The sequence below is a fragment of the Rhodamnia argentea genome, chromosome 1 (assembly GCF_020921035.1).
Source record: "Rhodamnia argentea isolate NSW1041297 chromosome 1, ASM2092103v1, whole genome shotgun sequence".
Taxonomy (NCBI): Eukaryota; Viridiplantae; Streptophyta; class Magnoliopsida; order Myrtales; family Myrtaceae; genus Rhodamnia; species Rhodamnia argentea.
Window position 1 is genome coordinate 34,311,587 of NC_063150.1, and position 67,072 is coordinate 34,378,658.

Consider the following 67,072-nt stretch of genomic DNA (forward strand, 5'->3'; position numbering starts at 1 on the left):
GTTTAAGCCAAAAGTTATGGGCCAATTAGGATACATTAACTTTTCAACAGCATACCAATTCTTCGATCTTGGACTTATGTAACACTAGACACATTTATATCTCAACAGTGCATCATACTCATAAGATACCATAGGGCACGTATCACGTGCCTGCATCACATTACAAACACATAATAACGGTCCCATGTCTAAGAATGCTGGTGCCACGAATGAGAAGTATGGTTCTCATTTAAGATTACGAAATGTCACTTGTCGATTCTCATGTCATTGTACCTGGGCAGTAACTATAGGAACCCTAGCCCGGCCATGCAAGGTCGCTAGTCGCAATCAAGTCACTTTTTTTTTCCATGAGAATAGTGGTCCAAACAAGCAAATACATGACTTGTTCCATCGGTTAATTGGATAAATATATCTGCTAAGATACGATGGTGTTGTTACGCATACTATGGAGAATTTCTGTGCATGATTTAAGACTCCCATGCCACGAAAATCACATAATTTGCTGAGGGGGAGATATAGGAAAAAATAGGAGGAATGTTCAATTTGAGATGAGGCCAAAGATCATAACATAGATAGCACAGGTCAACTTACACGATGGTCGCCAACCAGTAAGTAAACGACCACAGGTTTTGTCCCTTCATTTTTTTAATATTGAGTTTTACACAGTGAATAAGATAAACATTATGACCTAGTGGACAACTGAAGACACATACAAACTAATCTTTCACAATGAAACGAGCTCATCGATTTTCCTGAAAGTTACACAAGTTTTTGAAATTCGAATTTGAGGAGTTGTCCAATAGAATTTGAGAAGTCTCGTATAATCGCATTAAATTATCGTATCGTATCCAACCCCCCCCCTCTTTTTTGTGGTGTTTAATGTCGTAGAAAAGCATTTCGAAAAACTTCTTATCCCTTATTTTTGCTCATCCCACATTACTTGAGAAACTCTCTCTTGTTGATCGTATTAACGATTTCGCTTTACTGGTTTCATAATCACAAGAAACAGGTGTCGGGTTCGCATGAGTCGACTGGGGCCAAATCAGATTTCAATGGATTGTATTGAGATCATATTTAGGTTATCCATTAACTATAGCTATTTATGTTAGTCTAAATTGTAGTGGATTGGGGTCATGTCTAAATTATCTAATTGCGCCCGGAACGGAGGGGTTCTAGGTCCAAGGTAGCGTAATCCATTCGCACAAGATATGAGAAGAACGGAGACGTAATTTCCAATTTCGGAAGTGAGAGGTGTTCTTGATTCTTGAACCTCAAATCATGGTACAATTTCCACAAGAAGGCTTAGCCAAAAGAAGGACTCGGTGCGAGGGATCAACATCTTTAAATTATATTTTGAATTTGAATGCGTGAAAGAAATCCAATTTGTATAAAGATTCCAAACCCAACTAGGACTGGTTTGACGTCCGAACAAGTAATTAACAGTTGACTCGTACAAGAATCTGTAAAAACATCATTCTCGTCGATCATTGAGCAAACAAGAACAGCGCGAGGATTTTTTCTGGTGAGTGTTCTGAGTGAATTTTCTGTGAGAGATTGTGTGACAACACTTGCCGATTTTATTTTGGAGATAATTTATAGTCGGGAAACACTTGAGCGATTGGGAACTCCAGATTCTCCGGAATCGTGGTGGATTTCTTAACGGCTGGCTCTCTCTCCATGGAACAAGCCTCGACACTTGGGTCGAATCGTTTTATCGTTGATTTATGTGGTAATTTCTTATTCTTGTATGGTGTATGAATCGCAAGATCCGTTATTTTCTGCATTACTTTCTCAGCAAACATGGTAAGACGGGAGACATCAATCAAGGTCAACTTTACGTTGCGTTGATTTTGGTTTGTTCTTAGGATAATCTCCCGCCAAAAGTTCAGAATCTTCAACAAGTTCCGTAAATAATTTTTAGATGAATTAAAAAAGTTGACGCAAGTCCATCTTTCCTTTCCATTCAAGTCCTCACAATCTTCCACAATGTTTTATTATTATTTTTCGGCCTTTTGATTATATAAAAGGAAAAGCCAATTGACAGTATGCATATCATTCAATCCTAAAAATATATGAAACGGGGTTGTCAAGATTTTTTCCATTCGAACAAAGTAAAGATGTATTGAAAATGAGCTCTGTATACACTACGAATACGGAATCGAACGGAGAGTATTTTCAATGACTTAAAAAGATAACGGGGATTGAAATCAGGACCTCGAGATTGGAGGTTCAAATGTCTTGCAATAGCGTCAATTCGACGAAAAGAATATTTGCTTGTTTTGCTTATTGTTTAGTAGTACAGTATCCGTCGTCGTACGGAGATGGACAGCGGATAACGTTAGAAGACATAGCTATACATAGAATGTCTCCTAAGTCCGGTCGGATTGCCAAATGGGAAATACTGAATCTACCCCCGCGAGGCTGCCCTTTTCTCACCCGGGCAGGTTCGGGTAGGTTCGTTATTGCTTCCCCTGGCCCCCCGCCACAGCCCCGCGCGCCCTTGTCAAAGCGTTAGTTGCGCCAAAATTAACGATCTCCCCAAATAAAAAAAAAATCAAAAATCAAAATCCAAACAAAAAAGAATAAATGAAAAAGATAATAATAATAATAATAATGATGAGATTGCGTCATCGAAAGAGATTTGGCGCTTGTGGCTGGAGGCCTTATATAAGTGGGGGAACAGAGAGTCAAGCCTCTGTCTATTCAAACTCTAGCAGAGAATTACTCGTGTTTTGGCCGCATCAATGGCGGCTCCTCTCTCTACCTCTCGAGGCCTGCAAGAAGAGAAACTTGTCTCGTCCTTTGACCCCTCAAGCTTGATTATTACCGCGCTCGTTTCCCCCGAACAGAACTCTACAGCGGAAGCGCTCGCAGTTGAGGCAGACTCCAGAATGCCTGGCCATGGCGGTGGTAAGCGCCTTCCGTTTTGTCCCCTGTTTCCGCTCCTGCCAAACAGAGGTCCTAACCCCGCGATCGTTTTTTATCGTTTTTTGTCATTGCAGAGGAAGGAGCTCGAGGGATTCCGGAGAAGGGACCGGAACCGGGTGGGGTCGGGAAGGAGGAGGCCAACGAGGGCCGGGCGTCGTCCCCGAGAGGCGTCCTGGAGATTCCGTCCCTGAGCTCCGACTCCGATCACAGCGGCTGCGGCTGCAGCTCGTCCTCGGCGACGGCCGAGAAGCCGACGGCGGCACAGAGGCTGCACTGGTGGAGCGTGGTCGACGCGCTGAAGAGGAGGTCGGCGAGGAAGCTGCTGCCGACGCCGAGTCCGGGGATAGCGAGGGCCGACGAGGACGCCGCGCGCGGAAGAGGATGGAAGACCACTACGGCGGCGACGACCAAGAAGAAGAAGAAGTTGCTGAGGATTCACAGCGCCGAGGACGGGATGGATCGCGGGGCTCTGAACCTGCCGGCGTGGAAGCCGACTTGGCGGAGCTTCGACCTAGCGGAGCTCGTGGCGGCTACTGACAATTTTTGCCCTGGTAAGTTCAAAATTAAAAATGAAAAAAAAAATCTTTACTTTATCTTCTTCTCCTTCTTTTGACTTTATCTTTAGACGAGCTAAATTTCACACGTTTCTCTTAATTTCTCCTAATTCATGATTCTCATCGGTAAAACATAGCAAAAAAAGAAGCATACTTACCTGACAATCCTGAACAGTAAGTAAGGTTCATGTAATGATTCCTTCTGCTCATGTCCTGACCCGTTGACCATGACGTGGACGGTCAAGGGCGGGGATCGAAAAGGCAGGCGCCTGCTTCCTCCCTCGCTTTCGCAGCACTGCTCACGAAAATCAATGCAGCAGCGGATCGACATGGTCGCGCCTCTTTGTTTGGACTCCCATGATGTTTTTTCTTGCTCTGCTGTTCCCCTAAAAAGTGCTTGAGGAAGAAGATGATGATGGCGGGGGAGGGACCCAAGTGTCGATTTGGTCTCCCTCCTATTACAACTTGAAAACTTTGTTCTTGTTGGCTCACGTTACGAAAAATTTCAACTCTATTGACTCTTATCTAAACCCCATTCCAAACTCGTAGAATTTACATTTGACTGCTCCACATAGAATAAACTGCGGATGTTCCTCTGTCCATGTATTTTAGCCTGCATGAAATTAAGATAATGATGAGATTGATGTTTCGTTGACTTGGCGATTCGAGTCCTCTCCTTTTTCTTTTCTTTTTTTCTTTTTAAATTATTTGATATTCTGCAAAGAGTTCAACTAGATTAACTGTAGAGATGGCGTGATTCAACAGAAGAGCGTCAGATTTTTATTTTTTGCCAATTCAGAAGAAAAGGTCCCACTCGACAGTCATCAACTACAGCTACGACTAGGCGAAACATATACATTGAGAGTGACTACATCGTTAGGTCAGCTTTTGTTGTCTCGGCACAGCCCCGGCACAGCCCCTTTGGATGTTCCAACTTAGATAGGGATGCTCTGCGCTGCTCTGCCCTGCTCTTGCTTTGTCTGTAGCTCCCTTCGTTTTCTGCTTTTATATTTGTTGGGCATCGGACAGTGGGGGGTCGTGATGTTGGTACTGAAAAATTCATCGGCCGTAGACTTCTTTTTTGACTTTTTTCTTAGACCCAGTTGAGCAAAAGAACAGAGGGGTAGGTTTGCTGAGCGAAAAGCCGCAGCGAGATTCGCGGCTTTGAACAACATCGTGCCTCTGTTCAGAGATACTTTGCACGAATATCTGCGCGGGATAAGTGCAAAAACAGGGTTTTAATGTTCTGACCCTTGGTCAAGTAAGGATCTAAAGTTTTTCAAAAAAGGTTCCAATTAAGTCTCGAATTTGCCGCCAAGCGGGATTTCGGCAAAGCAATTTCGTCAAGCTAATTCAGGACAACCTATACTTTTCATCCAATTCCGTGGTAGTTAAAGACAGTTTCCGAATCACTTGCTACTTAGTTCACTGTTCAGTTATACTTGGTGTTCCTCCATGTGTGACCTTCAAAAGCCAGGCCATCTTAGTTACTGTCAACAGACCATTGCGTTTCTCTTCGTTGGTGCAGAGGAAGGAGGCAATTCATTGACATTTTTCAAATATGGTGGGAGTAATTCGACTGATTTGTCCCTTGATCCGATTTCAGAGAACCTGATTGGCAAAGGAGGGCATGCGGAAGTGTACAAAGGGCGATTACCTGATGGCCAACTCGTTGCGGTGAAGCGGTTGATGAAGAAAGACAAGGAAGAAGAGATTAGGACTGCTGATTTCTTGTCTGAGCTGGGGATCATAGCCCACATCGACCACCCGAATGCGGCTCGGTTGCTCGGGTACGGCGTGGATGGCGGTCTGCACCTTGTTCTCCGGTTCTCTCCTCACGGGAGCCTTGCTTCGGTACTTCATGGTGATGTGCTCTCTTTCTCTCTGTACATTCTATATCTTCTTAGCTCTCACTGTCAAACATTTGATCCCCCACGACTTGAGACGTACCCAACGCGATTGCCGGCGAGTCAAACTAGCCAGCCACGAGCCACTTGTGCTGGATTGTTTCTCGTCGGGTTGGATGACCCGAATACCGTGATAAGTCATTGCTAGCCTTCTGAATTCAACTCGAGCGAACATTGGTTCTTGACTTTGTAAACATTTTGCGCGCTACAACGGTAACTTGAGCCATTAAATTCACCTAATTGCCACGACAAGATTCATAAGTTGTTAAGGAGATACTGATGAATAATGTTCGCTGTGCAGGTTCAACAGAGAGTCTTGAATGGAAAGTAAGGTTTAAGGTTGCTGTAGGAGTGGCTGAAGGGCTGAAATATCTCCACTATAGTTGCCAAAGGAGGATCATCCACAGAGACATCAAAGCCTCCAATATATTACTCACCGAAGACTATGAGCCCCAGGTAACAATTTTCCCTCTCTCATTCAGTACAAAGAGTAACAGGAACAGAATGTGAGGATGAACAACGAAAGGAACCAAATTCTTTGTGGCAGATATCTGATTTCGGATTGGCAAAGTGGCTTCCTGAGAAGTGGGCTCAGCATGTCGTGTTCCCGATCGAGGGCACGTTCGGGTTAGTCACGCAGTTAGATGCCATCATTTGTGATGATACTCACTTGTCTCCAATGCCTTTTTCTGCTGTAACTTAATGTTTTTCTAACAGATATTTAGCACCGGAGTATTTCATGCACGGAATTGTGGACGAAAAGATCGATGTTTTTGCGTTTGGAGTTCTGCTGCTCGAGCTCATAACAGGTCGCCATGCTGTTGATTCAACCCGCCAGAGCTTAGTTATGTGGGTAGGTCACTTTCCTCAAATCTCCTCATCCGAAATAGTCGTCAATGTTCTGGAACTTCTCTTTGGAATCTTGTCTATGCTGTGCAGGCAAAGCCACTCCTCGACGTGAACAACATCAGAGAACTGGCAGATCCTCGGCTGAAAGATACTTACGACATCGATGAAATGCAAAGAGCCACACTGACGGCTTCAATGTGCGTTCACTGGATGTCCACCATGCGCCCAGATATGAAGAAGGTATGATATTATAAGCACAGCTGCTTGGTACCAAATGTCACTGCTAGTGACCCTCGCAGCACAAAGTGAAAAGCTTCGTCACTAACTCACTTGCGCTCATTTTTATCATCGCATTCAGTCCACAACATCATGCTGTCTCGACTTTTAAGCAGCCTGATACAGACGTGATGCCGGTTTTTCTGGGCTTCAGGTAGTGCAGATGCTGCAGGGTGAGGATGGCTCTCAAGAGTGGAAGCAGAAATCAGTATCAGGAAGAGCTCTTCTGTTGGATGCCTGTGACCTGGAAGACTATTCTTGCACCACCTATCTCGAAGATCTTAACCGGCACATGCAACTGCTTCTGGAATGAAATGCGGCATCACCCCGCGATGATTTGTCATAAATTCTTCTGAAAATTGCAAAGATGAATGTACCAACCCTCTTTTTTTTGTTATATCATAGAGAGTAGAAATATGGAGAAAGCATATAGAATGAGTTCTGGAATCTTCTTTGGTACTATGCTATACTCACTTTGTGCGGTGATAAGCATCTTTCGTTCTTAGTTTTGCTAGCCTGCTCTTCTCGAACCTGTTTCGAAACACACACGAAATGCAAATTTTCATTTGCTATGGCGATTTTTCCGCGACCGCCAGACTTCTCAAATTTTAATTGACGTGGGGACCCAACGCACCACGCCTATCGTTTACTCCCAGTGACGCTTGTTAAATATTGAAATGATAAACGATCACTTGTTGAATAGACATGGCACTTCACATGCTTACCTTCTTCTTTTTTTTCCGACAGTTTAATGATTATATATGGATAGCGAGGAATGGTTATTGAACATGCTGGCTCAACTACTTGGTAACGGTCAACCAATGAATTAAGGACCGGTTTAGCAACGATTTTGATCCAAAAAAGTAATTATGATTATGTTCATATTTTCTGATTATGTTTTCAAGATGATTTTAGTGTGTTTGGTAACTGCACAAAATTTATGTTCCCGGGAACAATCAAGTGGAGAAAATTATTTATTTTTTTAATTTTTCATCTTTTTAAAAAAAATTAAAATTTTTTTTTTAATGTTTTCAAATTTTTAACTTCTTAAATTTTATTTTATTTTTTAAAATTTTCCCATATTTTTTATTTTTTTAATTTGTATTTTTTTAATTTTTTTTATCCCACTTTTTAAAAAAAATTAACTTTTTTTTGTTAAATTTTGATGCTTATTTTTAATTTTAATTATTTTAAAAAAATTATTTATTGGAAAATTTTCAAATCTAATTTTAATTTTTTTAGTTCATAAATCTACGTGGAATTAATCTTTTTAAAAGAATTGAGACTTTGTTCTTTTTTGTGATTCTCAAAAGTAATTTTCTTTTCGGAATTAACTTCTTTTTATTTTTGCTCCAAAACTGTTTTTGAGAATAGAATTAGAATCATTTACATTAACATATTTCTCATCTTTTTTGTTATAGGAAATAGAATCAGAATCGTTATCAAATAGACAAGAGGGAAATGGTTATAAAAGTGAATAAGCATTCTCTAATCTCCTTTATTCTCTCTTCCTCTTCCCTCCCACTCTCTATCTTCATCTGAGAGAGGGGTCCCGTACACCATCGGTATCTACATGCCTGAGGCATAAAGGTTTCTTTTCAAAAGTCTAGTGTCACGGTCCAAAGGTTTTCAAGCTGGAAGGATCGTGATGGATCAAAACAGGCATTTCTCTTTGAGTCCTCTAGAATAATCCTAAGGGCAAGCAATATAGTAATTGTACTTTATTCTAGAGAATTCCTTGTAATGTGATTTGTCGACAAGGAGGTGCACTCTCATTGGTAGTTAGGGAGGTGCGATCTCCACCATTAGATTGAGAAATGATCAACGGTCGTAATCGAGAAAGTTTTTATTTATAGAAGAAACACATCTGCCTCATTTGTATCACCTCATATGTTAATATAATTTTAATATTTTTTCTCTCTAGAATTTCTTTCTCTACGTATGGGCACAGGTAGAAGTGTCAAAAGTTATCGTAAGTGCCAAAATCGGAGAAAAATTATCGTATGAGAAAGCCAAACAGATTACGTGGTATCTATAATAAAAAATTTAATTGGCAATCCATGTGGACTTCCACGTGAATTTCTAAAATTAAAACTATGCTAAAAAAATTAAATTAAATTTGAAAATAAGCTAAAAGAGATAAATCTATCCTTCTCCAACATACCAGATTAGATGGAACGGTCCAAAAAATTTATCCAATACAAAAGAATATCTATGTCTAGTTCCAAAATAACTTCAACGGCAAAGCATCACAACACTACCTAGGGTATAAGCAATTCTTGAGTTTGCACTGCCAAGCACCTTAACCGGCACATGCGACTTCTTATGGAGTGAAATGCTCAGTCGTTGGCATTAAACGTGATTATCTGTCATTACCAATAAGACTTCTTTGCATGTGTCACATAGGGGGTGAGAATTAGCAAGTTGGCTAATTGCTCAGTTCTTCTGAAAATGCAAAGATAATGTACACTTTTTATTCTCATAGGGAGTGAAAATACCGAGAAAGCATATAAATCGGCTGCAGGAATACACCTTGTTCAATATGTAATCTCTTTTTCGTTGTTACGAGAAATACTAAAGATTCGGGTGACTATATTGATGGTAGTATCACCTTGTTTGTCAAAGCAGAGAAGAGACATTATGCTCCGTTTGTTTCACAAAAAATATGACCTTTGTGGAAAAAATTTCCAAAAGTTGTTTTTTTGGGAAAATGATCATATTTTCCGGCGTTTAGCTGAAATCTGAAAACAAAACAGAAAATATTTTCTGCTGTTTGATAAGCAAAATCAATTTTCACCGTATAAGTCTTTTGATGCCTTTTTATTTTTTTAAATCGATTTTTAATTATTTTCTTTGATCTTTTTTCTCTTTTTTTTTAAATTCTTTTCTTTTATTTCTTATTTCTTTCTTCTTTCACATGACAGCCACCGGCCACGGAAAGCGATTGCTGAGCCTCGTCACCGACCGACGAGGGGAGCCTCAGCCTTGCCCGATCAGGCGAGCTCGTGGCTCGCCTTGCCATCTCGAGCATCAGTGGGGAGAGAGAATGAGCCCCTCTTTCTGAACTCGATCCTTCTCGCAGCCACTCCGAAGCTCCAGACTATCCTCTCAACAAGGAAGTGTCGGACTTCGAGGGCAAGCAGCGGAAGAGCAACAGAGTAGATCGACGACGTTGCAGAACACGAGCGACAAGAAATCAGGGAACATGAGGAGGAAGAAGAAGATGAGCAAAAGTAGCAAGAGCCTAGGAGGGAGCTCGAGTTAGAGGGGCTTCATGGATCTGGGTTCGTGTTCGAACAGAGAGAATGGTGAGGGAGGAAGAGGGAGAGAGAGAAAGATTTTTTTATTTCAGAAATTAATTTTCCTTTCTCATGCCAGAGAGAAGGTAAGACAAAGACGGAGGGGAAAACGATTTCTCTTTCTCAAAAACAGAATATCATGTTACTCAGATTTAGAAGGATATTTTTCATTAATCGGAAAACATTTTCCTTGATCACATATGTTCTGCCCTCAAACATCAGAAATTGAGGAAAATGTTTTTCAAAAAAATATTTTTCGTGAAACAAACGGAGCCTAGAGCAATTATAATCTTTTGGCGATCATGTTTAAACCCCATGGTCACGATCAAAGTTCGAGGCTAATGAAGCAATACAAGTACTCATACGATACACATGTTTACTTGAACTGTTAGGTTCATGAATAAATAAGTACATGCTGAGAGGGTGGTATTTGAGCCCGTCTAGAGGATTCCAGCTAGTCATCTGGACAAATCTATCCTTTTTTTAACAGACCAGATTAAACGGAAAGTCAACAAAATGTACGCAATACAAAAGAATATTGTTTCTCTAGTTCTGAAATCATCCAATTGACTTCTGTAAAACATCGCAACTCTATCTATGGTATAACCAAGTTTTGAGTTTGCAAGCAAGAGCTTACAATCAAATGGTTTCTTCACAATCAGCTGTATCGTCTCCAAGAATGAGAGCGCTGTATTTTCCGAGGCTCCTTACCAACGAGTACTATACAAGAAATCTTGAAGCACACAAGCCATCATCTGCCAAATTTCAGGCATTCAAACACCTTGAGCAACAGAAGATCCGGGCAACTTTTCTAGGAAGGGAGTAATCAGCAAGCGAAGATGGATCTGCCGCTATATCATCCCATTGTGACCATATATACACCCCACGCTCTTGCCGATTGCCTGGAACTGTGGTGTCCAACACAATCGCCACCAATAGAGTCACGACCATATTCAACGACATGAGCGCGTTTATTGTGAAATCAAGCTGGAGCCATTCACATCAGACGCAATATGTCAGTTTTGCTTTACAACTGGAAAGTGTTAACCTCACAAAGCACTTTCAAAAGTACAGCGTAAATTCTTTGGAAATCAGAGACAGAATAATCATCATCACACATTTAGAATCTCAAAGAAGAATACTATAGTTAACAGTTCATTAAAAAAAACTTTGGTTCTTCAATTGATCCGACATCAAGAAAAGAGTGAATTTATTAGGAGTTCATAGAAGCATATAACATAGCCATATTCAGTATTCAAAAATGCTGATATAGTCTTGAAAAGATTCTTTTTAAACTAGAGATTAATAGATCAAGCACTCTGCAGATGGCAGAGACCACCCTGCCCAAGCAATTCGAATTTGAGTCCAGGGAACCCTCATCCAAACCTAATCTAGCAAGAGAGCCCAAAGGGACAAAAAGACCCACAAAAAAAAAAAAAGGATGGGATCAAAATGAGTAAGAGTAACTTACTTGAGGACTGCCACTGTGGACTGGACCATCTGATGCTGCAGCATAAGGTATTAAGTAACCAGGCAATATCAAGCTCAATTCCGGTTGGTACTGTTGAAAATAAGCGGGTATAGACAACCCAAGAAATAGCGAGACGCCAACTATTATCATGTTTCTGAAGCTTGCTGTCTGAGTATATTGCAGCATGGAGAGGCCCAGCGCCACGATAAGTGCCCATATGAAGCACAGTATAGAAGCAGCCAGGGCTTGAGGTATAGAAGCAAGGATAGCACCCACCTTTCCTGAGAATGCATAAAAGCAGTGACGAGGTGAGAGTACAAACCATTAGGACAAGATGAAGAATTGTATATGTCCAACTATTTTTAGATGCTGAGTAATTTATCCACAAAGTCCATTATTGAAGATGAAAGCCCTAAGCTTTTTTTCAAAGGTTATCTTTTTCTTCCCTGTTTATTTCTAATTAGAGTAGCCAAGCATTATGCTGATGAGGAACAAAAGTACATGAGAACGTAGATACAATACAGGCTGCTGTCGGAGGATGTGAAAGGGTGCTATACCTATAAATGAAAAGAAAATCAGGAAAAGGGCACCAACTTCTACCACCCTACGATTGGCCACCTTTGTGATTCTTATCGTATGAAGGTTCTCGGTCAATGTAGTCGACCCAGTAGCGGAACCCCAAAGTCCTGCCAGTAGACTGCAGAAACCCTCCAGTGCGATTCCTCTGCTAACAATTCCAGGACTGGGAGGCTTCAAATTGACTAACACTGATGCAGAGTGATATGTTCCAATCTGCCATGAAGAAGCACACATTGACGATAGCTTCAAAATTTAAACCCGCAGTTCTCTTATGTTTATGTTATTCCATCATGAAGTGGCTTTTTGCTATCTATTTTGTTTGTCTCTTCTCCGTGGACTCTGGCATTGCAAAGTACCTAAAAACACTGGTAAAATACAGATAGCAGAAAAGCTGAGAACTTATTCTGATGCATATTCTGAAATTTTTCTCAAATGTTGTCTAATAGGAATTAAAGCAAAGACATAGAAAAAAAGCTCAGTACTTGTCCTAAAGTTTCAAAATGTGTCTGAAGAAGAGAAGATACCAATTTGAGAATTATTTCCACGAACTGATTTCAAGTCATTTTCTGATATATCACTTAGAGAATTTCTCATGCTTGGTTTATCTCAATTAGGACGAAAAATAGGTAGACAACTGAAGTAAAGGAACAGTAATGAAAAATAATATCCTAGGAAACAGTTTGCCAAGTTATATCCCCTGTTATCGGTTTTAAGATTTTCTAAGATGGCTTAAAAACCAGGCCTCTCCAGCAAGTTCTTCACCCCCGTTCCATTTCCTGAATGCGTTGCATTAGTAGCTGTACAAGGTACTGACTACTGACCGAATCCACAGATGCGACCAATGACACGACGATCATGATCATGGAAGTCCTTAAATGGAATATAGGTGTACCCCACTGCAGGGGGTAAGGAATTCTGACCCAAGCAGCAGTTCTCATTGCATTGGAGACATCGGTTCTACAATGCTTCATGGTGTACACATGCTTTCTGCACGAATCAACTAAAATGTTCGAACTGGGTATGTCGGGACTGCAGCCTCTGTAATCATATGCCCCACCGGCTGTCAAAAAGAATGCATATGCCCATATAATCATCACGCTGAATGGAACCTGCAGTTACGTAGAGATGTCATCTGACTGAGCTCAATCCTGTATAGTAACAGTGTTGTGCTCAAAATACTTTAAAATTTCCTTTGAAATTACAAGAAATGCTTGAGCAAGCTGTTAATCAGATTTTCATGTGGTTGGTAAACCAAATTAAGAGTCCTTTTCCGGGGAAGCATGGGCTGTACAATTTTAAGCACTTTCACAACAAAAAGGGTTGATATCTGAGAAAATTGAACATATAATTCGATGTCTTAAAAAGGTCTAAGTTCACAAGGGAAAAAGATCAATGCCTGGAACAATGGTTTGGAAGATGAATCTTAAACCCTTTAACAACTATTCAAGACTGTACATACCGCATATATTCGGAACAATCTATGCCCAAAGATGGAGATCCCTCGAAGATGCTGGAAAAACAAAAGCAATATTACCACATGTGACATAAATTATTATGTCTGCCTGAACAGAATAAAAACAGGAAATGACTTTAAAAGAGACAATGAATTTAAAGGACTCATTGATAGTGATTTAAGAGTGCAAGCAAGAGAAGGCTCTTACCAATGAGAAAATAAGAACCAATAGAATCAACGGAACACTGATCTCCACACAGCTACCAGCCTGAGGAAAACCATAACTGAAAAATGCTAAACCAACTGCAGCAACAGTTGGCGCAACCACCACAGGATTTATCAGCCTGCATAGCAGAATCATATTACCCGTAAGCTCAAAAAATTTAGCTTTGATCCATAAAATTCTAATGTAATCGAAAGAAAATTGTAGACGCTATATTAGGTTTTAGATCATAAAAGAGTTCCCTAACAAAATTACATTGACCGCTCTCTTTTAAATCGGTACGCTTTCAGTGCATCATTTATAGATACAGAATTAGCTCAAGGGTAACAAAATACATTGCGGGAGCACTCATCTATAAAATCCGAATTACCTGATTAAGAGGGACATTAACCCTGTAAGCCCTAGAAAGCTTTGGAAAATTGAACCAACGATTATAGCACCTTGCAATTCCCTCATTATATGCCTAAACCTCTGCACTTAATCGGACAGTACAAGTTAGCATCATTGCAAGAATTTCCACAGAAAACGAGAAAAAGACTGCCCAGGTTGCATGTTCAACTTCATTTCAGTCAAGAGTAGCCCATAGATCTCTTTTTTTTAACCTGAAAAGGTACCGCTAGATATAAAAATGTTACAAAATTGAAAAAATAAAAGAGACTAAGACAAGGCAACACATTTGTTGTTCTTCCTGCTTTTTCCATCAAGCTGATTCCTTGCATGCTCATTACAACCATTTGTTTCTAAACATGCGGAAGAAATGGTAGGGAATGAATTTGCATGACAGTATGAATTCATCAATATAAGAGTATTACATGTTCAGTGAGATTGCGATATTCCTGTGAATTCATTATGACTAAAGCTGGCGCCAAAAATACGAACGAGCTCCCTTGAACTAATGGAAGACGGGTACCAAAGTAAGAGTTCAGCAATGTAGTAATGCCAGACATGAATAGCATCGTGGAAATTACAGTCGCTGTATCCTTCTGTAGTAAAAAAATGTTCAAGATGTGTCAACAAAATATCAAAGCAACATTGAGAAAACATCAAATTTATCTCTCCAATGCTAAGCTTACGTCGGATCCTCCCATGGTTGGGACCATGATCAAGGGGATGAATATAAGTGAACCAGCCATTGACAAATAGTGCTGCAGACTGTAGTAAATAATTGGTACTGCAACCAATGGATATGAAGAGGTGTCAGAATAGTACTAACTTTGACGCACACTGAGAACTCCATGTCCAATAACTCCATTGGTTCGAATTAGCAAGCATGACACATAAGATAATTCTACTTTCTTCCAACAAATATGCTGTAATTAGACAATATCCATGCGTAGCTGAAGTTTTATAGTAGTCTCCTTTCCCTAGTTGGCCTTAATATGGTCCAATGGTTGGAAAGGTATTAGGAATGAAAATATTAGAAGCACAGACATTATCAGAAAGAGTAACTATTGCAAACAAACATGTGTGTATTTTGCCCGAGTCATGCAAACATCCAAGAAGAGCAAAAGCATCGAGCTCACGTTTGGAGAAATGTAATGCTTATGCAGTTAGCAACTAATACCCCTTTTAATTAGAACAAGATAACTATTGCCTAAGTGCTCACTAGACACTGTCACACAACTAAGACAAGCCAAATTTAAAAATTAAGTAACACAAATTTTAACAATCAGAACATCGACAAAGAGGTTCAAGAAGCCGAAAGCTTACTGACCAAAGCCCGGATTGTCTCTTAAACCCAACCTCATTCCTGGCGACCTGCTCCACCACCCATTCTCCGGCTCTTCGCCGTCCAGATAGACATCGATCCCCACATCTCCTTCCTCCTTTCTATCGTCCTTATTCGTCTCCATGCCTGGAGCAACGGCCGCAGCTCCACGCCCATTCCCATTGTTATGATTCAAAATCTCATTCCTAATATTACTATTGCCTCCCGCAAGATTCCCATTTCCACTCCCACCGGCTTTCCTTTCATCCTCCTTGTCCCTCAAACTCGCCTCATCCGCCACCCTCAGCCTCTGATTCTCGCCCCTCAATGCCCCATTCCTAGCCCCTAAGATGCCGCCGTTTCTGTCTCTGCTCGCTCCATTTCCGGCCACCGAAGCAGGTTCGATTTCGACCCCCCTGCTCGGTCTAGTCCTGCCGAGAACTGGGTCGATCTCTATTTTAGGCGAAGACCCTCCACCTCTCCTGTTTGCATCTCTCTCTAGATCAAACCCACCGCTATCAAACTTCTCACTCGAGCTGACATTAGTTTCTCCAGAGAAGGTCGAGACGAACCCGGTTCTTTTAGCCCAAGACCTCAGCTCTCTGGGATTGTGGTCGGTTCTTGGAACGAAAGGATCGATCTTGGAGAAAATTGAGCCTAGTCTCCTACCACCCACCTTTGCTTCGGCCTTGCCGACACTTTTGGAGCTCGACCCAGCTTCCATTGCAGCTCCCTCGGAAATGGGTCTTCGTTAGTGAGGTTCGTTTCTCTGCCTGAACTTCAACACAACAAGAGAGAGAGAGAGGGGGAGTGCGCGCGTGTGAAAACTGGAAACTGCAACAAGCAGGATTGAGTAATGATAAAAGAGTAAGCGCAAAGCAAAGTGGAATCGGAATTATTTGGATTTGGAAGATGGGATGGGTACGAGACAATGCTGCTGATTCGTCATTTGAGCATGCTGCGCTGTGGGAGTGAGCGAGAGCGACTGGTCGGAGTAGGGAGAGATTTGCAGCGCCTTTTGGGCCATCGTGTTTTCGACTCCAGGGGCCATTTTTACAGGTCGCAAGTCAACATCGTTATGGTGCTTAATCATGAATATGGCGGATCGATGAAATGACAGCACTGCCCTGTTTTTCAGCCGTTGGCAAGATTCGCGAGTGTTGATGAGGGTTATGCCTTGTGAGGAAGAAGGAAAAGTTTAAGGTACTTTGAAAATTGAAGTAAAAAAGGAATGAAAAAGAGCAAGGTTTGCTGATAGGATATTTCTTTCATTGAATCCACAAACAGTTCATTAGTAATTATGCTTGCAAGTGCTTAGGAATTTTTTTTTTTTTTCCGGATTGTTATTACATTAATTGCTAACTGTTAGGATAAGAAACTACCTGCATATTTCTCGTGAATGAATGATGCGTATATTAGAGTTAATTTTATAACCAAATTCTTTCCCATGTCAATCCTCCGATGACAGGCGACTATATAAGTTATTTCTTACACCGGATCAATGCAGGAAAGTCATTCAAAGTCGTTGCATTTTTTTTTAATGACAAATAAAGGGGGAAAGTCGATGATCGAGAAAAATAAATAAAACGGGAAAGTTCTTTTAATAACATTCTTAGGTGTTTGTTTCGTGAAAAAATTATTAGAATGGCAATAGTCTCGCATAGTTGATGCGATAAATAATAATCAATATAACAAGAATGGTAAAGGAAGCGACAATTGATGATCAGGTGTCGAGAAATAATGAAGTGGGGTGTTATCATGAGTATTGCTTTCTTTTTGCCTTTTTGGCCATAAGGTGGAGTGCTATTCAATGCATGTTTTTCTATGAGATTTAATTTTGGAAATGAAATCGAAAGATTAGTGCAGATAAAAACTTCTTTTTGCTTCCCTTTTAAAATCATGTATTGTGGTGCGCTTGAATCTAGTCCTCTCAAGCCAGTGTAAATCCATGAAATTACGAACTGCGAGCTAGGAGTGATCGGTTTTCAATTTGATCCGTTCTCACTCCCGAATCGAGAACTCGGACCGGACATAACTACCCGATCCGATCCTGTTCTCATGCGATCTAGTGGAACCAGTTGCATGTATTTGATATGATTTTTTTTTTAAAGATTTTTAAGAAATACAATTAGATTTAAAAAAAATAATCGATCTGGTCTGGTAGGGCGGTTCCACCCCTAGAACCGGAAACCGGGTGGACAATTATCAATTCCAACTTTATAAAATCGAGAATCGGACCCAGGCAATCGAACCCAACCAACCGGTTCTTTTTGCTCACTCGTATCGTGAGCCGCAATAAATTGGCCGCAATCACGATCAAGATAGCTCCAATAGAATTGATCAAGTAAAAGAAATCAGAAAGTGAGGAAAGATCCATCACATTCTTTTTTGGATTATTTGCCATTGAAAAGACTCTTAAACTACTTTTTAAATGGCACTAGGACATGGACATTATCTCACATTATTCACTTGAAAGACTTCACGATAAAGGGACAACATTAAACTATTTTCCTCTTTTCCCAATTTCAAACCCGGCATGATCTTGTTTCATGCGCAAGAATCTTTCAAGCAACATTGGGTGACTTTCTATTGGCTCTCTCTCTCTCTCTCTCTCTCTCTCTCTCTTCCCATTTCTGCATCTGCCTATCTTCTTCCAAAATTCTCATCTTCTTTGCTTTTTTTTTTCAGTGGAGAAAGTGATTAAGGATCTGCACTTTCCAGGTTATTTTGAGCGTGGGCTCCCCGTGCACTAGCAACCAATGCAAGGAAAAGGCGAATTCATTCACCAAACCATTCATAAGAACTTCAGACTCAAGCAAACAAAAAGGGTGTTGTGATTGTGTGGTGTTGAGGTAGGTTCCAGTAGGACTGCTTAGGGTGCGCATGGCAACGCTTTAGAATTCAACTTCTGGACATAAGTTGATGTTTCTCTTTCTATTAAGAAGTAGAATTCGATTTTTCTACTTTTTGCTCCATAAATTTATTTCTGATCGGAAAAATTCATTTGATAACGGTTAAAAATTTCTACTTTTGAAACATTATTAACACAAAATCTTCTATGGAAAATTATTGTTGGCGGTTGAAAAACTTCTACTTCATTTTTAAACTTGTTCAATTTCTTTAAAAAATAAATTTTTTTTACTCTAGCACGAGAAGACGGTCACTAGGCGGTGATGACCGGTGGAGGTCGCTGGTAGATCGTGGCGGCGGGCGCATAGTGGTTGATGGTTGGGGGGTGGGGGGGGGCCTGGTGGTGGGCAGTGGCAATGGTGGTCTGCAATTGGTGATGGGAAGCGGTAGTCACCGCCATCAGAGGTCCGAGGTGGGCAATAGTGGGCGGTTGGCGGTGGTCGGCGGTGGTTTGCGGTAGCAATGGTCGCGGGCGGTGTTAGGTGGAGGTCGGTGGTAACAAGAGGTGACCCGCGAAGGTTTGCGGTGAGTGGCGGCGGGCGATAGTCGGTGGTTGGCGATGGTCGCGATTAGCGATGAGCCTGCTGCAGCGATGGTCAACGGCTAAAGTCTTTGGAGCTAAGCGTGGTCAAAAAGAGGGTGAGTTGATATGCAATTTTTTTTTTAACTTCTCAAATTGAGGAAAAAATAACTTCGGAAGTGAAAATTTACTTCAGAAGTTACATTACCAAACGAATTTCTGTTCCAAAGCACTTTTGAAGCAAAAATTCATTTTTAAAAGTGTTACCATAGCCCCCCTTAGGGCGTGCATGGTAATACTTCTACTTGAGAAATCAATTTCTGACCGGAAGTTGATTTTTCTACTTCTCTTCATAAGCGGAAGTTGATTTTTCTACTTCTATTCCAAAAGGTATTTCTGATCGGAGAAATTCGTTTAGTAACAATTGAAAATTTCTACTTCTGAAACATTATTAACATAAAATATTTTATGAAAATTTATTATCGGCGTTGAAATTTTTAAATTTCTTTAAAAATAATTTTTATTATTAAAATATTATTTTTTAAAAAAATTATTTAATTTTTACTCCTGCGGCCGGAGACGGCGACTCGACGGCGGCGGCCGGTGCGGTGATCGATGGTTGGTGGTAGGGGTGGTGGTTGGTGGCGATCTCAACCGGCGAAGGTTAGCGTGTGCGGTTGGCGGCGGTCGTTGGCGGCTGCGACGGTCGGTGGTCGCAGACAATGATGGGCGACGGGCGGCGATGGTCGATGGCCGGTAATGGTTGGCAACCGAGGGCGGTGGGTAGGTGGCGGTCGACGAAGGTCTTTGGTGGGCGAGGGCAAACAATAGTCGGCGGTTGGCGGTGGTCATGGGCGGTGGCCGATAGAGGTCGGTGATGGGCGGCGGTTAGCGGTGGCGGAAGTTGGCGGAGGTAGGTATAATCGAAACGAGGGTGAGAACGTAATAAAAAGAGGATAAGGCGAGAAGTATTTCTTGAGTTGGAGAAGTTATTTTATTTAACTTCTTAAATTGAGGGAAAAACAATTTTGAAAGTGAAAATTCACTTCAGAAATGGAAATTTCTTTCAGAAGTAAAATACTTTTACCAAACGAATTTCTGCTTCAAAAGTTACATTGCTAAAAGGATTTCTGCTCCATAAGCACTTCTGGAGTAGAAATCCACTTTTAAAAATGTTATCATGCGCACTCTTAGCAAGCCAACTTAGCTTGGCCGAGACAAGCCAACTTAGCTTGGCCGAGACAGTCTTGAATACGAAAAAACGTAGGCCCAGGCTTGGAATATGGGCCCAGGTGGCTCGACAAAGCTACGAGCCAGGTCTATGTACTCCGGCCGGAGATTGTTGGGCTAAAACAAGTTTGGTCTCGAGGTCCATGTAATGGTGTTGATGTGACTGGAGACTCTGAATGTCAACAGTTATTTGATTGTGTCTAAGGTAAGAACTTAATGGTAAGAAGAGATAGTTTAGCCAACTAGGTAAGGTGAAAACTGCACGTAAAGAGTTTGGGATGGAGGACTAAGAGGGGAAAGCCTAGTACGTGTCGTTATTCCAGTGAACAAGGCTAAAACTGCGAATTGGATTTCAGCAATGGGGTTGCCGCAAGTTTGCCCCCATCGAAGGTGCCGATGAAAATGCGGCGACCTCGTTTTGTTTGTTTTTACAGGGTTCGTGGCAGTTTGCCGGTGCAAGCACCTGTGATTTGGATGGGATGCATGGAGAAGATATGAGCGAGAAGGATGTTGACCCACGAGAAAATGAGGAAATGATTAGCTCGGAGGTTTCTGAGTTTCAAGGTGATTCGTTCAAGTATGGGATGAATGGTGCATCCAATGCTAAATGGGTTTAGGACTGGTCTGGCAGATAAGGTAAGTTGGCTTACTCCTAGAACGGCTCCTAGCTTTTTCACTGACGGGCCTTTGCTGGAAGAGAAAGAACCCCTAAGTCATGCTTGTTGTGTGTTGTCATCTGCAGTTGAGGACTTGAGAAAATCAAGTATATATTATCTGGTAGACTTCTCTCTGGGAAACTCTGCCAGGTGATTCTTGATTGTGTGTTTCATGAGTTTCGGCTTAGGATTCACAACTCACTAGTTGATGATTATCTTGTGAAGATGGGCAATTAATCTTTGTAGCCTACTTTTGCTTTTGATCCATGCAGAAAATTGATGGTTTTCTTGCTGTGCTGAGCATTGTTGGAGGGAGTTTCTCACCACGGTCACAGAAGCTTCCATTCTTTGTAAGCAGTGTGGATGGAGATTGCTCTCTGCTGTACTTTGCATCCATCGATCTCGCTGGATCTTCATCTTCAAACACAGTCGCGCTATGTAGAAAAACACAACGTAGATACAGCAGCAGCCACCTCCCAATTCCTCTCAGGACGGAAGTCCCGAGAAACTAAAAAGGTCCCCGGTTTCAGCAGAGTAGAATCACGCGAAGCATGGTGCAACCCGAGTTATAACATTTCAAAAGCATAATGTCTCGCAGCTAATTCATCCCAAAGCAACCATCCAAAAAGATGAAACGGTGTTTCAAGCACCAAGATCAAACCATGAAACTACCGCATTCCACCGTTTCCTGATTATTTTTATCTTTGCTCAGGCAGCTTTACAACACATGCAAGCGCATGCCGTCTTATCCAACCGAAAGCAGCTGATTGAGAAGTGAGCATTCCACATATAGCTCTACTATGATGTCCTGCCAAGTGCTATGAGCAACAAAATAAGCACGTATAGTGATGCCGTCAGTAACCTCAAAGTTAATCCTACGATGTCCTGCAAGTCTCCTCAAAGGTTCTCGATTATAGCAATTGCTACATAAAGAATTACCTAAGCAACTCAAAGCATATCCAGGGCTCAAGGAAGCCAGCTGCTTCACAAGACTCAAATAGCTGGATAAACAGAAAGAATTATACCAGAGGTGGTGCTGTGACGAACTAGATAGATCAGTCTGCTATGGATAATTGGAACTACGGTGATGGGATGAGTGAGTAAATTAGAACTTAAAAATTGGAATCGACATTTTCACTTGAGAGATCCATACAACCACAAAGTTTTGCCAATTGGTAAGTAATGATCTTCGCAGTTTGCAATAGCTAGACTAAGCTAGTACATGCTAATGAAATTTGGAAAAATTAAGGAGGGCACCCAAGCAAGGAACTCTCTAAGCTTCATGGTAGGAGTGGATCTCCTGGAGTATAGGAATCGCAGTTCATATGCATTTATACGAACCAACATTCATATACCTTGACGGCACAATGACAGACCTAAATGAGAACATCTTCTGTTAAGAACAAGAAATCACAACATAGATCAATGCTCAAACAGCCCGTGCTGGTGCTGGTGCTGGTGCAGTTACCTCTCCAAGACACTGGAACATTGCTTTCCTCGTCATTCGATTATTTCAAGGCAGATCCTAGGTAACAAGCAGAAAGATAGTGCTCGTATTTTGTAAACTTCTATAGTGCTGCTCCAAAAACAGAACGAATTAAAAAGTAGCTCATAGCTGTTGTTATCATCTCCATGAAAAGCACAAAGACTGCTGCTTTTTCCACCGATGATCATGAAGAAGCTCTTCCTAAATGAGAAGAACCCAAGCTTACCACTAAAGAGGCATGGCTTATCGCCAACGACCCTCCTATTGATCTTTCTCATTAAGCACAAAGACTGGTGCTTTTTCCCCCTATGATCGTCAAAAACCTCTTCCTAAATGAGAAGAACATAAGCTTACCACTAAAGAGCACGGCTCATCACCCACTGATCTTCCTATTGATCTTTCTCGAACAAAGACACTATCTCATTGCAGTTGCAATTCGGCTGAAAACAACAACTCCAGATCTAATCATCACATCCTGAATCTCAATCCCACTGAATTAGTTAGAAGGGAAGTCTTTGAGTTATCCTAGAAAATAGCTTTCACTTGGCAATACATTTCATCAATTAGGCGGATCACCCAGATAAAATCGCACCATCTGAACTTCCACTGATCCGACCAACAAGAAAGTGCAAATCACAATTCTCTGCCCAAGATCTAAATTTCGAGACCCATCGAACAACCAAATTTGTTCTCAATTCAGTTGCAACAGATGGAGCAATAAAAACTCCTCCGCTATTTTGCATCAATGTATACTTTCTTGGCAAGCATAACGAAGGAAAAGAACTCCAAAATACATGGAAGCTAAAAAGAAAGAAAGAAGATCGAACTATACAGAGCAAACACAGAAGAGACAATAGGTATTGCCACAAAAGTTGGAATCACCATCGCGAGGGCGAGCCTCTAGCTGCGTGGCGAGGGCCCGAGGCGCCGCTCGACGCGATCCCGTTGCTCGCTGAACCGTCGGGCGAGGTAGGTCTCGAGGATCTCCATGACGGAGACGAAGCGCTTCATCTCCTCCAACCGCCGGCTGAGCTCGGCCTCGCGGGCCCTGGCCCGAGCCAGGCGCGCCTCCGTCTCGGCGAGGCGGCTCCGCAGGTCCTCCGCCGCCGCCGCCGCGTCCGCGTTCTGGGGGTCCGCGGCGGCGGCGGCGAAATGGTCCTTGGAGAAGGGCCTCTGGTGGTGGCGGCCGTAGCACATGGCGAAAGCGAAGCTTCACGAGCGGAGGCGGCGGGATTCAGTTGCGGTCTCTGGAGATGGAGAATGGCGATGACAAGCGATGAACCGGAGCGTCGCGTGGCGAGATCATTGATGAAACACCCACTGGTATTTCTTTAATTGCATTAGCAAATCTATTAATGTCCAAAAAACAAATTGGTCGGTTAATTAAAAAAAAAGAAATACTTATTTTTATTAATATTTTTTATATTTTAATAATCTAAATCTTATGTAGCACGCACTTATTATTTTTTTCAAACGCATGTTTCACAACCTAAAACTATTGATGCAAATTACACATTTAGTCTTCTATAATGTTTAAATTCAGATAATACCCAATGTGAATAAAAAGAAACAAAGTACTTCTTACTTTTGCTGAAGTTAAACAAATGCTCTTCGGGTTAGATAATCAATCAAGTAAAATTTACTAGGGAAATTTTTTTCACTTTTATCATACACTATGTCATTAAGAAAATTGAATTTGCATATTATGAAAAATACAATAGCAATTGTCTCGAAAATTTTTCAGGAAATTTATTATTATTATTTTATATTAAGATGGTTTTTTCTCAAAGAAAAAAGAATGTTTAGCGATGAGATGGAGACATTAGTAAACATATAACGTGGTCCGTGAGTTTTTTGATTTAATTAAATTTATAAGAACATTTTCTAATAGTTATTATCTAGGAAAAAAATATTGCAAGATTGGAAGACAACGGATGACTTTCAACCTCTATCTTATTATTCGAGAAAAAAAAGAAAGAAAAAACCTCTCTCTTACTAGTATTTTATTTGCAGCATTGACAAAAATGGTACTTGTTTGCATAAAATATTTGAATTGCCCATTTGACCAAAAAAAAAAAAAAAGGAAAATCTAAATTGCCCAAAGTCCTAAACTCTACATGTAGAGAACAATTAGTTGTATCTTTCAATTGACCTAATATAGTTATAAATGGTTATCATAAAAGTAAAATTTACTATCAGAAAGCTCCATCGCATCATAAAATCATATTAAAAAGATCAGATTGAACAAAAAAAAAAACTTAAAAAGAGCAATTTAAGTTTGTCATGTAAGCAATTTTCAGGTGTCAATAAACATTTTCCTATTTCATATACTAAAAGAAATTAATTGTACTTAAAAAGATAAGTTTAGGACCCGATTGTGCCCATGATTAATTGTCAAAATGGAGATTAGAACTTTGTAAAACACTTTTTTTTATGTTGAAAACTTTGTAAATACTTATTAGTTGTTCAAAATGATCTGTCAAGTGTCTAAAAAGACTTTGTCTCACGTTAAACTCCATCATAGGATTCCGCCGACAAGGATTTGGGCAGAGGGTTCAAGAAAATTCAGGTTTGGGAATAAAACCGCTAAAACCCCGCCCCACTCTCCCCGCCGGCGACGAGCAGAACCGAGAATGGCGGACTCCGACGACGCTCCGACCTCCATGTTCTCCCAGAGCCACCGCTCCCGCCTCCCCGACGACACCGTCTTCTACTCCATCTTCCCCGACTCCGCCCTCTCCTCCTCTCCCTCCCCCTCCGACCTCCAATCCCTCCACCTCCAAATCCTCTCCTCCGTCTCCTCCTTCACCTCGTCCTACCTCTGGCAACACCAGCCCTTCTCTCTCTCCCTCTCCTCCCCGTCTCCTCCGCCGTCCTGCCCCTGCTCCTCCGCCCCCCTCCCCCTCCACCTCCACGGCAGGCTCCGCTACGGCGACAACCTCGACGACGAGTGGTTCGCCGTCTTCCTCCTGTTCCACATCTCCCGCGTGTTCCCCGACCTCTCGGTCCGCGTCTGGGACACCGACGGCGAGTTCCTCCTCATCGAGGCTGCCTTCCACCTCCCCCGCTGGCTCAACCCGGAGACTAGCCTCAACCGCGTCTTCATCCGGCGCGGCGACCTCCACATCGTCCCTCGCGACAAGATCGCGTCCCCGTCGATCGTCGATGCATTGAAGTTTTTGGTCGGCAACGAGGACCAGTCGCGCGCCGGGGAGGCGGTGCAGAACGCGGTGAAGGCCCGGATTGCGGGGTACCCTGAGCAGGCGAGGAGGAATATGCACAGGGTTAGGGTTAGGGTTCCGGTGTCGGTCGCGCAGGTCCTGAGGCACGAGCCCTGCCTGATTTCGCTCGCTGTGGAAGGGTTTTACGACAGGGATATCGACTCTATGAAGTATGCGGCGAGGATGGAGAGATTCTTGACTAAGGGGAAGGAGGAGGAGCTTGTGCCCGTGGTGGTCACCTTGTCAAGGGCAATGTATGCACAACTGGTACAGCAGACGTTTCAGGCCCCGAAATGTTATCCAATGCCGAGCAGGAGCGACCCCAGGGCATATATGGAAGCTGAATTGGGGATGAAGATCGCTTGTGGTTTTGAGATGATGTATCAGATGAGGCGAAGAGAGGGATTGGAAGGGAAAGGAAGCACGTGGGAGGCATATAGAGAGAGCTTGGAGAGGAGTGGATACTTGGAAGGGTTGCTTCCAGGTTCGAAGGAATATAGGAGGTTGATGGAGAAGGCAGAGGAGTATTACAAGAATAGTTCCTTGTTCTCGAAGGCTAGGTACATTTTTTTTAGTCCGGGCTCAGGATTTGTTTCCTCTTAGTATTGCAGTGCGTTCCTTGGTTGGCTTGTGGATGTTTGATCCATAAAAGTAGTACTTGATCTCTAATTATTAGTGCTTAACTGATCGGTTTTGATTCACATTCGCCATAGATAGAATGCTCTGCATTAGCCGCTAAGTTTTGAGATAGCATCGTTTGAGCTCTTTATTGTATAAAGATTAAGAGTTGATTGTTGACAGCTCAATACTGTGGGAGTCTTGTATATACTCAAGCTAGGCAGTTATGCAGCTTCTAAAGATTTTTGGTGCTTTCCAGATCTGTTTCATTCCTCAATTTCCTTGTATCGGGGGACAGAACCAGTATAATTCCATTTGATCATCAGCCTTACTCCCCTTTTGATAATTGTTTGTGAAATTCTTGATATGAAACTTTGTGGAACATAATTTCTTGGATGCCTGTAAATTATGAGGTGTCTTACCTGTCCACATAAATTATGGTTTAACTGGTTGCTTCGTTGGGCTATAATCATAAGTTTTTGCTGCAACTGATAGTGTTCTCTTGTAAAAATCTTCTAGCATGCTAAAGATGCTACATTTTCCTTTTGCAGTGAAATGATGAGCTCTCCAGTCAGATGCATAGATGAGATTCTTGCATTACCTCACTCAACGGATGATTTTAGGAACCAGGAAGTCCCTCCCTCTGATGATGACTCTTGGCTATATGCTGGTGAGGATGAATTGAACTCCGCACTTCTGGAAAGACAGAAGGAGATGGAACTTTATGATGCTATGCATGGGAAAAAGAAGAAGCCAAAAGAGCCATCAGAGACTGGTCCATCGAACCACAGCAATGATGAGTGTGATCTCAGTAATATAGCCAAGACCATGGAGGCATTCGTCCATAAGGTGTCAAGCTACAAGGGAGCGGAAGTTCCTGATCAAAGGTCTGTTTGCTTAATATGGAAAATTTGGTCTTTCTTGCGTCTTTGGCATGGACATGGGTGCACTGGTGCATGTTGGTCCATAGTTACAATAACAAAGCGATGCAATTTACGTGGGTTACAGAAAGCGATAACCATTTGCTTGCCTTTTTTGGTATTTGGCATGTTGTTATTGGGTTTTACAATGGTTGATTCACGTGAATTTTAGCTTGGATAGCCTTGAAAGGCCAGAAATCAATAGTGTAATTGTCTTCAAGTCCTCTTGTTCGTATCTTTAATGGTGCATCTGTGGTGCTTTGATGTGCTGTGATATTTGGTATGAAATTTTTCTGTTGGTGTAAAATGGGATTTCCTTACATGCATTTGAATTTAAAATCTTAGTGCTTAGTTGTGAGATGTTTCACAACATAGCTACGGTAGATGATTCCCAAGTGATATTTTGATAAACAGTAGTGATTAGTAAAACGAAGTTTTGTGCAACATTTTGTAATCAGAAACAGCTTTGAACTTTCTTCTGTATTGCATGTCCTAGCTTGTTGGTAAAGTCACCTAATCCCATCCTTAATTTATCTTGTTTCGTCCATTTATAGGGATACGGTAGACCTCGATGTGGATCGTTTTTTTAAGGACATGGAATCTGTACTTGGGTGCCATGAAACTGAAGTTTCTTCTCCAGATGGAGATGCTGGGGAAGGGTCCTCCTCAGACATGGATTTCGGTAAGTTCTACTTTAACGGGACGTATGAGAGCATGCAGTTTTAGCCTTGTGTCCTGTTTCATTGGTATTCTTTAGTTATGATCAGACTGTATTATTTTGCAACTGTCTATTCATTTGCAAGGAGAGAGCGAAAATTAATGGAAGTAGAATTAGACTATGTTGTGGATGTTTTTGACAAAAGCTGATGGATGGTTTTGTGGGACCAAGACCGGCGACTGAATAGGCTTGTCGGATGAGGATAGGGGTTGTGATCCGATTAATTTTTTGGCACAAGAATTAATTTAGGATGCCCAACTCAGTCTGATGTGGATGTGCACTAATTTCATAATCTAAGGAACCTGTTGGGTTTAGCAAAATCCCGATTTTTTATTTATATTGCTTCAAGTAGGAATTTAAATAGTAAGAAAGACAAAAAAAAAAGGACCGAAAAAGATGGAGAGGAACGTGTGTGACGTTTATGGAGAAAATTCTTCACTTTGTACACTTCAATGTAAATGCATGTATAGTCTAAATTGTTTTGTGGATGGGAAAAAGAACTTCATAAATGTCTAATATTTGTTGTCGATGAGTTAACCTTTTCCTGATTATTGATATGATATTATTTTGCTTATCAAGAAAAGGAAAAAAAAAAATTAATCTTTACATTGTGCCATTGCCATTTAGTGCTGGTTGATAAGTCAATCTTTACATTTTGTAAATACTTTGTCGAGAAGGACAATTATGCAGCATATATGTTTGCGACTGATATTTTCATGCATTCTGTGCTTTCATCAGATGAATCTGAAGACGCAACTGATGATGAAGATAAGGAGGATCCGTTCACGGATTCTTATTCGGATGCTCTAAATCAGGAATTAAAGAGCAGCACACTTACTAAAAGTTTTGTTCGTGCAAATGAGGAACCTTCAAAAACAAATCAGGTACTTTCATCTTGTCCTGTAGAAATGCAGCACGTTTCTGTCTGGCAGAACTTCTCCATAATTTAAATCAGTAGGCTGTTTCTCTGTAGATATGATAGATCACAACAGATGTGCCATGATGAGGCAATGCTTCCAAAAGTAGTTGCAATTGGGGGCCATGGAATTTGGCCATATATGGAACATAGATCTTTATCGTTCGGAAAACCTTCTCGACCTTGTTTGATTATCAAGATAATCTTTATTACTTGGCAAAAAACTATTACCTTCATCTTGGGTGCCAAGGCAACTCGTGTGTATTTTGGATGATGTGATTGGGAGTCGCAAGATTGTCTGGCTTCCATTGTCCCAAATGTCCCGTGTGTACCGGGTGCACACAGGACCCATACCGTGAGGTTCCACTCCTGAAATTTTGTTTCGTTGTGGCCTGTTGAGAACCATGTGGGTCGGTTTCCAGGAGGCAGGAGGAATATATCAGGTTGTGATGATTGGAGTGGGTTCTTGGCTACATATCAAACAGACATCCGTTTAAAGCCCTCGTGGACTTAGGTCTTAAGTTCTCACTGTCCTAGATCTTACCCTGGTGAGGCCATTGGGAGATGTCAGAGAATCATTCTCAAAGTTTGTTGTTTGTTCTGGTTAAAAAAAAGAAAAAAGAAAAAAAAAAACTTGTTAATCCAGCGTGCGCTCTGGAAAGCTTGGGCTGACGCAGGAATAGAGGCTCATCTGTTCTCCAGCATTGACTAGCTTGTTAGTTATGGACAGTTAGCACAGATAATTATCCGGGAGGAAAACGTAAGTACCCTGTTAAATCATTTCAGTCAGAGAATCGAGATTAAAATCCGTGAATATCCTCGATGTCTCAGTGGATATACGTAATTTCTATGTGGTATTCTGTGCTATCTTGTCTGGTCACTCTCCCCCTTTTTATTTGAAACCATTCGGATCGAACTGTCAATGACCTTGTAATCTTAACGTTTGGGATTGCTGGGGATTCATTCCTCATTTTTTGTGTCCGCTTAATATGGAAGGGGAACTACTAGACTACCATTTTTAACTTTTGCTATGAATGCGCGTGCCCCTTTTCTTCTCGGACACTCTTCTGTTCGATCTGATTTTCATGTCCCCTTTGACTAAGCTGAACATCCATGGTCTTTTTCATATCAGGGAGCATCATCGAGTTCCACCCAAGTCATGGATGAGGATTTTTCTCCGGTCGACGTGGACGTGAACCTGGTGAAGAGCTTGCTCAATTCATTCTCCTCTCAGGAGGGACTTCCTGGACCCGCTTCGAATTTGCTTGGTCTCATGGGGCTCCGCCTCCCTCAGGACGGCAGCAAGGGGAAGTAGTCTCTCTAGCCTCTTTCAGTTTCATCATGATGCAGAGGTACTCACTGTAAATGTGTCGGTCTTTCGGCGCCTCCATATGTCGGAGGCTGCACATAACAATCTTAGAGGAGGGTCTGTGTTTTCCGGTTATCATGTCGAGGTCGCTTCCGGAATTGGAGGATATATTATAGACTAATATCATCCAAAGGGCATGTTGAGATAGATTGTGGCTGATGATTCTAATGAACAAGAATGGAAGAACTTCTCCAAGCAAGATCTTCCGTATTCAGGGTCCACCCGCTGGGCATCATGTGTACTCCGACCTTTTACTCCTGGCCGACTTCCAGACGAAATTACAACTATGCCCACATTCCCCTGATCCTCGTCAGGTCTCGCTATCCAATCCGAACCGTTCGCTTCGCTCATCAATCTCCCATCTGACGGTCCATATCTCCCCATCAACCCCTCCTCACCACCGCCGTCATGTTCGTTTCTTTATTTACCCTTTCCTCGTTTTACGCGAAGAATTAAGAAAAGGAGGAAAAAATCCCCGGGCGGCGGCGAGTAACCAGGCGTCCCACCACGCGCCGATGGAGGAGCAGCGGCGCGTCGGCCGCACGGCGGCGGAGCTGACGTTCTGGACGCTGTGCCCCTACTGCTACTACGCGCACGAGTACGAGAAGGCCTACGAGGAATGCTGCGTGCGGTGCGCGAACTGCAGGCGGGGCTTCCACGCGGCGGCCATCCGCGCCCCGGCGGAGCACAAGGGAGCAGGAGGGGGAGGCTATTATGACTGCCGGTTGGGGCTCTTCCCGCTGAGGTACGATTGGTGCGCGAGGGAGGATGAGGAGGTGGAGGATTACTTGGTGGAGATATCGTCGTCGGGCGACAAGCGGTGGGAGAGCCAGGCCAAGGCGGGACACGTCAATGCAGGGGCGGAAGAAGAGGGGGAGGGAATGGAGGAGGAGAGCTGCGGTGGGGAGTTGGAGTTTGAGTACGAAGGAGACGAAATTCTGGTGAGCGCTTAATGGATTATATTCTCAACCTCGTCTTTGGGTCGATGTTGATACAAGTCACACACACACACTCTCTCTCTCTCTCTCTCGATCTCTCTTTGGTTGCGAAAACAGGGGAAGTGTACAGCGAGGTTAAAAAAGGTTAGCTGACAATGACATTGCTGATTTTTTTGAATTCCATTTGCTGGTTTGCGTTGGAGAGTTGTTTATAGATTGTTGCGGCTTCTTCCTTATCTTTTCCGAAGCACCGGCAGCAGAAGTCGTGGTTCGCGTCTCTGTGACGCCCCCTGTTTTTTTTTTCCTGATACGTGCCCGTCTGATTCAAATACTCTTCTTTTGAACTAATGTATCTGGGAAAAAGCCGCGACGAATGAGGATACCCATGTTACAAAGTCAAAGGTGATGCAATCTATACCACGGTTGGATGAGCAGCAAGGACCGGAACCCCCCGTGTTTCGAGAAATCTAACACCCCCCCGGGCCCTGCAGCCCCGGGCCATCACTTTCTTAGCCACCACAGAGAATTTCCGCTTCTGCTTTTACCGATTCCGCTCGAATATGTGGCGGCATTTACTTTGTGGCAGTCGACTGATTCGTCCACCCCCGCGCCCGCATCATAACACCGAGGAACAGTGCTCTGATAACTGAAGGACCAAATTGGTTGTCTTAAACATGCCAAAAATTCGTAAAGACTGGTTTCATTAGCAACATAGCCGGTCGGATAATATAAGCAAACCACTGTATACTTTGAATTACATGTAAACACGAGATGCATGTGCGGCAAACGAATCTTTCCCCCCTCCTACCGATTAACCACAATTGCCTCCACTGCATAGATGCAATTACTTCGATCAATCCTATTGATTTCACAAGGTGCTCTCTGTGACGACGACTAATCCATCGGAATCTCCCGAATGACTCCACACTACAAGTAAATCAACCCTTTGGGAATTCTTCAACCATGGATGCCTGGTTACCATTGTCGAGCAAGATCAATAACAGGCCACGGTCTCGGTAACCATGATCAAGAGAGCATCTACCCACCTGAAATGTTTCCAGTGTAATATCACTTGTCAATCAAGAAAAACAAGAGACCAAAAAATAAAATTACAAGGACAGTTGGTCTAATGATACTTGGAAGTGAGGATATCTGGAATTGAACACAAATAATTGGATCGCGCCTTCACAGAAGAATATTGCACTATGTCTCGTTAGGTTTCAATTGTATGCCGCACATATTGGGCCAATCTATCTGGGGAGTCCGGCTTCCCTGCCTTCTCTTTAGGCTATATTGTCTTGCTGCTGAGCTTTTTCTATTTAAGGCAGACAGTAACCATTTCTTTTGGGTAGCATCGTCATCGAGTAAATCGAATCCCTGCCTTGTCTTTAGACTATATTGTCTTGCTGCTGAGCTTTTTCTATTTAAGGCAGACAGTAACCATTTCTTTTGGGTAGCATCGTCATCGAGTAAATCGAATCCCATTAACTTTGTCCCAGGGAGAAAATTTACCTGTTATTTACCAGCATCCTGTCATCACAGGATCAGACGCACGGACAAGACCGTCCCACAGAAAACATAGATGAGCAAGAGTCCGTCAGGATTTATACAATGGAACATCGCGACCACAATTTGCTTTGATAGCTTCTTCCAATTTCTCCATCTGGTCGTAATCAACCTTGAAGGTAACCATGGTAGTAACGTCTTTACCAGTCTCATAGTCCTGCTTGACATCCTCAGCATGGAAAGCCTGTAACTGGAAAGTCGGAAAGAAATCAAATCAACAGAAGGATACTTCATGGACATAAAAAAGAGAAGAGATGTGCACTTCCGAACCACTTAAATCTAAAGGAGGCAAGGAAGCAAGGATACTCCAAGGTAAAATGCAATTGACTTAAATATCAGGAGTACGACTACAAAAATTCGATACAAATATATACTGGCATGCCAGAAACTAAGAGCACATAATGCAAATAACTGAAGTGCATTTAAAAAAAAAACAAACAAATTCTGGCAACAAATCAGGTAAAGTTAACATGTCATAGGTCGGAAGTGCACTAGGTGAGGCAAATTTTGAGAGGTTTCCATCTGTCTAATATAGTTGGGAAAAGAAAACTCAGAGAAAGAGAAATCGCAAACCATATGAACGATGTTATCTAATTGAGTTACAAAATATAAAGATAGGGCACCCATTGGTGGATATATTCTCTCTGAATTCTATCAAACTGATCTCTACCAACTCCAACAGTGAAAACTGGCAATTTCCTTTCCTATGTGATGGATGCACAGAGAGAACTTACATGGCTGGACATCCTTAACAAAAATCTATTACCCGAAAACGCGAAAATCCTTGCGTAGCCCCTGGTGTGAAGAACAACTTGACACATCCCTAATGTTATAGATGATGAATCTGCAATGTCGACTCACCTGATGATATAGAACTCCCAATAGCTCGTAAGGAATCTCCACACCCATCGGAACCTACGGATAATTTTACAGCATATGTCATTTCAAGTGATAAAGAGTAAAGACAATAACAAATGGAAGAAAACCTTTTCTACTCGAGTTTAAAGCTTCAATATAGACAGAACTGAGTCTGATTCAAAACAGGAAAACGGAGATGAAGTAAGAATCTGCCAAAGGAAATTATATCGTACTTTAGATTTCACCAGACAAGTCGGGGCATTCTTTAAGCACTCTGATGCAACTCCACCGTATGCTCTCACCAGCCCTCCTGTACCTAGTTTAATACCTCCAAAGTGCCTAAATTAAGAGCATTATCAATCATGAGAATACGCATTACGCTTAGCCAAGCAGAGACAACTCAGTCTGCGATTATCTACTGTAAGTGCATCAAATGTTATATGATATGAACAATGAGATGTAGGCAAACTTAAGATAGGAAGCTTCTTCCAATAGAAACACTCTCTTCCTAATGAACTTTACCTTATAACTACAACCATCACTCTATCGATCCCTGAAGATTCAATCGCAGAGTAAATAGGTTTTCCAGCAGTACCCGAGGGTTCTCCATCGTCATTAGACCTGTATTGAGCTCCCACCTGCCCTCCAATTTAAAGAATGAGCTGCATCAATACAATTAGGCACAAACCGGAAAATAATTGTAATGCAGCAATCGCCCATCGGACTGAACAAAGTAACTATCACTACTAGCATTGCATATAGGCCACACATGGGTGAAAAATTTACAAACCGAAAGCTGAAGCAAATAGGATTCGACCTGAAACACACCTTATAAGCCCAACAATTATGAGTTGCGCGCGGATCCCTGACCTAGAAACCAGCAGCAAAAACCAAAGAACCGGTCAGTCTCAACTGAAATCGAACTTCGTCAAACCAAGAACCCGAAAGATGTTTTACAAATGATTCCAGCATGTTTGCGTTCAATTCAATCAGGAAACCTTAGCACGGCCACACGGAAGATTGCACAATCAAGACGCGAAAACCCTAAAAAAGTGCCGAGAGCGAACGAAGGGCCTCGACTAGGCTGACCTGGGAGAGAAATGAGAAGGCAGATTGCTCGTCGGAGACAGAGCCGGCGATCGCGATGAATTTGCTCTTCTTGATTTCTCTCTCGACCACGACTTTCTCCTTGATCGTCGTGTAAGCACCACCGCGGCGGCCGTTGCTGCTGGTGCCCGGGGAGGAAGCGGCGGCCGCCATGACCATCGATCTCCGTGGACCGACGATGGCGGCGAAGAGCTGAGAGGGAGAGATACGGCGGCTCACGAGCTGGTGAAAATGGTGGTTGGAACCGTTAATACTCATGTTTTCGCCACTTCCTAGTGACGGGCATGTCATTTTTCAGAAACCGTTTTAATTAAATCAAGTCTTCTTATTGGCGAATTTTTACCTTTTTCCTGATCAATTTCTCTGTTAAATTAAAAGAATTTTTTCGACCAAAAAACAAATTAAAAGAATTTTGACTTGCATATATTTTCTGTTCAACCCCTCCGACACTAAATCCGATCAATTTGATCCAATGTAGCCGTCGGATCACAATGTAACATGATGCGAAGGAAAAGAAATTTCCTCCGCAGACAGGTCACGGTGGAAATTAACCTAAATTTTTTGCTTCTGTGAGCAATAGATTATGAAAATCATGCCGCTGCGCAGAAGCCTCGTCTAGGGAAAAAAGTACTTTCACAGCGGACTTCGGTGTGGTCTATTGGCCATGTCAACTAGAATAGATCAAAATTGGCATTCGAAGGGCACGATTAGAAAATTTGTGTCGGTTTACGGCTTTGATTAGATAAATTAAAGATTTAAGGATTTAATTAGAAAGAGCTTGTAACTTATGAGATGACAAAGAAGTATTTTATCTTTTTGCTATAGTCTTACTTTTTGAGAGTTTCAAATGAGAGAGTCAATTTACGAATGAGAACTATTATTATTACCTTAGCTAGTTGCGATAGATTTCGGATCCCTTTCTCGATGAAATTGTTGGCAATCTCTAGGCTTCGATCATCTACGCAAGGAGCGAAACCAAGAGAAAAACTCAGCATCGACGCATTATTTAGATATTCTTAGAGCACGATGTTCCTACCACCCAACAGACAAAGAGATCAATCCCCGATGAAATTACTATCGGAGTAATAAATATTAGATCAAATCATTGGGGATTGCTCCAATGGCCACTCTTCCTATTTGGGAAGAGGGAGATGAGAGATACGAATTCCTACTTTTAAGAGGAGTCAGGTGGAGACACGTGAGAAGGGAGAAGGGTTTTGTAATCTGCACGTGGCATATAACGGTGTAGCTTAACTTTTATAGTAAAATAAGATAGGATAGAACATACCAAAAAAATATTAGATCATACATTGATCTAATTACTTAAAACTTTTAGAACAGTTGACGGTGATCTCACAAAATTTCGCGTGGTATTAGAATTGCTAACTTTTTTTTAAAAGCTTAAATTGTTAACTCAAGGCGTGAAAATAAGCATTTAATAACTTAAATTTTTAGAACAGTTGGCAATGGTTTCACTAAATCTTACAATTACGAACAAAGTAGATTTTCACTACTCCTTCTTTTGCATTAATTAGTAAGTGTGAAATCAAGAACATAAGATGAGGTTTTTCTTTTCTTTTTGGTTAAAGAAACGAGGAGTTGCGAGAAACAACCATTGGATCCACGACGAATCGGGCAGAGCAATCGCCTCTGGCTTTTGGAAATCGTTCTCGCCTGACGACACTTCATTATTCACTTCTTAGGGTGCGCTTTTTTGAGCGGAAATGTTTTTTGGCAAATGTTTTTCCAGACTTTCACTCATTTGGTTCGTTGAAAATAACTTAGTCAATAGAAAATCGATCAATGGAAGATTCATGCATAAAATTACGAAAGTTAATTCCTAAAATTTGAAGAGGTGAAAACACTTTTCAGAATTGCTCATGTCGATTTTTTTTTAAATAATTTAATGTTATTTTTACATCTCATATTTTATATTTTTCTTATTCTTCTTTCACCGGTCGCTTGGCCTCGACAACGCTTGGCGACCCGACCACACTAGATCGAGCCTTGCCGACTCTCGGGTAAGCTCGACCTCATGTGGCCGGTTGCCATCGAAGAGATGGAGCCTTGTCGGTCGCTCGGCAAGCTCAAGCTCGCTGGCCTCTTAGTGAGCTTGACCTTGTGCTGTCGGTCGTTGGCCATCGTCGAGGCGACGATCGGTGAAGGAAGAAGAAAAAGGAAAAAAGAAATAGAAAAAGAAAAAGAAAAAGAAAAAGTATAAAATAAATCTATAACATAAGAAATAAATTTTTAGAATTTAATTTTTTTTGTATCTGATAAAGTCATGAGATTGAAATCATTTTCTAAATGAGATATTAACACCGAACAACTTTTTTTTGTCACATATCACCAAACAAACCATTTTCTTGAAAAATGATTCCCCAAACAAATGCATAGGTGACGAGTTGTCAATTTAGTTATAAATCTTATGATTTTTTTGTTAATTTAGTCCTAGATATTTCAATTATTTTCAATTTAATCTTAAACCTTGTCAATGTAGTCCTTTCGACCAATTATTCAAATAATATTTTTAGGATCGAATCGATAAAACTTCAAAAAAATTTAAGACTAAATTGATACAATTGAAAGGTTTAGGACTAAATTGTCAAATCTTCATAAAGTTTAGGATTACATTAGCATAGTTAAAAGGTTTCTAACTGAATTGGTCATCGTACCATAGATTTAGGACTTTTGAATAAATATCTCGATTTATATCTGGCTTATGATGTATTTCATAATTTAGGTGCAAGACGGACGTAGAGTAACTGCAACGGCGCACAACATTTAGATCCTAAAGCGAAAAGCGCCCGGTTCACGTGATCTTGCTATTGCCCCATTTTCCGATAGATCTTTTAGCAATGCTACTAAATTTTGGAGAAATTACAAGCTACCTCATTCTTGGTTTTTTTTTTTTTTTTTTTTTGTCCATAGAAGGAGGTACCACACAAATATGCAAACTGTTGAGAGATGAACTTTCCATGGCTTACTCTTCAATCTTTGTAGAGGTTAAAAAACGATAGCCAAAACACAAATGAAAAATTGTTATTATCTCCTTTGCTTGTCAGGAGAAAGAATAACTCACGCAGTAGAGAGATTCCGGATCTTCTCAATGAAATTGTTGACAATCTCGAGGCTTTGATCATCTGCGCCAAGGGAAGAAACAAAAAGAAAGCTCAGTCCCGACACGAATATGTAAAAAGCCAAACATTTAACCTGCGTTTAATCATCAAGATAAAAATCAAGATAAGATATGTTTATCCTATCTTGTATTTGGTACATGTCAAGGATTTAAAGGGGGAGATAGCCCGGACAAAAATATCTTAAGGGAGGACGGGGTGGAATAAACCTAGATATGATTTTTTCAAGAAAGCAGACACAAGGAGAATCAAGTTTTTTCGACAACCACCAAATCTCCTCCTCGTTGGGCCACCTCTCCCCCATGTCTGGTGGCCTCTCCAGTGGGGGGCGCCTCTCTAGCTGTAGCGACGGTCAAGTATGGCCGCCTCTCTGGTAGCTCCGGGGTAGGGTCTTCAACGGCAAAATCAGGAATCTCCACAACCTCGTTCTTTAATCGATAATGTGGCATGATACAAGATCACGTCTCTCATTATTTAATTGCTTGAACCTTTCCAACATTCGAAAATGATCTTAATATATTATGAAGAATTCGACATTGACCATCGACTTTCAAAGCAGCCCTCTTGAACGAACCACATGAGTGCACCTTAAACTCGAAAAAAGAGGCTAAATAATTCCATTGCTAATCACTTGTTTACTTTACGAGCAAGGTCGGCAGGTCATTTTCAAAGTATTCGGCTATAAATAAAGACCCGTGGTTCTACCGGTGCTCAATCGATGTCGTGCCCAAATTTAGACGGTTCAAATCTATGCTCAACAACAATTCACTCATCAGAACTCATCACCGAGTAACTTCTAAAGCATTATAATGTTTTGGCAAAACAGAGTTGATTTCAAGAGTGTCTTGCCTCTACTTATCCGACATTATATCCACAATTCATCAAACAAGAGATAGGATATGACAAAATCCTTGAACTTCTTATCATATCTTATGCAATCATATCCCGACTAGAAATCTGGATGAATAAACGCAGCCTAATTACGATCGGGTCAATCTTCACTATCCGGTTTTTTTTTTATTAATTCATAAAAGTGAAATTAAGAACAAAAGGGGAATTGAAACAATAAGAAAAGAGGAAATTTTTGTCAAAAGAGTCTGAAGCATATAGTAAAAGAGAGAGAGAGAGAGAGAGAGAGAAGAAAATTAAAAAAGAAAAGAAAAGAAAAGAAAAGAAAAAACAAATAAAAATGTAACAAAATAACTAAAAAAAATTATAAATTTAAAAAATTATTAAAAAATCTCCCACGCCATTGCAGCTCATGCCACATAAAATGGTCATCATTCGATTTCCAGTCAAAATTGGCCAAATGAACTCAATGTGCAAAATGCCAAAATATGCAGGCTCAATTGGCATAATTAAAATATTTTTGACTGAATTGACAAAAATAAAATAGGTTTAGAACATTGTGGACTAGTAGAGACACTAACCGAGTCTGGGGATTGTGTGGCCCTCCTGGTGATGGATGACGATCGGATCCACAAACGAATCGAGCAGAGCAATCGAGTCCAGCTTCAGGATATCATTCTCCCCTAACAACAAAATAATCACTTGTTAATTTATTACTTAACGAGGCTGGCCAGTGTTTGAAGAAGCTTGATCACATCATTTAGATCTTCTTGCACATCTCGATGAGGACAGTTCTTGTTTAGTCCCTTATCTCCGAATTCAAGTGCTTTTGACAGGACTGGATCCATTGCATTTCTATATGAAGCTGCAACTCTGAACTCATTTAGACCTTCAGGTATAGGACTTCAGAAGAAAAACCAACACTGATTCTGCCTTTCAATGCCGAATTTGGCGTAACGATATCATGCCGTCGGTTGTAACAACTAATTAAAACTATCTATCTCATCATCTGGCACTGTCGGACTAGACTTTGAAACTTCTAGCCAGCAAATCGTGATATGATCGTGAGAGAATTGAAGAGAGCTAAGTTCGGGTAGTCACCTATAACATGAAGAGAAGGACACTTGACAGGAGAGGAAAACGCGTTAGCTGCCAGCGGAGGCGCCCCTAGTTTCGATCCGCCGAACTTAGCCCCAGAAATTAGAATCAGAGACTTGATTTTGGGCACCTTGGTGAGCACCAATCCCTGCAAATTTCAGCATTTTGTTGATTGCAGAAACTCGATCAAACAGTCCTGTTGCTTCGTTCATGTGTTTCGAATTGGATTTTTTTTGGAATTAGAAGATAGAAGAAAGTATACCTCTGCCTGCATGCCTGGCAATGCTGCAGCTAGAACAGCTCCCTGGTAATTCAAAACACGAAAATCTTATAAACATGACGATCAAGTTTCTGTTTGTCTCTTTTATTCTTCTTGTTGTGGCCCCAAAACCTCAAAAAGTTAAGAATTTGAACGACTCCCACGAAAGAAAAGATGCTCCTTTGACTGGTCATGTGGTCAGGCTCACCTGGGAAAAACCCAGGAAACCATCAAAGGGACCGTTCTTCACCATGAAATCTTCAATGAAAGTGATGCACTCTTCAAAGTTCTCGTACTCGGTATAATCCTGAACACCAACAACGTTAATTATCAGGTCAACGAATTTCTGTCTTTCTGCTAAGAACCCGTTTGGCGTAGCTATTGCTGCACCGTGCGACAATCGCGCGGCGACATTTTATAGCGCTGTGCGTGCCTCACCCTATTTCAAGGTGTCACAGTTTTCTAAGATCCGGATAGCAACATGTAGCACAGTCATAGTTACACCAAATGAAACCTGGAAATCTGACCTGATTGCCTTGGAACCACTCAAAGTAGGGAGGATCGAAGATGCCCTCCACGCCGGACTTGCCCGTGGATGGGTATGGGCCGTCGAGGTACACCAGATCCAGCTTCTCCAGGACCGATTCGGGCCATTTATGAATCTCTGTCTCGAGAATTTTAGCACTGTTTCTGAACCCGTGGAGGCACAGAATCCTGGGATTCTCATGGGATCGGCTTTCGGTCATTGCTTTCGCTCTCTCTATTATCCTGGGAATGAACTAGAGCAGCAATCGGAGAGGAGTCTCAATTACAAAGCTTTTGAGTGAGTCCTCTGGTTTTTGGCCAGTTCTAGTCCATGTGATATCAGTCTGTTCAAAAACCTAAAGAATTCCCCTTGTGCTATTGACCAACCAGCCACACCCATCAATATACAATAGACGTCTAGTTTGGACCCTGGTGCTATTGACCAACCGGCCGGTCTAACTGGTGCTTCACCGTCTCAACTTGCAACTTGACCCTTCATCGTCTTTACCAAACGAAAGTGGTGTTATGTTGGTTCAAGCCGGTTGTATCGAACCGTTCCATGATTATTTCCGAAAAGTTTGGTTCTAACATACGACTGGCCTCGAACTCGCGCTTCCCTTGTGTGGAGTAGAGCAGGGATCCTCAATCGAAGCCCCGTCAGAACATGAAGCGAAACTCGGAAACGAAAAGAATGCTAACCAATTGTGTTGCCACGAGTAACCGTGTTCGTGCTAAAGATAGTAGATTGCATTCGAAGCAGATTCGTCGAGAAAGAAGTGAAAATCTCAGACGAGAATCATTATCATCTTTATAGCTAAGTCGGACGAAAGCATAACTCATGCAATAGCCAGATTCTGTATCTTCTCAACGGAAATCGTGCGCAATCTCTAGGCTATGATCATCCGCGCGAGGGATCGAACGGAAAAGAGAACTAAGCTCCAGCTTAGATGAATTGACACAATGAGAAAGAGAGACTTTAATTCTAAGCCTTTTGACAGTTTGTCAATGTAATCGTTTGGGCCAATTATCTAAATAATAGGTTTAGAACTACACTGGTAAAACTTCAAAAGGTTTAGGGCTAAACTGACACAATTGAAAGGTTTAGAACTAAATTGACAAGTCTTTGTGAGGTTTGTAAAGGTTAAAGAAAGATAGCCAAATCACAAATGAAAAATTGTTATTGTCTCCTTTGCGCGTTGCGGTAAAGAATGACTCATGCGGTAGCTACATTCCGGATCTTGTCGATGAAATTGTTGACAATCTCCAGGCTTTGATCATCTGCGCAAAAGGAAGAAACAAAAAAAATTGAAATATTAATTAACAATCTATCAAAATATTATTACAAATTTTGGGAAATCTCCAGGAGAGAAGGAAAGAGAAAATAATAATACAAAAAATTTAACAAACTATTCAAATACTGTTAAAAATATCTATGTCAACCTCGACCGTGCCAAATTGCTGGCGTCTACGTCGGTGATTTTCAGCCAAAATTATCCGGATAGACTCGGTTGACAAAATGTGAAAATGATTAAAATTCAATTTGCACAATAAAATATTTATGGCTGAATTGACAAGCTTGTAATAGGTTTACGACTTTTTGAACAATTTTCGTAAGAAAAGAGAGAACTATATCAATCGATAGAGACACTAACCGAGCCTGGGAATTGTGTGGCCCTTCGGGTGATGGATGACGATCGGATCCACAAATGAATCGAGCAGAGCAATTGACTCCGGCTTCAGGAAATCGTTCTCGCCTAACAACACAATAATCACTTGTTGATTTATTAATTAACGAGGCCATGATGCGTACGCAACGCACTTAATCTCTAATCTTTTTTCTTAGTTGGCTAATTGACCTTGCTAGTGTTTGAAGAAGCTTGATTACATCATGTGGAGCTTCTTGCACTTCTTGATGATGACACTTCTTGTCTAGTCCCTAATGTCCGAATTCAAAGTGGAAAAGAAGGATGGATTATGGTCCAAGTTCTTTTGACAGGACTGGATCCATAGAATTTCTATATGAAGCTGCAACTCCGAACTCATTTAAAACTTTAGGTATAGGACAGAAGAAAAATCATCACTGATCCCACTTTTGAAAGCCGAATTTAGCGTGACGATGTCACGCGTTGGTTGTAACATCTAATGAGAGCTAACTAATGTCGTCTCCGGGCGTCGTCGGACTAGACTTTGAAACTTGCAGCATGTAAAATATGATCCGATCGTAATAGAATCGGAGAGAGCTGAGTTCAGGTAGTTACCTATAACATGAAGAGAAGGGCACTTGACAGGAGAGGAAAACGCGTTAGCTGCCAGCGGAGGCGCACCGAATTTCGATCCGCCGAGCTTACCCCCGGAAATCAGAATCAGGAACTTGATTTTGGGCACCTTGGTGAGCACCAATCCCTGCAAATTTCAGCACTTTGTTGATTGCAGCAACTCGATCAAACAGTCCTATTGCTTTGTTTATGTGTTTGGAATTGGATTTTTGTTGGAATGAGAAGATAGAAGAAAGTGTACCTCTGCCTGCATTCCTGGCAATGCTGCAGCTAGAATAGCTCCCTGGTAATTCAAAACACGAAAATGTCACAAACCAGACGATGGAGTTCCCGTTTGTTTGTCTCTTTTATTCTTCTTCTTGTGGCCCCAAAACCTCAAAAAGTTAAGAATTTGAACGACACCCGCAAAAGAAAAGATGCTGCTTTGTCTTGTCGTGTGATCGGACTCACCTGGGAAAAACCCAGTAAACCATCAAAGGGACCGTTCTTCACCATGAAATCTTCAATGAAAGCGATGCCCTCTTCAAAGTTCTCGTACTCTGTAAAATCCTGGACCCCAACACTCCGAACTATCAGCTCGATGAATATCCCTTTGTCTGCTACGAACCCGTTTGGTGTAGCTATAGTCTATAGATGCACTGTGCTGCAAATCGTGTCGTGACACTGCGTGGCACGGTGTGCGCCTCACCCCATCAGGGTGTCCTAGTTTTTGAAGACCCAGGATGCAGCACGGCTATAGTTACACCAAATGGAACAGGAAAACTGACCTGATTGGCTTGGAACCACTCGAAGTAGGGAGGATCGAAGATGCCGTCCACGCCGGACTTGCCCGTGGACGGGTACGGAGCGTTGAGGTACACCAGATCCAGCTTCTCCAGGACGGATTCGGGCCATTTATGGATCTGCGTCTCGAGGATTTTAGCGCTGGTCCTGAACCCGTGGAGGCACAGAATCCTGGGCTTCTCATGGGCTCGGCTTTCGGCCATCGCTTTCGCACTCTCAGCCTCTGCTATCCTGGGAATGAAACTAGAGCAGGAATCGGAGAGGAGTCTCAATTACAAAGTCTTTGAGTCCTCTGGTTTTTTGGCCAGTTCTCTTTACACTTATAACCCATGCTATATTAATCTGTTCAAAGCGTGGCTCTTAAAGAATTCCCAACCAACCACGCCCACCAATAAATCTCGAGTTTGGACCCTAGTGCTATTGACCAACCGGCCGGTCTAACTTGTGCTTCTCTGATCTTAATTCGCAACTTGACCCTTCGTTATCTTTTCCAAATGAAAATTGTGTGATGTTGATTCAGACCGGGTGTATCGAACCGTTTAATGATTATTTTAAGAACATCAGCTTTGGGAAAATGCAAATATTTTTGAGCTAAATGCGATTTCCAAAATGTAAGTAGTGTTTGATAAAGTGTATTTTAAAAACACATTAGAAAGTAATTTTGAGGATATTTCCGGAATTATGAAAGTTGAGCGAGGACAAAATTGAAAGAAAAAAATTGCATTTGCATTTCAGAAATGCAACTTTCCAAAGTACCTCAAGAGCTACTTTGAGTTAAAAGCCTCTGGGAACCTTTGGAAATGCAATTGGATTTTTTCAAAATTGAGCAAGAAATGAACCAAACGCTATTTGCATTTGACCAAGAGACTTTAGAGCCTCAAAGTCCCTTCCAAATGCTGAACCAAATAGATCGGAGTAGTAGCGCTCCGCATGCGTGGAGCAGAGCGGGCATCTTCAATTGAAGTCCCACAAGAACTTGACACGAAACTCGGAAACAAAAAGAATGTCGATCAATTGTGTTGCCACGAATAGCTGTGTTTGTGCTATAAAGATAGTCCATTGCATTCGGAGCAGATTCGCTAGAAAGAAGAAGTTAAAATCTAAGACGAGAATCATTATCATCTTCGTAGCTAAGTCGAAAGAAAGCGCGCGGCTCATGCAGCAGCCGGATTCTGGATCTTCTCGATGAATTTGTGCGCAGTCTCCAGGCTCTGATCATCTGCGGGAGGGATCGAACAGAAAAGAGAACTGAGCTCCAGCTTAGATGAACTGAAACAATTGAGAAAACGAGACGTGGATAACTAGCAGGGGCACAAACCAAGGTTGGGGATTGTGTGGCCCCCTGGGTGATGAATGACTAGCGGATCCACAAATGAATCAAGCAGAGCAATTCCCTCTGTCTTCTGGAAATCGGTCTCACCTACACCATAATAATGACATCTGATATAAATAATTTTGTGTATATTCCACTTTGGTAAAATCTTCATAGTACCATTTTCGTCGGAGTAATGTCCGAATAAGTTTTTTTTTTCCGCGCAACGTGTGACCATACGACTCATTTTCGATGAAGCGAACTGAAAGTGTTGGCTCATAAGCTCCTTCGGAACGGTTGGCTTTGAGTTGAATCCGAAAATGGACAAGATAACTTATGGTCAAAGACTCCTTCAGCAACATGTAATGCAAGGACACTAACTTGGGAGCTGCAGAGAACACAAGGCCTGCGATTCTGTTGTAGCTAATCTCATGTTAGACCTTTAGGCATGTAATAGTATGAACATTACCCACGATCCCACTTTCGATAGCCGAGCTTAGCCCATCCCTCGCCTTTCAAGTCGGTCGTTGCGAAGAAGTATAGCATTGATCTTGACAGAACAGAAGAAAGCTGAAGTTTTCGTGGTTGTTACCTATAACATGAAGAGAAGGGCACTTTTTAGGAGCCGAAAATGCGTTAGCGGCCAGCCTAGGCGCACTGTATTTTGATCCGCCCAACTTAGCCCCGGAAACTAGAATCACAAACTTGATTTTGGGCACCTTTGTGTGTACCAATCCCTGCAAAATTCGGCCTTTGTCGAATTCTTCAACTCGATAAAGGAATTACTTGCTTCTGTTCCATTGTATGTGTCGATTTCAAATTTATGGAGCTAGAAATATATCTTACTTCCTCCTGCATTCCGGGAAATGCAGCAGACAGAGCTGCCCCCTGGTAATCATAACGGAGTACCACGGTCACTCATTGACACAAAATTAAACTGAAGAAAGAAGAGGATTTAAACAACCGAAAGAATGGAGATGCTGTTCTGCTCCTCTATTTGGCTGGACTCACCTGGGAAAAGCCCAGTAAACCATCAAAGGGACCGTTCTTCACCATGAAATCTTCAATGAAGGCGATGCACTCTTCAAAGTTCTCGTGCTCTGTAAAATCCTGAATCAGAACGCTCTGAATTATCATCAGCTCGAAGAAAATTTCCCTCTATCTGCTAAGAATCCGTTTGGTCTAGCTATAGCTGCACCGTGTTACGATATCGCATTGTAACATTATAGTTACACCGAATGGAGTCCAAATAAAACTGGAAAAACCTGGCCTGGTTGCCCTGGAACCGCTCGAAGTAGGGAGGATCGAAGATGCCCTCCAGCCACGCCGGACTTGCCTCTGGACAGGCACGGAGCATTGAGGAGCACCATATCCAGCTTCTCCAGGACGGATTCGGGCCGCATGGATTGCCCATGGGCTATTAATTTAGTAGTTGAGGACTTCAAAAGCTTATTGGCCCAACTAGGTAATGTTCAAATCATTTATGAGCCAGGGAAACTAATCAAGCCGCGGACTGGATCGCTAGAGCTCATAGAGATGGTTCCCTTCCCCTAACTGGTTATCTAAACCTCCTCGCTCTTTATGGTTGATTTTATGTCTTGATTTCGGTAAATCGTGTAACCCAAGTACTGCTTAGTAATGAAAGTTTCGGATTCGGGCCACTGACGGATCTGCATCTCGAGGATTTCAGCGCTCGTCCTGAAACCAGGGAGGCACCAGATCCTGGGCTTCATGCCTGCTCGGCTTTCGGCCATGGCTTGAGCTTTCTCTACTGCCTTGGGAGTGAAATGCAGCAGGAATTTGAAAGGAGTCTCAGCTGAAAGTGGACTCTCCTGGCTACTGGCTAGTTCTCTCTGTAGGCCCTTTGACATACTTCCGCTCTTCATAATCTGCACCAAACACACCAACCAGTAAATCTCTGAGCTTGGATCCCATCCTAGTGCTATTGACCAACCGGCCGGTTTAACTCGTGCTTCTCTGTTCTAACTTACCACTTGACCCTCCATTATCTTACCAAATGAATATATTGATTTAGGCAGGGTGCGTAGTATATTTTTGTGTTTTTTTTTTCCTTTAAAGTTTGCTTATTTTTAACATAATTTAAATAAAATGTGCATTAAAATAATCAGATTTAGACACACACACACAAAAAAAAAAAAAACAACGTTGGCTTAGCCTTATGTTTTGAGTTTTTAGCCATGTCATTGTCACGTGGGAAAAATAAAATACTCAAAAAAGCCACCGCAACATTTTCCTTCAGCCAAGTTAGAAGCAGTTAAGGAAAGGACTATATTACACAAATTTGACAAGTTTCAAGGCGTGATTGTACTTTTTGTAAATTTTAGAACTCAATGACACTTTCGCAACTAGTTATAGAATGAGAAGTATTCAGGGTCCTTACAACACGAGAGTCTTGATCCACTAAACAGACATGATTCTATCTACGAACGAAAGATGGACTGAGACAAAGACAAAATGAGACTTACATATCGTCAGCAGGGGTACTAAGCAAGTCTAAGGGAATGTGTGGCCCTTTGTAAGGGTGTCAAAAAGGCCCGGCCTGATCTGAACACAAAAAATGTTGGTACTTTGGGGTTGAGATCTTAATATTCCTCGATACTTTGAGAAGTTTATGATCAATCACAGTCTCCCTTTCAATATGGCTTTGATACAGCGATTCATTGATATTCGATTGTGATGCAGAATTAAACATGTCATCCATTCCAAAAGACTAGGCTCAGGATTCTATTGTAGACCATTCTCACGGTAGATTTTTAAGTACGTTGTTCACTTCGGTGGTGCCTAGACCTTACCAATGGGCAAACCGAACCTATTAGAACAGTTGGTTTTCGTTTGGGCCTATCCGACCCTCGTGTAATTGGGCCGGGCCCGTTGCCGCCTGGCCTTTTAGCACCTTCCAATTCGGTCATAAACTTTTTAATTGTAGCAATTTTATCCCAAACATTCCAATGATTTGTCAATGTTGTCATTTTAGCTACTTTTAATTTGAAATTGTTGACTGAGATGATAGTTGTCTTATGTGATACGATTGACATTGACATGGATAAAATTTTCAATTTTTTTTTATAAATTTCCTGAATTTTTTGTTATTTCTTATTTTCTTTCTTTTCTTGCAAGAGCCACAAAACCCTCACCCAGTAGCCAACAAGCCCGGCGACCCCCATCGGTCCCAATGGAAAAAAAATAAAAGGAAAAATGAAAAACCAAAAATGTTCATAATTTTTTTGAAAAATTATAAAAGAATTGTCCGCGTCATCGTTGGCCATGCCATATAGGACGGCCAAGATACACATCGGCGATTGCTAGCCGAAATTGATCGGAAGGATTACATTAACAAATCGTCAAAATATTTAGAACTAAATAGGTCGGATCGAAAGGTTTATAACTGAATTAACATCCATTTATAATAGGTTTTAATAATACTTTTTGGGTTAGCACATGTGTAATAAGTTTGAGGAACATGATTGGGTGATTTTCCCGGTCCAAATAGGGTCATGATAGGATGGCATGACACAAGTTTGAAAACTCCAGTTCTTTACACTGTACTTTTGCCCAGTTCTTTATTGTCACTAAAGTTTCCGAAATTTCCAATTTAAAATAAAATTCGAAGCTCATTTAGCTTCAAAAATTAAATCGAGCAAAAAAAAAAAAAAGAAAGAAAGAAAGAAAGAAAGAAGAGAAGGGAAGTCAATCCAAATGGGGTTGCGAGCTTATATTAGTACTCTTCAACACCGTCGAGACGACGAATTCACCCGGTCATTGGCCAATAGTTACTAGCTTAGCGAAACATCTCATTGCCTTCGTTTAAAAAGTTACTGATCGCGAATAACTTACATGTCGTCGAGTGTTACGATGATACCCCGCGCGAAGATAGGACGGTACGGGGACACGGACGGCTCTTGGTCGGAAATAATTAGATTGGGATAGGTCGGGAAATAATTCTATAGGCCCTTTTGAGTGTGGGTCAAAGCAAATACGGCCATGTACCCCGATCTGAACTTCCTCTTGATCATCATGTAATAAATAAATAAATAAATAGATAAATAAAACATTTGATATTGCTCAGACCACCAAAGTCGCGAAATCGGTTTTATAAAAAAAACAGTGAGGATAATGGGATCCAGCACGATGTCGCTGTCGCTTACATAATGTGTCCCCTTGGCCAGCTTTTGCCAGCTCCGTTGCTCATTCTCAAGTGCAAGCAAAAAAAAAAAAAAAGGACACACCAACATGCAATATAATCTTTAAATTTAGTTTAATATACAATGTGATTCGTGAAATTTTAATCTATTCAACGTAATTTCTGAATTTTTGGTATATGTTCAATTTAATCTCTGAATTATATGAAAGCATTCAATCTTATCCTTCCATTAATTCAAGCTCACGGACATTATTGAATATTTTCATATAGTTCAACGATTAAATTATGCATGTGCTGAAAGTTCATGGATCACATTGAATAAATAAAAAGTTCGGGGATCATATTATAAATTGAGCCAAAGTTCAAGGATCATTTGTGTCATTTTCAAAAAAAGAAAGAAAGAAAAATCCCAGAGAGACAATAACATACTAGAATAATGCCCAATAACATTTCACATCCTCGTCGAATAATTAAATCTTTTGATCATGGGATGATTAGTTACATTCATCGCTCGATCATCCTTATCTTTAACTGTAGAGAAATCAGATTGCGATGGCACGGCATATCCTCCCCGTCTCGCGTGCAGGACCGCAATGCCGAACTTCAGGCCACGATCGATTCGAATCGGCGAATCGATGTCATCACAGAGGCGGTCTCAAGGTCGAGACGGTCCGATCCGAAGAGAAGCGCCTGCGGAAAGCCGCCCCCGACGCGAAATCGGGACTTCCAACTCGCCCCAATTATTAGGCTCCAGAACACTCGGCCATCGATGATTCTTTAAAATTGTTGGTCGGACGAGGATGGTGTCGTTCCACCGAATCCCGCCGCGTCGAATCTCTCGCACGTCGCGCGTTCTCATTAAGGACGTGCGGACACGCAATTACGGGCCGGATGTGTCTGTCCGTTTTGGGCCTTAAATTGACCAAAAAAAAAAAAAAAGAAGGAAAAAAAGAGGAATTAATTAAATAATGGGGGTAGTTGTACTCCAATTCTCTTTCTCTCTCTCCCCTTAATTAATTCGTTTCTCTCTCCAATTATATGACAAGTAGCAAAAGGAATTTTTTATTTAAAAAAAAAGGGGGCAACAGTTGCTCCATCGCTGCCCGCTGCCCGGATCCATTGAATATTCACGAAACAACTAAACCCAAAAGAAAAAAAATAAAATTGGGTCGAGAGAAGCACTTGAAATTACAAATTTAGGCTCTTAGCTTTGTTGGAGTGTTGTTCATATTCTCTATCAACAAAAAAGCACGGAATCTCATTACTATTATAATTTGAGCCTAAATTTTATTGTTAGTTTAGGTTTAAGCACATAAATAGCTACATTATATTACTGCTATTATGTATAATATAATTTTGATAAAATGACACGAATGATTCCTGAATTTTAATCAAATATGTAACGTAATATTTAAACTTTTAATTTGACCAATATAGTCCATGTACTTTAACTCAATATGTAATGTGATCCTTGAACTTTTAATTTGATCCTAAATTTTGTGATTCCTAAACTTTTAAGTTGAACAAATTTCAAAAGTTTAAGGGCCATATAGGGCAAATTAAAAGTTTAAGATTCGCATTGCAAACATAAACCAATTTATGGACTATTTATGTCATTATTCCTTATAATTTTCTTGTAATTGAGAGTTGCAATAGAAATGTGAAAGGTCGTAATTTTTTTTAATGTACTTCTAATTTAAGGGTGAATCGAGATAAATTTTATACCTCTATTTTTCTTCCTCATTTTTATTATCTATTTCGTTACTTTTGGTGCGAATAACCCTCACAAGTTTCCAAACCGCCCAACAACATATCACCATCGAAGACCATCACCAAAGCTAGCGACACGTGTGACGTGAAAGCTTGACTTCGTCGCCACCCATGTGAACAAAAGGTATCAAGTGCGGCTCCGTGTTTTCATCTAATTCATGAAATTGCAGTTTGTACGAACGAACGCGTCAACAGGGGTAGTTAGGTAAAATCGTGCTGACCACCCGGAACGTGGGTTGAACCGGTTGAACGCGGAGGGCAAGCTCGTGTCCTCCTGACGCACGTTTCTTGCCGGAATTTGATGGGGACACGTCGCCCGACCGAGAGCCACCGGCACGCGTACAGGTTTCATCTCATCTCTACTCTGGAGATAAAAAGAAGAAACCCTTAAAAAAAGTGGGATTCACCCTTTCCCTCTTGCGAAAAGACGCGTATGCCCCCACGACACGCATCCGATGGCCCTTAAAAAAAAAAAAAGAGAGAAAAATTCAGGGAAAGCAACGCGACATCTAATTGAACCGGCCCACGCCAACATCCGGTGAAGAAAGAAACTTCAAAGAAAGCGAACCGGTCAGAGCAGAACTGCTCCTCCTCCTCCTCCTATAAGTACAGGGCATCCATGTTCGCCTTTGTTTAATCTAATCCCACAGGAAGGAATCTCGCAGCAACTCTTCTTCATTATTGCAACTGTTGCTCCTCGCCTGCAACATTCGCTGTCCTCCAACCTCCGCTGTTCCCACCGCCACCTCCGCCACTGCTCTCCTTATATAAACTCCCATCGCCTCCTCTCTCTCTTCGCACTCGCACTCGCCCTCCCCCCCTCTCTCTCTCTCAACGGCTTGAGCTTCCCTAGAAGCGAAAAGAAGACGAAAACGAAGATGGGTTTGGCCGGGTTCAAGGTCGCGATCCTCCTCGCCCTCCTAGCCACCGCTTGCACCGCGCAGTCCCCGGCCCCGTCTCCCACCGCCACGCCCCCCAGGGCGGCCGCGCCCACTCCGGTCTCCACCCCGCCTTCTCCGACCCCGGCGCCCACCACTGCCCCGGTGCCTTCCCCGGCCACTCCGGCCCCGTCCCCCTCGCCGACCAAGACGCCCACTCCGGCCCCGTCCCCCTCAACGACCAAGACGCCCACTCCATCCCCGTCTCCTTCGCACTCGCCCAAGAAATCTCCCGCCCCGTCTCAGTCTCCGCTGGCCGCATCCCCTCCCGCCCCGCCCACCGCGTCCGAAGCGCCCGCCTCTCCCCCGGCTGGCGGCAACAATGCTGGAACCTCGACCGCCGCTAGCGCCGCCGCCGTTCTCACCGGAGTTCTCTTCGCCTACATGTTGGCGTAGAGAAAAGAACTGCTTAGCAATCTTGTCTAAACTGAGTTCATCACCATGGACAGATGAATCTCCGATCATTACGGTGAACTGGGTTTAGGCAAGAATTTGCCTTTGTTGTCATTTGTTTGCGGACTAGTCCATCATTTTTCCAATTCTTTATCACGTCATACAGTCCTCTTTTTTTAGTCGACGTCTCTTTGTATTTTGGGTTCGGGGTTTGACTTTTAGGGTTTGGAAATTTATGAGCTATTCGATTCTTGATCTGACGATTTGGTAATCGTGTTGGCACATGTAATCTTCCCACTTGTAGATGAGTTCCATTTATGTAAATCTCATATGTTTATTGATGAAATAAAAAGGTTCGTGGATCATATTCTTTTCATCATGTGCTTTTGTTCTATAATTATCTTTCTCCCTCAAAGAAGACCGACCATGTGAAGAGGACCCGTATTCATGTGGAGGAGGCATTTAGGGGTCATCGGTTTTTGATTCGATTCGATTCTCGAGTGGTCCTATGAAATTGATGGGCGACCAACACGGATTTAATGTCTAATATATTAATTAAAATTAAGTTAACATTTAAAACATAAAAAATAATTGGTGAATTATTAAATTTATATTTGAGAAATAAAAAAAATCAGTCCGGTTTGTGCTGGCCAATTCTCCTTGGAATCGAGAATCTTATCCCAACTTCGTATAAAGAACCGATCGCAACGTTTGATCTAACATGATTTGTTCTGACTTTCTTTTAAGTGTAATTGATCTGTTGTAATGGAGCAAAGCGCTGGCTGTACTTGCTCCCTGCGATGTAAAGAAAATGATTTTGAAATGAACAAATTCCAGTTAGGTACGCTCTGATTTGGACATTTCCATTATATAATTGGAAAATTGCAAAACAAGGAAAAGAAAAAATAATCACAGATTTCATCGCTGATCAACCACCTTATATAGAGTTCTAACAATAGTCGAGGTTTGTATCATGGAAAACATTGACGAATTTACCTTTGCTTTGTCGAAAAAAAAAATATTTGTTTACGAATGTGGGTAGATTTGAAAATGAATTTGTGATTGATACATTCGTCAAATGGGTGGATCATATCAAATTTGAGTCGGGTGAAACATTGTCCAACAAAACATAGACTTATTACCATGTAATGCAAATCTATCGACCCATACTCCCATACTCCCATACTCCTCCCAACTTATACCCGACTCCCTGATCTATATTACTAAAACACTTCTATATTTAACCAAATATAAGAAAACTCCATCCAAATTCAGGTGAGAGTGCGAAATAAGTGAGTGCAAGATTGAGTGAGGACGAGAGATAATAAAGAGAAAATCATAAAGCTGAATTAAATCTAAGTAAGTTGTAAATTCATATATGTCTTATTTAACATCCATATTGTGTTTATACCTTTTTATGACCCATTTACTGAATATATCGACACATATAACAATTTAGTCTATCATATATTACTTAAGAAATGCAACTATTACCCATTTTGGCGAACCTAGAAAATGTAAATATATATATATATATATATATATATATATATATATAAAGTCACAAACATATTAAAATTGTGTCAACTTAGTCCTAAACTTTTCAATTAGCTAATTTAGTCCTAACTCTTTTGATAATTTGTCAATTTTGTAATTCCTACCAATTTTTGCGAGAAATCACTGGCGTAGATACCGACCGTTTAATATGTCATGATCAATGCTGCCGTGGACAACTTTTTCAATTTTTTTGAATTTTTTATTTTATTTTCTTTCTTTCTTTTTCCTTCTTCTCTCAAGGCGTCGACAATGGCGTTAGATCTAATGAGGGTTGACCTCGCTAAGCCCACCAAGCCTCAAGTGAGCCTTGCCCAATGTTGGCGAGATCGACCCTCGCCCGAGGCCGGCGAGGTTGGCCCTAGCCAGATCCGACGTGGGTGACCTTCATTTGTGGCCGATTGTCGCCCATGGCCAAGGCTCAGAGACCGGCGAAGGAAGAAGGAAAAAAGAAAATAAAAAATAAAAATAAAAATAAAAATATTGTCCATGTCAGCACCGGCCGTGCTACATAGGACGGTCGATATCTACATTAGCGATTTCTAGCCAAAATTGACCGGAATCACTAAATTGACAAATTGTCAAAGATTTTAAGATTAAATTGGCAAAATTAAAAGATTTAAGATTGAATGGCACAAATGCAACAGATTTATGACTTTTTATTTATTTATAATTTTCCAAAAAAATAAGAGCTCCTGGTAAAGAAATTTTTTGGTTACTCCATTTTCCTATAATTTGTTATTAAGTTGCCCACTCTTACTAAACTTTTAAATCCTTTTTGTAGTGTACATATAATCAACTAATTTAGAGTTGTTTATCAACCTTTACATGTTTATCTTTAACTTTATAAGTTTTTATTTGATAAGGTATCGCCTTTATTTATTTTGTTTACCAGTTTGTTAATTTTACCAATCTTTTCGTAAATTACCAACCTCAATTATAGTGATTGCCGACTTTTTTTTTGTCCAATCAAGTTACAAGTTAGTTTTATGGTACCACCTTTTATTCGAGTTAGTTACCAATGTTTGTTTAGTTTTTTGTTTTTAGATGACCAACTCATCTTACCTTTTACCAATTTCTATTTACCTTGTCTAATAACAACCTAAACGCACCGGCTATCCTTCCCATAAAATTACAAACCTCTTTTGCGTGACTTACCAGCTTTTCCTCAGTCGAGCTGCCAACTAAATTTGGGTTTCTAACACTGTTGTATGACGGGATGAATCTGGGTGATTTTCGCACAAGCAAGCTCAATTTGGTTGGCTTGGTTATCATCTTCCAAACAAAAAGATTGGTGCTTTTGGACTTTGTCTATCCCAACCAATGCATCTTTTTATTCAGGGTTTGGACTGGTTTCTTTGCCTCCTGCTGGACCAGAGGCTCTCGGGCAGATTCAAACTGGTACTTGTGCTTATATGCAGGCTAATATCTCTGTCCCTGACTGTGTCATCTGGAAGTTTGACTCCATTCGGGAAGTTTGCACTTGGAAGTGCTTGGAATGCTGTGAGATTGAAGTGCTTAAATTGCCCTGGTGTAAGGTGATATGGTTCAGTCCATGGCTTTCCTGTGCTGCTTTCCTTTAGTTTATGCAATATTTTCTCCATGGTGTTGTGTAGTTCATGACCTTGGCTTGCATGGGTTCTTGGTGTTGTTTTTTTTGTTAAGTTAGCATGCTTAAATTGCATCAGATCGATCGTTATTTGGCAGCAATAAAATCCGCAAAGTTTCCACAGAGACAAGGCCATATAAAAAACCGTTTTATAGGTTCTATCACACCCCATCAAACATATTCTGACACAATATGCTTTATTATCAATCGGTACACATCATAAATGCAAATAGAAACGGGAGAAACGTAAATGCAAGGAACGTCAGCAGATTCCTCCTTCACCTTATTCCAACTCACAGGCTCATAATCGTCGCTTATCAAAATAGCTTGAACCGTGACCATGGGGACTCACCATTGTTTCAGCCGACCCTGCAATATGGGCAGAACACACGTATTGTCAAGAAAATGTCAACAAAAAAAAAAAAGAAAGTCGCCTCATCCGAGACTCGTTAAGTATACTTTAGGAAATAGTTAAAGGGATAGGGCTAGGTTAAGTACGTACTTGGAACAATCAACGTTGGCTGAAACAGCGACGGGCAAGGTGACTTTACAGTTCCTAGGAAGAGCCTGGGCCAACTGCTCGTTAGGGTTCATCTTCTGGGCTGCGTTCTTGATGCACGCGCAAGCAGCCTTCTTATCCGCCGAGCTCGTCGCCGCATTCGCGAGCGTCGACACCCCTGCGCAGCATGCCGGCGGCGGCTTCCCCGAGCCGCTCTTCAGGTAGCTCACGCACGGCCTCAGGTCCTTCAACACGTCGCTGCACGAGATCGCGGATTCCGACACCGGGACTCGGGTGGAGAGGAGGAAGAGGGCGACAAACAATGCAAGCACCGGGAAACTTGAAGGCCTCATGGCGAGATTATGCGTGCGAGTTGTTCGTGTGAGGAGGGTTTAATGGTGTCTGGTTATCTATATACATGGTCTATAGGGAAGCTAAAGAAAGCAAGAAAGGTTAAAAGAAATGCACGGAAGACTTCAGGGCACTCCATGATTGAGCATATTGAGTGCAAGAAAGAGCAAATGTTGCGAGATATGGTTTCTTGCACTTTTGCTTGGTTCTTGCCCAAATGAAAATGTGAGCGTCGATGTCTGTCCAGTGTGTTCAGTTGCTGATAAACATTGAGGTGTGTCGGTGATTTGAGTCGAGAAAGAAATATGTTGGAAGGGCCAAAGAAGAAGAAAAATCTTCCAACCACTAATGTGATGTCCTAATAACCCAGAGAACTTGACAAACGAGTGGAGAACACCTGTCTTATTAGCTGGTTAAGCCTAAGGCTGCTGGAGTTAGTGATATGACGGTGGTTAGTATAACGTCATAGTCTACCTAGAATAGTATATATCAATGCAAAATCTAGTCAAGGAAAAGCAATAAACGGGCCTTATTTTCTTAAAAATGATTGCTTGTATCCATGAAACAATTAGCCAATGAACAATCGTTTTTAGGAAAATATGTCCTATATCATTCATGTTTCAAGCACTAAATGGAGCCGTAAGAGCATAGTTATTTCACTTCCTTAACAAATTGTTTGGTGATTAACGCGGGGGGGGGGGGGGTGGGGGTGTGTTTAGAAATTACCAAAAAAGTCCTAAATCTATTGAAATTGTGTCAATGCAGTATTAAACTTTTGTCAATTGAGTCTTAAATTTTATGTAATTGTACCAATTTAATCCATCTGATCAATTTTGACAGGAAATTATTGACATTGAGCAATTGCGCTTACGTGGACCATTTTAAATAATATTTTATTTTATTTATAAAAAAATTAATAAAATTTTGCTGTCCTTTTTTCCCTTTTTTTTTTTGTTAGGCCCCGTAGGAGGCCGCCGGCCACTAGGCGAGGGCCTACGAGCGCTTGCCGATCGCTAGCGAGGATCACAAGCCCACACCGGCAGCTAGGCGAGGGTTGCGGACCCTTGCCTAGTGGATGGCGGAGGTCGTTGGGGTTCGGTTGGCGGCTAGCAACCTCTTGCCGACCCTTACAAAAAGAAAATAAAAGAAAAAAAGAGATGAGAAAAAAATTATTAAAATTATTAGAGACAAATAAAAAAAAGAGAAAAATATCAGACATTATTTAAGATTATCCATGTCACCGCCGGTCGAGTCACGTCAGCAATTTCCAGCCAAAATTGGCTGGATGAACCGAATTGACACAACCGCAAAAGGTTTATGACTAATTTGGTAAAAAAAGGTGTAGAACTGAATTGACACAATTATAATATGTTTATCATTTATTTAGTAATTTCCCGATTAATGGATCAATGACATGTTTGTTTGTACTTTGACAAAAGCAAAAACCTTTTCCTTTCCTGCCAAAATAGAAAATAATATCTAAAGACTAAAAAACTACAAACGAATTATATATGATTTTACATGTCAAAATTACATATAAAGTTTCAGGTGATACAGATTAAAAGTCAAAGTTCATCCGTCGCAAGATATGGATTAACCGAAAAACAAAAAAGTAGAAGCTTATTCAGACACACCATCGAACATCGGCGCTACCACATTTATACTCACTAAATGTTTGCATGGGTTATGCCCGCGACATGTGCCCCGCCCAATCAAAGGTTGGAGGAATTTCCCTCCAATCAGACATGCAAAAAATATAACCATTGCATTATATATAGAGAAGTGACTGCTTGGTCTGTAAAATCATGTAAACCAATAACATCTCCACCATTGACTACGTAGATACAGAAGTTATTCCCTGGTCTTTAGATCATGTAGACCAATAACATCTCAACCATGGAGGGATCAATGTCGTTGATGAGCTTGATTTACATGGTTTCCGGACCAGACAATATCTTTCTTCATGTATATATCGTCACAAGAAGTTATCGGTATGCAAGGTAGATTAGGGAACCCAGTCACTTGTTCCTCGTGAGATTGGATGATGCTTCTTCCATCAAGATAGCACGGAAAAACACAAGCCCTATCAAGGAGCTCGATGTTATGCACATTCTAAGCATCGATTCGTTAATTTTTTTGTTTGGTCGGAACAATGCAGTAATTTGTTGGGTGTGTTCTTGCGCTAAAACCGAGTCTGAATTTTTTTATCAAGCCTGCCTCTCATAAAACTCTTCGAGTACAAATCTTGGGATCAGACTATCTCACTAAATGCCCCTAGTCAAGTCTTTCAAAATTTGACCCAAAAAAAAAAATTTCTTTCAAAAAAAAATTTGACAAAAAAAAAATCTTTCCAAAAAAAATCTTGGCTCGGGCTGAGCGGGGGCAGGCCCGCACCCCGCCAAGTCCATGGTCGATTCCACATCAATGGGCTCCTTAAGGGCGGTGACCGCCAATGATCTTGATGGTGGTCGCCGCCCCGAAGAGGGACGGGAAGTGAACACTTGAAGAGGGGGAGAGATCGGAGAGAAAATATTAGGTCGATTCAAATTAAACATCAAGGTAATATTTGTTCAAAAAGTCTCACCTGCCTCCACTTAACAAAAAAGAATCCGCACGTTCTTCTTACTCTAAAAAACCAACACAAGTTTGGGGAAATTGTCAAAAATGTCCTAAATCTTTTGCACTTTTAGAAATTCAGTCCTAAATCTTTTGAGTTTGCTAATTCAGTCTTAAAACTTTTTACCTTTTGCCGATTCAGTCCTATTGCTTGGAAATTGCCTACGTGGATGCCGATTGTTCTATGTGGCATCGCCGGCATTGTCGTGGATAATTTCTAATATTTTTTAAAATTAATTATATTTTCATTGATATTTTTCCTATTTTATTTTTTCTGTTTTTCCTTTTTCCCTTTTCCATTTTTTTCCCTCCGCCGGCCTAAGGTGAGGGCGACCCTCCCCGGGGGCTAGCGAGGGTGGCCCTCGCGCAAGGCTGCCCCTTGCCCAAGCCCTCGCCCGAGGCCAGCCGAGGTTGAGGCTGGGCGAAGGGGGAAGAAACAGAAAAGGAAAAAACAAAAAAAAAAAAGGAAAAGGGAAAATAGAAAATGAAAAAACATAAAATGTAAAAAAAAAAAAGTAACAACAAATTCTAAAAAAATATTAAGATATTATTGAAAATTATCCACGCTAGCACCAACGGTGCCATGTTAGATGACCGGCGTCTACTTCAAGAACTTCCTTCCAATAAGACTGAATCGGCAAAAGATGAAATGATTTAGGATTGAATCGGCAAAAGTGCAAAAGATTTAGGACTTTAATAATTTCTCCCGAGTTTGGAAAAGTGCGACCATACTAAGTCTCCTATTTAGGAGACTAATCCTCAGCCTCGGCCAATCGTAATCACATAGATGTAATGGCAAATTTTATTCAAAGTTATCATAACACAAAAAATAAGAGCAACATGAAATTTGGAGATATAAAGAACAATTTACTGATTAACTAGTAACTCATTCCTTGTGTTCTGAAGGGAAGATAATATCAAGAATGAACGTTGGAGAGACAGTTAAATATTACAGTATGTATTCTTATCGTTTATGTTAGGAGTGGGCATGGTCCGGGTGGGTGGTTCCCACCTTAGAATTAAGAACCGTCCACTAAAGATTGATTCCACGAAATGGGAATCAGAAACCGCCCAATTGTTCGGCTGTCCGGTTCCGAGTGGGTCTATGAAACGATGCCTAATAAGATGAGACTATTATAAAGGAGTTATAATTGTATAAGAGTGAACAAGATGGACCATTCAACTATAGAACACAACCACCTAACAAGTTGAAAAAGGAGTTTTCAGTCCATTCATGAGTACATTGCTCTATTTTCGGAAACAGATAAAATAATCAAGTCTTCTTACACTGATTATACATGACCATGTATTGACTGCTATCATTATCTGCAACGCACAAACATAGTTTTGGTTATTCTCCTCTTTGGGTAAAAATGCAATAAACACATGATTCTGGACGAGCGAAGAGAAAGTTTTAGTCCATTCAACGGATCCTCCACTAGATAACACAACAAGCTGAAAATGAAAAGGCATAAGCATTGATCTTTTACTCCAACTAGATAAATGTGAAGTCTCATGGCTTTGTACTTTGTTTCTATTTTGACTCTGAGTAAGAAGTGCGATAAGTAAAAGGTGTGAGTCATGAGATTAGAAAAAAAAGGAGGAAATAAAAGTCGTGATCGAGTGAGAGAGAGAGACTACTGAGAGTGAAAAAAAGGTGTGAGTCATGAGACCGCCGGTTCGGTTCGGTTCTAGGAGATCCGAGTGATTTCCAATCATTTTGCTCACTCCTAACTTTATGTTACAATATGTCACGAGTTTGAGCCGTGAAACTTGACGCAAAATAAGAAAGATGAATATTTGTGCACATCCTTTGTGAAAATCATATTTCCTGTCCGGCGGAGTCCAAGTTGGTTATTCCTATTTTGTGGATATAAACTTGGCGTGCAAGATATGTGTACAAAGAAAAGGAAAATAAAAAAAATGGAAACTTGGACTTTGCTGACCGGTTGACTGAATATTGGCTGTACTCGTGGGTTTCATACTTCACGTTGAAGTTGCTACCATGAATATATGATGTACTCATTGGTCGACGTGCAATCCCAGGCGGGCTTCACTTGTGAATTACATCTAAGAAGAAGCATTAGGGTAAAAGCAAATTAAATCTTATGGCTATATTTGTGTAATTTCTTCGATTGTGAGACTATTTCGTGAGCAATTATGGTGTTGAGCATTTGTAAGTTATTGGTTGTAATTGGGGGCTAGAAAACATTGAGAATATTTGAGTGAATCGAGTGTGGTTGCGATCTTTGTTGTATCATTTGCTCTATTTTTTGCTGCTCTCGGTGTGGATGTAGGTCATTATAACCGAACTATGTAAATCTAGTATTTGGCTTACTTTCTTGTTCTGTCTATTTTATTTTTCAATCGCTTGATATCACAACAATTTAAACATATAATCTATAGTTAGTCAAATCACTTTCAAGAATCAACATTTAACGAGTAAATTATTTTCGGGAAAATTGTTCAAAAATTGCTAATATATTGTACTTTTGTCAATTCAGTCATGACCTTTTTAATTTTGACAATTGAGTCCATTCGGCCAATTTCAATCGAAAATCGATGACGTGGACAACGGTCATCATATAGTCTGTGACGTAATTAACTATATAAATTCTGTACTTTTCCCCATTTTTTTAATCAATTTATTCAGAAAGATATGTAAAATTCTTTTTGGAAGGTTTTAAGCATTTTCTTTGTATAGTCTGTGACGTAATTAACTATATAAATTTTGCTAATCAAATCCAGGTTGATTAGGGAATTTGGGATTTCTCATCATTCTTTTCTTGCAGGCCCAAAAGGCTCGCATACACGTGAATAAGTGGGCGGACACACACTGATGAGAAGCAAGGGCTGCCCCTCTCGACTTCCTGTCATCAAGTTGGATTAGAATCGCTAATTTATGTAATTATCGCTAAACGGCGCCAACAGATTTACAACATGTGACCCCAAAAGTGGATGTTCCAATCCAGGATCGATTGAAAGACAAGTGTCATCCTTTTCCACAGTGGCAATCAGAATATCATTTACATAGTTTTCTATAGTGTATATCAATTGTTATGTCACCAGTAATATTTTCATTGAAAAAAATTGTATATATCCACGTGGAAAGGGTACGTTTTCAATCAATCACAGAAGCAACATACTTTAAATTTATATCTTTGTTCTATTGCACGTGACGGTGACCAAGATGAATCGATCGGATCGGGAACTTGCACAGACCGGTCCGAACCAACCGGTTTGATCTAGTTCTGGAGGTCACCAAAATAATAAGTTTCTTCTTACCCAATTCCCATTTCATTCACGACGCGAACTCTAACCTCACAGGTTCACCCTCTCCTCTCGCATGTCGCCCCCTCTCTCTCGTAGACTCGCAGACGCTCACTCATCCTCAACCACAAAATCGACTGGCACAACATCTGGGAGGATAGCTCGTGGTACAAGAGCCTGTATTGCATGCTCAAGGAGTGGCTCGTTTTCTGGCTCGTCAAGCTCGATTACTTCATCTTCGTCTCCATGTTCTCTCTACTTTCAACCTCGGCAGTTGTCTACATAATGGCCTGCATCTACGACGCCAAGCAGATTACTTTCAAGAAGATCATGAGGATCGTGCCTGAAGTTGCCAGCAATATTACCTAGAGAGAGGGTGAATAAGCGATTTTAAAGAACTTGTTAAAATAATGCGAAATTTAAACTATCAAGTTCAGAATCAAGGTAGAGTCTAAACAGGAAAAAAAATGATATGATCAGATTCATTTGTGTGCAATATACTATCAAATATAGTAAATAAGAGTTTAGAGAATGAAGAGACTGCACGCAATGTTTATAGTAGTTCAACTTATTGCAAGTTTATGTCCACTCTCCACGTTGACAATCTCCCGACTAGATTCGACTAATCAATCGATAAGAAATTACACAATGGAGTGATGGCACTAGAGTTGGTGGATCACAAAGTCTCACTTACAATCACACGCTCAATGTCTCCTTGTTGGTGGATCACAAAATCTCACTTACAATCACACGCTCAATGTCTCCTTGTTGGTGGATCACAAAATCTCACTTACAATCACACACTCAATGTCTCCTTGTTGGTGGATCACAAAATCTCACTTACAATCACACACTCAATGTCTCTTAAGGATTACAATTTGAATCTGCACAGAAGACAAGTATGAAGCTCTCTTGAACTTTTGAAATTATTGATTCTGATCTCTCTCTCTCTCTCTCTCTCTCCTCTTCAGCACTTTGATATCCTTTTATATCATCCACTTCCAATCTAACTATTAGACGGTTTGCAAAAGATCACTCTTCAATCAAATTGTTAGACGAGATTGTACGAAAGAAGATTGAGTAGCCGTTGAAGGATAAAATACATAGTTCCCGTTGATTCGATCGCCCGTACAAACAAATCTTGGGTTTCTAAGACTAGAGTTCTTCGTTTGAACAAGAAAGCATGTCTTCGGAATGATTGCTAATCCATCAAGATGTCTTGCGTAAAGATTTCCCTCGTAAAACTATCTTGAGATAGAGGATCAATCATCTCTTTCTATGATGAAAAATCTAAGCCGGATCAGCTATTATAAGCGATTCATTACGTGTCTAAATAGTCTTTGTAAACAGATAATATTGCTTGAGTTTAAATACTCGGTCGTCAGAATTTGAAAGTGTAGATAAGTATGTTACTTAGTGGATTACGTCTAAGTCTAAATGTTGCGTCCGAAGTTCTGATCAGAAATTGAATCATATGCATCTCAAGATCTAAGTCTGATACGCAATTTTGAAATCTAATTCTTTGACACTATCCTTGTAACAACTTTAGAGTCTAAATAGTCAGGATAAACTTCTTTAAATAATTATCACCTGCATAACAAATATTTCTACGCCTTTATTTAGTTCTACAAAAACTATAAATTGTTTTATCAGCTTCAGAATCTGGTAGGAGGTTTTCTCAACAGTACTAGAGTGTGGAAGAGGCTCATGGTCACTTTCCTTCGAAGCTTCGCAATCTTCTCTGCATTCATTGTTGTGGCTGTTGGGCTTTTGATCGTCCTCACCAGGAAATTTCAAGTTGGCCCTGAACTTGGGATTGCCATGCTGGTGATTCTCTTGATCTTGTACGTTATTGGGTTTGTTTATATCACCATGCTTTGTCAATTGGCGTGTGTGATCTCGGAATCTTGAAGATGTGTACGGAAGGAAGGCGAGGGTGAAGAGCAAGAGGCTGATAAAGGGCAAGATGGGTGTGTCAGTTGGGTGTTTTCTTGGTGTCCTGATGTGCTCAGTGCTGGTTCTGGCATTGTTTGAGTGCTTTGTGGTGTTTGACTTTGATCTAACCTCGCATGTCGACCCTCCCCTCTCGCACGTCGCACCTCTCTCTCTCTCGCAGACTTGCAAACTCTCAAACTTTGAAATCCAAAGTGTTTTGATGTTTACAGGCACTCGATATGTTGATTTCTTTAAAAGGACCGCTGGGTGCGTTTAATTCGGCATTTGGGGAAAACTATCCGTCAAATGCAAAGACATTTAGAACAGATGGCATGCCATATTATGTGCGCATGTATCGTGTGCAGGTTGCGAAACCATGCTTCCTCCTCACGCATCCCCACCCCATCTGGGGCAATCCTTGAGTGGTTCTGCAAATTTCACGTTAAACCAAAGAAAAACAGCAAGAACTTTCCATGAAGATGGAACTCATCCTTTCCTCACTGCTTTAGTGCTGTGAGTACACATTAGAATTTTACAAACAGCTCGGTCGGAGAAAAACAAAAACGAAGGTGGCTCTCTCTGCTGTTGTTGCTGTTCAATGGCAACTCAGTCGAGTTGCTTCTTGACAAGGGTGGCAAAGGACACAAACTCCTTCCATACCCACTTCCGCAATAACTCGAGTTCAAGCTCCTGCTTCACTTGAACTTCCGAAATGACTTGGAATTGCTGCCGCTCTGTTGCTTCTCTTCGCTCTTCAACTCTGGAGCTTCTCAGAGCCCCCAGAATGACCCTCTTGTTTCAAAGTGACGTGAACAAATTTGAGAGGCACAAACAAACTTCTAACTTACACACCACTACGAAATATTGCATTAAAGCGATTAACTGCAACCGGATTGATCAACATTGCATTCAGCAAATCAGTTGAAAGAGCAATTGGTTCTCACAGATTGCCGTGGCAAAGGTACACAGAGGTTCGTGTAAACACCACTACAGAATAGGCACAAAGCAATCAGTGACTTCTAGCACACAGTCCAAAACAGAATAGACACCAAAAAATTCATTCATTGAAGGCAACAACAATCCGAAAATGCTGAAAGCCTTTCCCAATGCTAACATTTGGTCAATGGTGTCCCAAAAACACTTGCCAAACCCCTCATATTTAAAATAAATAAAAAAGCCTCTTACTTTTCTCATTAGGTTTTGAAAGCTGATAGCCCCTTGGGAAAATTGAACCAAACATAGCCGCCGTTTACTGATTCCACAGGACTGTCAGGAAATCGGTCCGACTCACATCATGCTCATCTTTAGTTGTACATGACGTGAAGTTTGTGATTCTTGGTCATCAGATACTGATATTTACCTTCTACTGTCTTCTAAATATTAATCTTGTTTCTTCAAGAAGCAGGCTGGCCGTGAATTGATCGGGAAAAGATGCTTATATAATGCAGGTGAAGACAAAAAAACACAAAAAAAAAATGTATAAAAAATCTGGACCTTCCAAATTCGTTCACAGCCAAGAAGGGATTTCGAATCCTTATTCTTTTCGACTAGCTTTCCTACGTATATATCACTTAGGCGTCATCCACGATTGGCTGACCATCCAGAGTAGAAACAACACACGGAACGCGGATAGCCGCCAGGCAAAATGCCAATCCTGAACTCTCCGGAGAATGCAGAAAAGGTCCCTCTTCTTCAGGACTCCACCGAACGGCGAGAGCCAGATGGGGATAAGGAAGAAGAAGGAGAGGAAGGAGATCAGAGCCTCGCCCGGAGGGTGTGGGTCGAATCGAAGATGCTGTGGCACATTGTCGGCCCCTCCATCTTCAGCCGCGTCGCCTCCTACACCATGTTCGTCATCACCCAGGCCTTCGCCGGCCACCTCGGCGACCTCGAGCTCGCCGCTGTTGCTCTCACCAACAACCTCATCATCGGCCTCGACTTCGGCCTCCTTGTACGTACTGTTCTTATACTCTTCATGTCACGTGAGGCGTGATTCCCTCCTCTGTAGATTATGCTTTTCTTTTTATCTCCTTGGATTTGGTGAATTAGCTTGGGATGGCGAGCGCCTTGGAGACGCTGTGCGGGCAAGCGTTCGGGGCCAAGAAGCACTACATGCTCGGCGTCTACTTGCAGAGGTCGTGGATCGTCCTCTTCCTGTGCTGTATCCTTCTCTTGCCGCTCTACTTGTTCGCCTCCCCATTCCTGAAACTCCTAGGCCAGCCCCACGACATCGCCGAGCTGTCGGGCGTTGTGTCCCTGGTCATGATCCCGCTCCACTTCAGCTTTGCCTTCCAGTTCCCGCTGCAGCGGTTCCTCCAGAGCCAGCTCAAGACCGCGGCCATCGCTTGGGTGTCCCTGGGGGCGTTCGTGGTTCACGTGCTGATAAGCTGGCTGTTGGTGTACCGGCTCCATCTCGGCGTGGTCGGGACGGCCATGACCCTCAACTTCTCGTGGTGGGTGCTGGTGCTCGGGATGTTCAGTTACACCGTGTGTGGCGGGTGTCCCCTCACTTGGACCGGCTTCTCCACGGAGGCCTTCTCCGGCCTCTGGGAGTTTGTCAGGCTCTCTGCCGCCTCCGGACTCATGCTCTGGTGCCCCCCTCTCTCTCTCTCTCTCTCTCTCTCTCTCTCTCTCTCTCTCTGTGGGTGGTCTCGATCTTGTTACTAAGTCTGGTCGTGCTCGATCGGATCGAGTCAGATTGAGATCACTCTTCATAAATTCATTGCGAGTTCACGGCCTAGTTTCGATGTGCTGTATAGCGAACTAAATCTGACCAACATGATTGCCATTGACGCTCTTCACATGCAGCTTGGAGAATTGGTACTACAAAATACTGATCCTGATGACCGGGAATCTGGAGAATGCCAAGATCGCCGTGGATGCTTTGTCCATATGGTATCCAATCCATCCTCACCTAAATTCTACAACACATCGTGCTCTGTCTTCTGCTCATAAATCATCTGCATACGAACAAACATATGGCTTGAGGCCTGTCATTTTCCGGATGTTTCAGTTGTTGTTCTTCCCATTCTGAACGACGTATTCAACCTTTCCACTGTCTCTTTTGGTCAGCATGACGATCAATGGATGGGAGCTGATGATCCCTCTGGCCTTCTTCGCTGCTACCGGGTAACATCTATCCTCTCCACCACTTAAAATATTACCTTTGAAATAGCCCTTCCCCGCCGAATAAAAACAAAACGAACTCGCGAGTTATCGTTCGCATCTGTTTCGTTAACGTTTATAATTCGACACCAGATTTGAGTTTCATGCGTCGTGTTGGGGTTAGAAATGACCCCAATGGCTTGTGCAATAAGGGCCACGCTTCTGAGGATTCGGCCCGACCATTTGATCGTGATCGGGATCATGGAGAGTGACTTTACAGCGCCTGTCTCCATGATTTGCTTGATGAAAAAAATGACACGTTTGTCAGTTGTTGTTACCTGCACTCGGTCT

General features: G+C 41.5%; 11 protein-coding genes and 1 pseudogene across 14 annotated transcripts in view; 5 read left to right on the forward strand and 7 right to left on the reverse strand.

Annotated features, from left to right (window-relative positions):
* Positions 1-2,660: 2,660 nt before the first annotated feature.
* Positions 2,661-6,868, forward strand: LOC115738995 (receptor-like cytosolic serine/threonine-protein kinase RBK1). Of its 2 annotated transcripts, XM_048277402.1 has the most exons (9): positions 2,686-2,754; positions 2,788-2,907; positions 3,003-3,479; positions 5,089-5,346; positions 5,691-5,845; positions 5,937-6,016; positions 6,107-6,242; positions 6,329-6,478; positions 6,669-6,868. In XM_048277402.1, exons 1-9 carry the CDS (start codon positions 2,745-2,747, stop codon positions 6,825-6,827), a joined length of 1,545 nt encoding a protein of 514 aa, XP_048133359.1. In that variant the 5' UTR covers positions 2,686-2,744; the 3' UTR covers positions 6,828-6,868. The 2 variants fall into 2 exon arrangements, with proteins under 2 accessions (XP_030527692.1, XP_048133359.1); XM_030671832.2 differs by having other exon boundaries at positions 2,661-2,907.
* Positions 6,869-10,175: 3,307 nt separating this feature from the next.
* LOC115738993 (nucleobase-ascorbate transporter 11) lies at positions 10,176-16,278 on the reverse strand. Its single transcript, XM_030671829.2, has 10 exons — positions 15,254-16,278; positions 14,613-14,710; positions 14,352-14,522; positions 13,910-14,010; positions 13,525-13,660; positions 13,323-13,373; positions 12,685-12,972; positions 11,842-12,076; positions 11,285-11,565; positions 10,176-10,800 (listed from the first exon to the last, which is right to left on the reverse strand). Exons 1-10 carry the CDS (start codon positions 15,969-15,971, stop codon positions 10,579-10,581), a joined length of 2,301 nt encoding a protein of 766 aa, XP_030527689.1. The 5' UTR covers positions 15,972-16,278; the 3' UTR covers positions 10,176-10,578.
* A 6,483-nt stretch (positions 16,279-22,761) lies between these two features.
* Positions 22,762-23,383, reverse strand: LOC115739001 (protein SKIP34). Its single transcript, XM_030671838.2, has one exon. It carries the CDS (start codon positions 23,244-23,246, stop codon positions 22,950-22,952), a length of 297 nt encoding a protein of 98 aa, XP_030527698.1. The 5' UTR covers positions 23,247-23,383; the 3' UTR covers positions 22,762-22,949.
* A 1,199-nt stretch (positions 23,384-24,582) lies between these two features.
* On the forward strand, positions 24,583-29,997 carry LOC115738994 (protein ecdysoneless homolog). Its single transcript, XM_030671831.2, has 5 exons — positions 24,583-25,830; positions 26,440-26,775; positions 27,363-27,490; positions 28,265-28,410; positions 29,575-29,997. Exons 1-5 carry the CDS (start codon positions 24,683-24,685, stop codon positions 29,755-29,757), a joined length of 1,941 nt encoding a protein of 646 aa, XP_030527691.1. The 5' UTR covers positions 24,583-24,682; the 3' UTR covers positions 29,758-29,997.
* Positions 29,970-30,800, forward strand: LOC115738997. The gene is made up of 2 exons (XM_030671835.2): positions 29,970-30,289; positions 30,320-30,800. Exons 1-2 carry the CDS (start codon positions 29,970-29,972, stop codon positions 30,762-30,764), a joined length of 765 nt encoding a protein of 254 aa, XP_030527695.1. The 3' UTR covers positions 30,765-30,800.
* Positions 30,801-31,488: 688 nt separating this feature from the next.
* On the reverse strand, positions 31,489-40,578 carry LOC115739000 (esterase FUS5-like). 2 transcript variants are annotated; one of them, XM_030671837.2, is made up of 6 exons: positions 40,151-40,578; positions 39,832-39,930; positions 39,627-39,668; positions 39,368-39,512; positions 38,848-38,949; positions 37,224-37,423 (listed from the first exon to the last, which is right to left on the reverse strand). In XM_030671837.2, the coding sequence occupies exons 1-6, from the start codon at positions 40,367-40,369 to the stop codon at positions 37,359-37,361; spliced, it is 672 nt and encodes a 223-aa protein (XP_030527697.1). In that variant the 5' UTR covers positions 40,370-40,578; the 3' UTR covers positions 37,224-37,358. The 2 variants fall into 2 exon arrangements, with proteins under 2 accessions (XP_048129247.1, XP_030527697.1); XM_048273290.1 differs by lacking the exons at positions 37,224-37,423; positions 38,848-38,949 and adding an exon at positions 31,489-31,550.
* Positions 31,609-34,579, reverse strand: LOC115738996 (IMPACT family member in pol 5'region). 2 transcript variants are annotated; one of them, XR_004015166.2, is made up of 7 exons: positions 34,263-34,579; positions 34,002-34,043; positions 33,696-33,811; positions 33,407-33,512; positions 33,177-33,230; positions 32,262-32,505; positions 31,609-31,795 (listed from the first exon to the last, which is right to left on the reverse strand). XR_004015166.2 is itself a non-coding variant. In XM_030671834.2 (6 exons), the coding sequence occupies exons 1-6, from the start codon at positions 34,569-34,571 to the stop codon at positions 32,347-32,349; spliced, it is 786 nt and encodes a 261-aa protein (XP_030527694.1). In that variant the 5' UTR covers positions 34,572-34,579; the 3' UTR covers positions 32,217-32,346. The 2 variants fall into 2 exon arrangements, 1 of the variants encoding a protein (XP_030527694.1); XM_030671834.2 differs by lacking the exon at positions 31,609-31,795 and having other exon boundaries at positions 32,217-32,505.
* A 299-nt stretch (positions 40,579-40,877) lies between the features above and the next one.
* LOC115738999 (esterase AGAP003155-like) lies at positions 40,878-43,526 on the reverse strand. The gene is made up of 6 exons (XM_030671836.2): positions 43,192-43,526; positions 42,875-42,973; positions 42,666-42,707; positions 42,407-42,551; positions 41,801-41,902; positions 40,878-41,426 (listed from the first exon to the last, which is right to left on the reverse strand). Exons 1-6 carry the CDS (start codon positions 43,408-43,410, stop codon positions 41,362-41,364), a joined length of 672 nt encoding a protein of 223 aa, XP_030527696.1. The 5' UTR covers positions 43,411-43,526; the 3' UTR covers positions 40,878-41,361.
* A 572-nt stretch (positions 43,527-44,098) lies between these two features.
* LOC115738998 lies at positions 44,099-46,384 on the reverse strand (annotated as a pseudogene).
* A 4,704-nt stretch (positions 46,385-51,088) lies between these two features.
* On the forward strand, positions 51,089-52,158 carry LOC115732477 (classical arabinogalactan protein 9-like). Its single transcript, XM_048273292.1, has 2 exons — positions 51,089-51,543; positions 51,575-52,158. The coding sequence occupies exons 1-2, from the start codon at positions 51,330-51,332 to the stop codon at positions 51,871-51,873; spliced, it is 513 nt and encodes a 170-aa protein (XP_048129249.1). The 5' UTR covers positions 51,089-51,329; the 3' UTR covers positions 51,874-52,158.
* Positions 52,159-55,101: 2,943 nt separating this feature from the next.
* LOC115732478 (non-specific lipid-transfer protein 8-like) lies at positions 55,102-55,835 on the reverse strand. The gene is made up of 2 exons (XM_030663117.2): positions 55,448-55,835; positions 55,102-55,314 (listed from the first exon to the last, which is right to left on the reverse strand). The coding sequence occupies exons 1-2, from the start codon at positions 55,795-55,797 to the stop codon at positions 55,305-55,307; spliced, it is 360 nt and encodes a 119-aa protein (XP_030518977.1). The 5' UTR covers positions 55,798-55,835; the 3' UTR covers positions 55,102-55,304.
* Positions 55,836-65,199: 9,364 nt separating this feature from the next.
* Positions 65,200-67,072, forward strand: part of LOC115738903 (protein DETOXIFICATION 27) — a 5,845-nt gene continuing 3,972 nt past the window's right edge. Inside the window, exons 1-4 of the mRNA XM_030671702.2 lie at positions 65,200-65,567; positions 65,666-66,207; positions 66,425-66,511; positions 66,689-66,745. Of these exons, the coding sequence (XP_030527562.1) occupies positions 65,262-65,567; positions 65,666-66,207; positions 66,425-66,511; positions 66,689-66,745 (992 nt within the window). The 5' untranslated portion in view covers positions 65,200-65,261. The remainder of the gene's footprint in view (positions 65,568-65,665; positions 66,208-66,424; positions 66,512-66,688; positions 66,746-67,072) is intronic.

Bases quoted from the DNA above. Each gene is read 5' to 3' on its own strand.
- LOC115738995 (XM_030671832.2), top strand. From the start codon at position 2,745: ATGGCGGCTCCTCTCTCTACCTCTCGAGGCCTGCAAGAAGAGAAACTT. The intron at 3,480-5,088 runs GTAAGTTCAAAA...ATCCGATTTCAG, and splicing joins TACTGACAATTTTTGCCCTG to AGAACCTGATTGGCAAAGGA. The intron at 6,243-6,328 runs GTAGGTCACTTT...TATGCTGTGCAG, and splicing joins GCCAGAGCTTAGTTATGTGG to GCAAAGCCACTCCTCGACGT.
- LOC115732478 (XM_030663117.2), bottom strand. From the start codon at position 55,797: ATGAGGCCTTCAAGTTTCCCGGTGCTTGCATTGTTTGTCGCCCTCTTC.
- LOC115738999 (XM_030671836.2), bottom strand. From the start codon at position 43,410: ATGGCCGAAAGCCGAGCCCATGAGAAGCCCAGGATTCTGTGCCTCCAC. The intron at 42,708-42,874 runs GTGAGTCCGATC...TTGAATTACCAG, and splicing joins GTTTACTGGGTTTTTCCCAG to GGAGCTATTCTAGCTGCAGC. The intron at 41,903-42,406 runs GTAACTACCTGA...TTGTGTTGTTAG, and splicing joins CCCTTCTCTTCATGTTATAG to GCGAGAACGATTTCCTGAAG.
- LOC115738993 (XM_030671829.2), bottom strand. From the start codon at position 15,971: ATGGAAGCTGGGTCGAGCTCCAAAAGTGTCGGCAAGGCCGAAGCAAAG. The intron at 13,374-13,524 runs GTAAGAGCCTTC...TTGTTTTTCCAG, and splicing joins TGGTTCTTATTTTCTCATTG to CATCTTCGAGGGATCTCCAT. The intron at 12,973-13,322 runs GTATGTACAGTC...ACGTAACTGCAG, and splicing joins GATTGTTCCGAATATATGCG to GTTCCATTCAGCGTGATGAT.
- LOC115738996 (XM_030671834.2), bottom strand. From the start codon at position 34,571: ATGACATGCCCGTCACTAGGAAGTGGCGAAAACATGAGTATTAACGGT. The intron at 33,812-34,001 runs GTGTGTTTCAGG...ATTGGAGGGCAG, and splicing joins ATAATTGTTGGGCTTATAAG to GTGGGAGCTCAATACAGGTC. The intron at 32,506-33,176 runs GTGAGTCGACAT...CCGACTTTCCAG, and splicing joins TGGGAGTTCTATATCATCAG to TTACAGGCTTTCCATGCTGA.
- LOC115739001 (XM_030671838.2), bottom strand. From the start codon at position 23,246: ATGTGCTACGGCCGCCACCACCAGAGGCCCTTCTCCAAGGACCATTTC.
- LOC115738997 (XM_030671835.2), top strand. From the start codon at position 29,970: ATGATTCTAATGAACAAGAATGGAAGAACTTCTCCAAGCAAGATCTTC. The intron at 30,290-30,319 runs GGCGGCGGCGAG...GGCGTCCCACCA, and splicing joins AAAGGAGGAAAAAATCCCCG to CGCGCCGATGGAGGAGCAGC.
- LOC115739000 (XM_030671837.2), bottom strand. From the start codon at position 40,369: ATGACCGAAAGCCGATCCCATGAGAATCCCAGGATTCTGTGCCTCCAC. The intron at 39,931-40,150 runs GTCAGATTTCCA...GTTGGTGTTCAG, and splicing joins AGTGGTTCCAAGGCAATCAG to GATTATACCGAGTACGAGAA. The intron at 37,424-38,847 runs GTTAGTGTCTCT...CCCTTGGCGCAG, and splicing joins CCACACAATCCCCAGACTCG to ATGATCAAAGCCTCGAGATT.
- LOC115732477 (XM_048273292.1), top strand. From the start codon at position 51,330: ATGGGTTTGGCCGGGTTCAAGGTCGCGATCCTCCTCGCCCTCCTAGCC. The intron at 51,544-51,574 runs CCACTCCGGCCC...CTCAACGACCAA, and splicing joins CCCCTCGCCGACCAAGACGC to GACGCCCACTCCATCCCCGT.
- LOC115738994 (XM_030671831.2), top strand. From the start codon at position 24,683: ATGGCGGACTCCGACGACGCTCCGACCTCCATGTTCTCCCAGAGCCAC. The intron at 26,776-27,362 runs GTCTGTTTGCTT...GTCCATTTATAG, and splicing joins GCGGAAGTTCCTGATCAAAG to GGATACGGTAGACCTCGATG. The intron at 27,491-28,264 runs GTAAGTTCTACT...TGCTTTCATCAG, and splicing joins CTCCTCAGACATGGATTTCG to ATGAATCTGAAGACGCAACT.